Raw genomic sequence first — 52,044 nt, forward strand, 5'->3', positions numbered from 1 at the left:
ATAAGGGATAAATTATGTTTTGTCTCTGTTATGATTGGATTCGATATCTTACATTTGCTTTATTCGTTTTATTGATGGCGTTCTGCAAGACCGCATTATTGAGTTCCATAATATTGTCCTGTATTACTGTTCTGTACTTTCAATATGTTTTTAAAATTCATTTCACTTCCGGTTGTAGCCGAGTAATATCCGACATTGCTGCAATTCCTTATTTCAGCCTAATGGTAGCGACCAAGGATAACTTTCATACTCATAAGTCATCAGTATCTTATGTATTATTTTTACTTTAATGTTTATTTTGTGTATTGGTATGGTTGAGTTTGGCCCCTTTGGCCTAATGAAAAATGTAACTTAGGTTTTAGCATTTCCGGTTATCCACCGCATGGCCGGTAGGTGGCGACAAAAGCTTAAGGCTAAAATTGCAGCATTCGGCTGTCAGTTAACTTTCTTTTATTATTATTACGATAACGTTAAGAACCTACGAAGACTGCAAGAATGTTGAACGTTTACCAACGACAGGTAACCCAAGTAGACACGAACTCATCAAATTCACAAAATAACAATGTTTACCTGTAATTCACCAAATTAAAAGTAGCAATTATTAGCGAGCTAAAGGTGATGCTGGTTACATTTGCTAGCTAGAATTGTCGCCGACAATATAATACGAAGAAAAAAGTCATGCACTTTGGCATATTGAGATGCTATTTTTACTATTTGCGTGTTAAAATATTTTTAAATCAAACAATGAGAACCTAAGTCTGTCAAAAAGTAATTCAGCATGGTTATAGTATATATACTTTTCAAAATCACCATGGAAGGCCGTTTCCGCCACTGAAAAACAATCCCAAAGTATGAGAAAGTATGAGATCGAAAGTATAAATTATGAGGGAAAATGACAGAATTACGAGCTCAGAATGCCATAATTATTAAATAAAATGTTGAAATTATATTACCAAAATAGGAGCTTTCGTCACGTGACACCCGGCACATGCACAGTTTGTATCACATATTTTCGAATTTTTATGGCATAGTTCTGATCTATCATCTCATAATCAGAATTGTGACCCTTTATCTTCTATCTTTATCATACTTTCTTATCTCATAATTAATGACTTTTTATCTCAGAAATTGGAATTGTTTTAATCTCCCTTATTATATTTCAGTGATAGAAATGGACTTCCATTGTATACACTATAACTGTATGTTGGCTTTTTTAATCATTTTGCACATTCATTGTTATGTATTCCTTGTTTTATCTCATTTTCTATCTTTTTTAACACCTATGGAGGTGGGTGGTCTTTCCTTGTCAGGTGAGAGGTAGATTATCATTTTAAATGAGGTCAGTGCATGTGTTGTTATGGAGAGAAGGGAGCTTCCCAGTGTCTACCAACACAACACCGGTCTAGAAAGCTAGAGGAAACCCTGCAGACCTGTGGGTCACTTCTATGCTGTCAGGGGTCATTTTAATCAAGTTTCACCAGAACACACGGGAATCGGTTTCAAGGTAGTAAATAAATTAAAGATGCCCGCAAAAAAGAAAAAAACAAGTCAGAGTGTGGAGGAGGAAACCAAAGATGTGGATGACGATGACTCTGGGGATCAGCAACAGAAGCCTAAGAAGAAAAGTCAGCAGGTGAGTGAGGATGCTGGAGGACGGAAAAAGAAGAAGAAGCAGCAGAAGGACAGTGATGAAGAAGACGATGACAGCTATGACACATTTGGGAGCAATGTGAGGAGCAGCAACAAGACTGAAAAAGTTAAAGAAAAGGCTAAGAAGAAGAAAAACAAAGAAGTACGCAGGGATGACCTCAGCGACATCTCACAGAGCACAGACGATGAAGACAACAACAGCTACTCAAGTAGTACGAAAAGAGAGGGAAATCTTCCTGATGTGATTGAAACAACCAAAAAAGCAACAAGTCTGCCTTTGGCAAAAGACAAGATGGGCTCAAAGGATAAAAAATCCAAAGATGAAGACAAAAAATCCAAGAAGGACTCGGAGAAAAAGGAAGAACAGATAGCAGGGGATGAGGACGATGGGAAGAAGAAGAAGCGAGACAAGAAGAAGAAAGCATCAGAGAAGGGGAACAGCGATGAAGACACCAAGAAGACAAAAGGCAAGAAGAAGAAGGTTGAGAACTACGTGGAAATTTATGAGAGTGAGCTTCGAAATTACCAGGTGGAATCAGTGGAGAACTACGAAGATGAGTACCATAAAAAGAAAGGTAAGCCTGCGTAAAAAAAAACTGATTGGTTGGTTCCCAAAAGGAGAAGAGCTGATGAAAAATATAACATTGAAAATTTAGCTTTTCTGCCTTTTTTCCATGTCTGTGCTATCCACACAAAACAGCGACACAGAAAAAAGGCGGAAAAATTGAGGTAGTATCAAATCTGTAAAAGAGCCGGGATGCCTCCTGTGTATAAAGGTGTTCCACAAGGCGGGGATATTTCCCATTATCCAGCAATATTGTGTACATCGCATGCGTTGCTGAGGCCCAAGCTTACACAATCCAAACTGTTATGCCTCAGATGTCACCTTTTTCCAGAATACACGATGTGCAAAAGATGCTTTCATTGGAGAGCTGCAGTATGTACTGACGGTAGACAAGTAGGAGGATGTTGTTGGCGCCTGTGATGTTTGTGACACTTTCACAATAAAATCATCTACAGATAGATGTCAGATAGCACACACCTTAACCCCTGTAAAGAGGTCCCTGGCTTATTGTGAGTTAATTGGTTCCAGATCACAATAATCATTCATCATAATTATCGACTGTGATAAGTGAATTTCTGCAAAGTTGGCTTCCGTATTTGTAAAACAAATATTTTGGTAGTTTGAGCATAGAAAATCTGTTCACAACCCTCTACATACATTGTTTATTATTATTATAGCCCTTTAAGCATAGAATAACACCCCTATAGTCAATAATATTACCCAACATTATAAATATAATCAGAAAATATGCCATTTAAGACATGAATAAGACTAATGGTAGTGTGTGTTTCAATAAATGTCTTCTGGATATGTGGACAGGAAGTGACGTCTGGGGATTGAATTTTAGCCGGAGTACGGCCACAGCAGTAGCTTGTTTTATTATTGTAATTATGATGATTCCTTATTATTTTTGTCATTATTGTGCCTGTTTAGATAATTCAAACTTGCAATAATTGATCAAATCTGGTGCGTGTTATGAGTGATAACTGGTGGCCAGTATAGACAACAGTTTATCACCATTACAATAGGCCGTAGTCAACAACAACACAGCAGTCATTTATAGATTAATACATTTTAGAAAAAACTCGATAGCATGACGTAGCAACCACTGTATATAGTTTCTTGTCTATCCTGTCTGTAAATTACGCACATTTTTTCAACTCGCCAGTATATGAAGTGGTGACCATGACTGGCGATGAGAGAGGAGCGGGCACCGATGCCAATGTGTTTATCACTCTTTTTGGAGAATTTGGCATCACTCCCAAAGTCCATCTGGCCAGCAAGTGAGTTCCTCTCTAAGATCATTGATTTACGCCCCTTAGTAAGGTTAAAAATTCCTGCTTAAACTCTGATTAATTTTGACTGAATATTTTCCATTGGGACTAAACTGTACCCTTTATTCCAATCTCACAGCACAGAGAAAAGGTATGCATGTCTTAGTGTGATATGATTTTGCATAGCGTGTTTTTTCCTCTCTCTTATGCTAACCTTCTCGCAATTTCAGGAGTCGCACTGCATTTGAGAGGGCCAAAGCTGATATATTTCGAATAAGAACCCACAATGTGGGACCTTTGAAGAAGATACGGTAAGTGAAGACAGGACATGTTTTTTGGAGAATGACAATGAGAAGATCTTGTTGTTGTGTTGCTTCAGGATTGAACACGACAACACAGGTCTGAACGCCAGCTGGTACTTGGACCGGGTAGTGGTGACTGATGTGATCAGGCCTCACCTGAGGTACTACTTTGCTTGTAACAACTGGCTGAGTAAAGTGGAAGGAGACAGCCTTTTTGTCAGAGATCTGCTGGGCAGCATGGACGCAATGGACATGCCCAAATGTATGGAATACATAACAGTATTGATACTTTACCAACTAAAACAAAGTGCTAACAAGTTTACTTCATGTTGCAGATAATAAGTATATGGTCAGTGTCTTCACTGCTGATATAAAAGGTAGCGGAACAGACGCAGATGTATTTATCAATGTATTTGGAGAGTTTGGTGATACAGGTAAGAAATAACTTGGTAAAATTAACAATTAATTACAGTAAGTTCCATTTCCAGTTCTATGGTTATCATCACACTTTCATTTCCTTTTAGGTGAGAGACTGTTAAATACAAGCAAAAATAACTTTGAAAAAGGCACAGAGGATAAATTCACCTTTGAAGCCCCAAACCTGGGCAAAGTCAGGAAGATCACCATCGGCCATAACAACAAAGGCTCTTCGGCAGGATGGTTTGTAGACAAGGTAGCTTAAGATTTTTTAAAACACATCAAATTCATGACATTCATAAAATCATGACTTATTTCTTAATGCACTGTGGAGAGGTACTTATAAGATCTGTGATCCTCTTATTTCCTATAAGCCCTCTCATCTTAGACGCCTATACAGTGAGATGAGTTGATTCCATCTATAGCATTCATGCACACGCGCAAGCACACGGACAGAGCACATATGATGTCATCCTAGCCAACGTGTAAAGGGAAACCCTAACCCATTAAGGGATTAGTTTACATCGGATGTGTTAGTAGATTTGAAGGCAGTTGCAGCATTGACTGACACCGACACTCAACAGCAATGACTCATCTTAAATGTTCTTAACATGGTAGACAAAAATGTGGAACTATAACAATATATGTATAAGGGATGAAGCCTGCTTCAATGTCAGTGATCAATGTCATAGCAACTCTGCTGGTAACAGCTACGTAATGCACTCATGTTTACGTTTACTGTGTCAAGGTGACCGTGGATGATCTGGGAAACAAATTGGTGTATGAATTTCCTATCAACCGCTGGTTTGCCATTGACGAGGACGATGGCAAGATACAGAGAGACATTCTGGTGGGAGGGAGCCAACCGACGGGTAAGAAAAATCTAGCCCATATTTATACCAAGAATATCTGTTTACTGCCGTGGCATATGTTTGTTTTAGTTTTTTTGTTTAATTAAAAAGGCTCAGTTTCTACTCGACTTGTTGATTCTTTAGTCAGTAATTAATTCTTCCAGTTGCTGTTGATCCTGTGAACCGTAGTGACCCACAGGCAGGCTCACATGTAACTATTCCTGTCAGGTATCGTGTACAATGTCCAGATTGTAACCGGAAACATTAGAGGGGCCGGGACCAACTCCAAAATTCACATTGTGATGCATGGCACCAAAGGCTCAAAGAACAGCGGCAAGGTAAGTATTTGTGTCATAGTATGTTATAGTTAATCTATTTTTTTGTGTTAAAATAAACAAGATGAACTTAAATCTGGCTTATTTTTCTTCCTTTATTTGATCCAGGTATTTCTTGAAGGAGGGAAGTTTGAGCGCGGTCTGACAGACATCTTCAATATCGAGATTGCAGCACTTCTCAGCCCCCTCAGCAGGGTGACCATCGGACATGATAACGACGGGGTCAGTGCTGGGTGGTACTGTGAGAAGGTCCGTAAAAGATATAACACCGTCTGGTTACGATATGACTAGTTTCACCCAATGCTGCATGTCTTCCTTGTTTGTAGGTGGTGGTGTACTGCCCATTCACAGGGATCGAGCAGACCTTCCCGTGCTCTCATTGGCTGGATGAGAAGGAAGGAGATGGACTGATTGAGCGAGAACTCTACGAGATGGTCTCGCTCAGGCAGAAAAGGCAAAAAAGTATGTTCATTACCTGGCTCAGCTAATAAATCTGGTAATCTGTTATGAGGAGAGATATCAACGTTTGTTTATGTGGTTCTCCTCCAGAGCATCCCTGGTCCTTGTGGATTTGGACATCTGACCTACCCAACGCTGGAAGCGATGCTGATATCAATTTTCAGGTGTACGGAGAGAAGGGCAAGTCTGACGAGATCAAACTAGACAACAAAACAGACAATTTTGAGCGTGGTCAAGTGGACAGGTTTATAGTGAGTACTTCCTTATACACATGTTGTTATTACCAATAGTTTCTATTATGCCGTCACACTTGATCACTCTGCTACAGGTTGAACTGCCTGACTTGGGAACTTTGGCCAAACTCCGTATCTGGCATGAGAAGAGAAATCCTTTCGCAGGGTGGCATCTGACTAAGGTGAGGTGTTTATTATTGGAGAAAGCAAGCATCTAGCACACCATCCTCATGCAAAACCTGTACCATATTTCTAAAGTACATGCTACTACTAGTGAATATGCAAGTTTTCTCAGTGCTTTATTCAGTACTTTCTTCAATTACTTTCTGTAATTAGGCAACTTTGATAAAAACATTAACCAAGGAGAAATATAAGTTTCCATGCGAGCGTTGGCTGGACACTAATGAAGATGACAACGAGGTGGTGAGAGAGCTTCCTGCAACTGGGGAACTCATCGCAGAACCGCTGCCTTGTATGTTTACAGTATCCAAATATTTACAATGATGCCCAGTTTGTGACAGAGTATAAAGTGACAACTGAGGGAATGACGCTGTTGTGTTATGCAGTGATAAAATACAGAGTGACCATTTGCACCGGGACCCTCGGCGGCAGTGGCACTGACGCATCTGTTTTTCTCAATCTCATCGGTGAGCGTGGTGACACTGGAGACCGACAGCTTGTCAACTGCAAAAACAACATCAACAAGTTTGAGAAGGGGAATGTAAGTTGAGAGCTGGAAAATGGACTTTATGAATTTCAGAGAGGGGCTTATACTGTATGTTTGGACTAAGAGTGGAATCGAGTTACAGTGCATCCGGAAAGTATTCACAGCGCTTCACTTTTTCTACATTTTGTCATGTTACAGCCTCATTCCAAACTGTATTAAATTAATCTCTTGCCTCAAAATTCTACACAAAATACTCCATTATGACAATGTGAAAAAAGGTTTTTTTGACATGTTATGAATTTATTAAAAATAGAAAACAAAAAAATCACATTTACATAAGTATTCACAGCCTTTGCTTAATACTTTGTTGATCCACCTTTGGCAGCAATTACAGCCTCAAGTCTTTTTGAATATGATCCCACAAGTTTAGCACACCTATCTTTAGGCAGTTTTGCCCATTCTTCTTTGCAATAATTCTCAAGCTCCATCAGGTTGGATGGGAGACGTCTGTGCACAGCCATTTTCAGATCCCTCCAGAGATGTTCAATCGGATTCAAGTCTGGACTCTGGCTGGGCCACTCCAGGACATTCACGGAATGGTTCTGAAGCCAATCTTTTGAGATCTTGGCTGTGTGCTAATGTCTACTGTCTATATGGTCAAGGTACATGACCAGTCTACTGAGGTCAAGAGCGCTCTGGAGCAGGTTTTCATCCAGGATATCTCTATATATTGCTGCATTCATTTTCCTTCTATCCTGACTAGTCTGCCAGTTCCTGCTGCTGAAAAACATCCCCACAGCATGATGCTGCCACCACCATGCTTCACTGTAGGGATGGTATTGGCCTGGTGATGAGCAGTGCCTGGTTTCCTCCAAACATGGCGCCTGGCATTCACACCAAAGAGTTCAATCTTTGTCTCATCAGACCAGAGAATTTTGTTTCTCATGGTCTGAGAGTCATTCAGGTGCTTTTTGGCAAATTCCAGACGGGCTGCCATGTTCCTTTTACTAAGGAGTGGCTTTCGTCTGGCCACTCTACCATACAGGCCTGATTGGTGGATTGCTGCAGAGATGGTTGTCTTTCTGGAAGGCTCTCCTTTCTCCACAGAGGAACGCTGGAGCTCTGACAGAGTGACCATCGGGGCCTTGGCTCCTCCCTGACTAAGGCCCTTCTTCCCCGATCGCTCAGTTTAGAAGGCCGGCCAGCTCTAGGAAGAGTCCTGGTGGTTCCAAACGTCTTCCATTTACGAATAATGGAGGCCACTGTGCTCATTGGGACCTTCAAAGCAGCAGAAATTTTTCTGTATCCTTCCCCAGATTTGTGCCTCAAGACAATCCTGTCTCGCAGGTCTACAGACAGTTCTTTTGATTCATGCTTGGTGTTTGTGCTCTGACATGCACAGTCAACTATGGGACCTTATATAGACAGTTATTATATTTCCAAATCATGTCCAATCAACTTCAATTTATCAATTTACTGCAGGTGGACTCCAATTAAGCTGTAGAAAGATCTCAAGGATGATCAGTGGAAAAAAGATGCACCTGAGCTCAATGTTGAGCTTCATGGCAAAGGCTGTGAATACTTATGTAAATGTGATTTTTTTTGTTTTCTATTTTTAATAAATTCAAAAAAAGTAAAAAAAAAAAAACGTTTTCACATTGTCATAATGGAGTATTTTGTGTAGAATTTTGAGGTAAGAGATTAATTTAATTCAGTTTGGAATGAGGCTGTAACATGACAAAATGTAGAAAAAGTGAAGCGCTGTGAATACTTTCCGGATGCACTGTACGTTTGTTTACATAAGTAATTTTTCATACTGTGATTTGCTTTACTCAGCTGGATGAGTTTATCATTGAGGCCGTCACCATCGGACAGATCCGCAGGGTGAGGATCGGACATGATGGTAAAGGTGGCGGCTGTGGCTGGTTTTTAGATAAAATCATAGTGAGGGAGGAGGGACAGGCTGAGACGCAGGCCATCGAGTTTCCCTGCAATAGGTGAGTGGGCCCGCTCAGTTATGTGTAAGTAATACTTTGCTTTTAACACATACTGTTCGTTGTGGCGTGAAGATGGCTGGATCGCAGCGAGGATGATGGACAGATTGTTCGGGAATTAGTCCCCTTCTCTGATGGACAGAGTCTCTACAGTAAGATTTTGGTTTGCATGTGCTCTTAAATCCTCATGATGATGTGCACTGATGTGGTCATTTGTCCACTGTAGATGTTGGCTATCACATCGCAGTGAAGACAGGCAACATCCCCGGGGGCAGCTCAGACTCCACAGTGTTTGTCAAGCTTTATGGGGACAAAGGTGACACTAGTAAAATGATGCTAGTGGTCTCTGACAACAACCTGAGAAATTACTTTGAGACGGGGCGCATTGACATCTTCACTGTGGAAACCGCTGATATTGGACAGGTGAGACATTGACTTTGATGGAGCACTGCCTTTGCAATGTCGAGCTCTTATCTTTCACTTGCAGATCAACCGAATGATGATCGGCCACACCAACGAGGGCATGCGGGCCGGTTGGTTCTTGGACAGCGTTCAGATCCTGGTTCCTCTGAAAGGAAAGCACTACATGTTCCCCTGTCATCGCTGGCTGTGCAAGGGAGAAGCCGACGGCAAGACAGAGGTGGAGATTTACCCCAGCGAGATCTTGGACACACAGCAACGTACGCAACACACACTCTTCACATTATTGTGCCGTTTGAGTACACCCTGCCGAAAAGTAAAATTCGCTGCCTGTCTTTTACCAGTGATCAGCTATGAGGTATCAGTCACAACTGGAGATGAGATGTTCGCTGGCACAAATGCCAAAGTGTTCATTCAGCTCTACGGAGAAAAAGGCAAGACAGAAGTCATCATTCTGGACAGCCGATCCAACAACTTTGAAAGAAACACCACTGACGTATTCAAGGTATCATCAAAGCAAGACTACTATTGTCAAAACAATTGAGTGGCAACCACTCTTCCTCTTCAAGATTGAGGCCAAAGACGTGGGTAAGGTGTTCAAAATCCGCATCGGTCACAACGGCTCAGGGATAGGATCTGGCTGGTTCCTGGAGACGGTGGACGTGAAGCACATAACGATGGCTATGGTGCCCAAGGAGAAGAAGAAGGAAGACAAGAAAAAGAAGAAGAAAAAGAAAAAGGAGGAGGACGATGAGGAGGAGGAAGGAGGAGAGGAGATGCAGGAAGTGGTGTTGACCTATCATTTCCCCTGCTCGCGCTGGCTGGCTCGGGGAGAGGATGATGGCGAGCTACAGGTTGAGCTGCTGCCTGACGGCGCAGAGGAACTGGAAGGTACAACACACTCTTAGCAAACCATCTACTAACTCACAGAACTTACATCATGCACAATCTAACAACATCCAATACAAGATTCGTTTAGGTTAGATTAGATTAGGTATTGGAATGGTAAGTTCAATTACAGTCAAGAAGAAGTGCAGAAAACATATTTAAAGTGTCAACTGAAGGGACTGTGTCATTCATTTCACACACACGTATATAGCAGTTCATTCATTCATTAATTTTCTACCGCTTCATTTTCTACCGCTTATCCTCACGAGGGTCGCAGGGTTGCTGGAGCCAATCCCAGCTGTCTTCGGGCAAGAGGCGGGGTACACCCTGGACTGGTCGCCAGCCAATCACAGGGCACATATAGACCAACAACCATTCACACTCACATTCATACCTATGGACAATTTGGAGTGGCCAATTAACCTAGCATGTTTTTGGAATGTTGGAGGAAACCGGAGTACCCGGAGAAAACCCACGGGGACCCACTAGACCGCCGTGCCGCCCATATAGCATTTCTCATTTATATTATTTATGCTACAGTTTGAGTGTCAAATACTTCATGTCAGGTTCTTGTATTGAGAAAGTTCATGCAGAAGTTGCATGCAAAAAAATTGTTCCTCTTGGGGGCACTCAAGGGTGGATTTGACACAGTTTCCTGCCCATGATGTCGGACAATAGGTTAAGAAGGAGTTAGTAATTCATCCTTTGTATTGTCTCACAGTCAACACCTACGAAGTGTGTGTCTTCACGGGTGACGTGCTGGGAGCCGGGACCGACGCCAACGTCTTCATTAATATTTACGGCGAGAACGGGGACACCGGAGAGCGTTATCTCAAGAACTCCGACAACCTCAATAAATTCGAACGAGGGGAGGTACTGAACATCTTTCTGTGCCGTCTTCCTCAGAATGTTCTCTTGCTGCAAATTTTAGTCAGCTTTTTTGCTCCCCCACGCCCATCCACTTGACACGATCTTAACACTGAGGTGTGGGGTGGGAACATATTCTGGTTGGATTACAAACTACACCTCCTCCCATGGCAGGCAAACCAGCTGTGACTGAGAGGAGCTGGGGCGTCCACTGTGTCACTGAACCTGTCCTACTTTTACTCATTACTTGAATCCAACTTATGAATTATTCAGTCCTCCATTACACCTAGAAATGCAGGGACATAAATCATGTCCTCAGACAATTACACCCTGTTTATTTTTTATCTTGGATCACAAGCAGGACTAGTCCGCTTGTGTTCAATAAGCTTTGCATACAAAAACAGCCCAAGTAAACTTATGGGCCACAACATTAAGTACATAACTGTACTGCATAAGTGTACTTTGTTACCAGCAGTTGATTTGCTTTTCTGTGACTATACATTTCCTCTGACATGATGGTGTAATTTGTTGATTTTGTGATGGTAGCGCATGTTTGTCTTTGACCTGTAACATGACAGTTGGGTTGGTCTGTTTTGCAGGAGGATGTTTTCATTGTGACAGCTATTGATTTGGGTCCTCTGAAGAAGCTTCGGATCCGTCATGACAACACACGGTCGTACTCAGCTTGGTACCTTGATCGTGTGGAAATAGTGGACACAAAGGATGATACAACGTAGGTGAAACCCGCGTCCATTTCTGATGTTTTTTCCAGTCATTTAGTGACTTCATCTGTGATTTTTTGTTAGGTACTACTTTCCTTGCAATCGCTGGCTGGCAGTGGATGAAGATGACGGCCAGATAGCAAGAGAGCTGGTTCCCGTGGATGAGGCCTTCATGAAGAAAGATGAGGATGATGAAGGAGGCGGCGGTGCCACTCTGGGGCTGGAGCAGAAATGTAACACATTTGCAATGCTGCTTCATGTTATAGTGGAGGGAAAAGATAAAAGGGAGCCCTGTTCAAGTATTTATTCAAGTTGCAAGCAGGTGTATAGGGTTTCTCTGACACTGTGATGGATTCAAGCACCGAAAAAGCTTTTATGTCTTTTTCAGCCATGTCCACTACATATACCATCAAGATAAAAACCGGAGAAAAAAAGTATGCGGGAACAGATGCAAATGTCTTTGCTGTATTATTTGGAGAAAATGATGACACGGGTAAGAAAACACATCAGCTTCCCCTCATTTGCACACATCAAGTTCCAGTGCATCTGAGTTTCATGTTTGAACGCACAGGCATCATCAATCTGAAGGCCTGTAAGAACTATAAGAACAAGTTTGAGCAAGGGATGATAAATGAGTTCACAGTGGAAGCGGTCGATTTGGGTGAGCTGGAAAAGCTTCGAATCGGTCATGATAACTCAGGTGGGGAAAGAAAAAATTGTCTTTAAAAGTAAGCAGAATAAAAAATGTTTTTTTTATTCTAACAGGGGGCTCACCTGGTTGGTTCTTGGACTGGGTGGAGATCGACGCCCCCTCACAAGGTCTGAGGCTACGCTTCCCCTGCGGGCGCTGGTTGGACAGGGGAGAGGACGACGGCGGTATTGTGAGGGATCTCTATCCCGCTGAGTTACAGACTGAGTTGTACATGCCATGTGAGTCTACAGCGCTCCTCATCAGGAAATGCGTTAATGAGATTGTGGAGTGCGGAAACATTAGCCATGTTTCCGGTACTTAGTTCAGGGCAATGGCCCTTTAAGCTGCTTGATACAAGTGTTAAATGGGGACTTGGCTTTTTACTTTTACCACAACAGTGGTGCAATTTGCAGTTCTTACTATTAATAAAATGTACTGCACCTACAGTACCTACCTACCCATATACCCATCGTTATTAACTTTACATCTAATATAGCATGATAATCTAATAATCTAATCTTGGGAAATCATAATACATTTTTGTATATTTTACAATTATAATACATTTACAATGTCAAGTGCATTATTATTGTAAGACAGACTGCAGCATGGTGCCGCTTTTGCATTAGATGTTGTATTGCACATATGTGAATATGTTTCTACATGTTCATATAATACCTGAAGCAAAGGTTTTTCCCTTGCACTTTGACCTTTCAGTTGTGCCCTACGAGCTGAAGATCTACACCACCGATGTGTTCGCCGCTGGGACGGATGCGGACGTGTTCATCGTTTTGTATGGTCGCAAGGGCATGTGCACTCTGCAGAAGCATCTGTGTGTCAACAAGCGAGAGAGGCGACTGTACTTTCAGAGGGGAGCGGAGGACATGTTCATAGTGGAGGTAGAGTAGTTGAATATTATTCGTGATCTCTGCACACTTTCACCTGGCAATGTATCCAGAAGCTGTATGTCGTCTACCAGTTAGAAGATGTTGGCGACATTATAGAGAAGATTCGGGTGGGGCACAACAACAGGGGCTCCAATCCAGGATGGCACCTCGACCGAGTGGAGATAAGGCGTCTGCTGAGGAAAGGAAAGGTAGCCTAATAAATGTTTCTGCAACCTTATATTATTGGTGACATGCTGGCAGGCGCCATGATCCAATTCTGCGCGCACTAAGCCGAGAAGAGATGCTTGTGGCAGCCTCTCCTTTGGTTTCTACCCTTTAATTGATCAGGAAATGTGGAAATTGAGCTGTTTTTACTGAAGAAAATGTTAAATGATTACAATACAATTCAATGATATGTTACGATTGTTAATTTTTTTTTATTTTTCATCATGACAAGTCAGCACACAGGCCTCACAGCTAGGAGACCCGAGTTCGATTCCACCCTCTGGCATCTCTGTTTGCATGTTCTCCCCGTGCATGCGTGGGCTTTCTCCGGGTACTCCGGCTTCCTCCCACATTCCAAAAACATGCTAGGTTAATTGGCGACTCCGAATTGTCCATAGGTATGAATGTGAGTGTGAATGGTTGTTTGTCTATATGTGCCCTGTGATTGGCTTGCGACCAGTCCAGTCCAGTACAGAAAATGAATGAATGAATCATGACAAGTCTGCTTCCCCTGACTGGACGTCACTGCTTACCATCAATATCATGCTAGGTTAGCCTATCCACTGAATGACTTTAGTTACACATCTGGGCTTGATTTAATTACAGGGATCAGAGACAACAATTTTCCCATGTGAGCGCTGGTTGGCTAAATCGGAAGATGATGGAGAAACGGTGAGGGAGTTGGTGCCATCTGACATCATCACAGAGAAACTCCTGAGGGGTGGCACTCTGAAACGGACAGAAACAGAGGTTGAGGATGCTTTGGAAAGTGAGCACATACCCTGATAGAAACCTAGCATAAAACCAAATTTGACTCAATCTCTTCACAGTAACCCACTATGACTAATCACGCATGTCATCTCCCATGCTAGCCCACGCGTACCAGGTGTCCGTACGCACAGGTGATATGTACAAAGCAGGAACAGATGCCAACGTCTTCCTCACAATCTACGGAGATCTCGGTGACACCGGAGAGCGCAAACTTGCCGTGTCGGAGAACAACAGGAACAAGTTTGAGAGAGGACAGGTAAAGAACTGCAAAGATGCGATACAAAAAGAAGTAAAAATGTTGCCATGATGTAATGCTCTGTCCCTGTGTCAGGTGGATAAATTCACCATTGAAGCAGTGGACCTGGGTCAAGTGTTTAAGATACGAATTCGTCACGACAACTCCATGGTGGGTGCCGACTGGTACCTGGACCAGGTGGAGGTGCTGGATGTGGACACAGAGGAGGTTTACATGTTTCTTTGTGAGCGCTGGCTCTCAAAGAAGAAGGAGGACAAACGTTTAGAGAGGACCTTCTTTGTAAAGGTTGGTTCACTGTACAGGTGTCTGAGCTGGGACGGCGTCAATAAGTAGGAGAATTTGTGCTTCAGGGATACGAAGGTGAAAGAAACACTGATCCAAATTCCAAAAAGATGGCTCAGGCCAAACTGGGGCTGGACAGGAATGCAAACAAGAAGAAAAAGAAGAAGAAGGTGGCAGCGCTGGATGATGGTCCAAGTAAGACAAAGAGTATTATTACCTTATAAAAAGTACTGTGCTTGTGTGATGACAAAACCACCAATCCTTCTTATTCATGAATTTTCCCTTTTTGCCTTCTATAGTCATCCCCTATCACTTCACTCTATCCACTGGGATCGAACGCGATGCCAGTACCACTGCTAGGGTCTACGTTATCATCATCGGCCCCGGAGACCTGGAGACAGACCGGCTGTGGCTCGACCTGCCAGATGGGAAAAAATCCTTTACAGCTGGCAGCATGGAGCATTTTGTGTGCTATGGAACTGACGTGGGAGAGATCAAGAGAGTGGAAGTGAGACTCAAAACTAGGATTGTTATTCATTTTAACAAAGCCCTTGTGTTGGATCTCATTGGGGTTTCCTCTCCCCCTCCATTCCCTTGCCATTCTCTCCTCAGCTTGGCCATAATGGCGCCACACCAGAGAGCTGCTGGTTGGTGGATGAGCTGGAGGTTGCCGTGCCAACCAAAGGTATCAAGTACAGCTTCCTGTGCAAATGCTGGCTGGCCAAAGACAGGGGAGACGGTCTGTCAGTCAGGCTGTTCAACGTGCTGGACGCCAGCACCATCAACATCAACCGCAAAGTGAGTCACAGCCAATACACCACATTGTCTCTCAGTAGTGGGTGATACAAAACCTCCGTGTGTCTCATTTGTGTTTGTGTAGGTGATTTATGCCACCACAGTCATCACAGGGGACACACAGTATGCCGGCACGGACACACACATATTCTTGACTGTGTATGGAGCCAATGGAAGCACAGAGGAAATGCTCTTGGACAAGAATGAGGACAGGTCAGTTCTCCATAACTGTATTGAGCTCCAGAATGTAGTTGTTGTACTATCTTGAACATAATGTTAGCCTATCGCATGGCATTAAAAAAAAGATTGACATCAGTCTATCATCCATTTGTCACTTGACAGTTATATAGGGCAGCCAGCCTGACATTTGGCATACACGTACATTTGTGAAATAATAAGATAAGATATGCCTTTATTCGTCCCTCAGTGGGGAAATTTGCATTGCACAGCAGCAATAGTACAGAATCAGTTAAGCTGTACAAAATACTCAATATAGAAAAATAAACAATATAAACAATGGACACCGCATTGCACACCTGTTATGTAGACTATGGGATCACTACACAAAAGACAGGCGCCACTTCAAGTATAGCAAGATAGCTAGTAGGCCTCCAATTTATTTGCTCTCAACTTAAGAAAGGGTTTAAAACTGAGTTGGGATACACTGGAGGACAAAGTAAGAAGCAGTAAACTTACCACGTCCACACGCAATGGGAGGAGAATACTATGCACCCATGGTGGCTGACTCCATGCAGTGCAGTTAACAGTGACCAATATAGAATACCACATATGACTTATGTCAATATCTTTTGACTAATAGTAGGCCGTCATATAAAACGATAAACGCGATCATTTATCATAGTTTTTGAGAAAACGCAAGTCTTGTCAAGTTTTTAAAGCAGTGTTGTTTAGGTTTGAGAGAGACCAAGAGGACACATTCAATCTGGAAGTAGATGACATTGCTCCTCTCAAGAAGATACGTGTTCGAATTGATGGCGGCGGTAGTCGTCCCGATTGGTTCCTGGACAGGGTAATGACCTTGCAAGGATGGAATTTAAGGTTTTATTTCTACAGTTTGTTGGTAAATTGTCACTGCATTTGCATCGTTTAGATCCTGATGCGAAATCTGAACACAGACGAGGTGTACATGTTTACCTATGAGAACTGGCTCTCGAAGACCAAAGGACCCAGAAGGACTCAAATGTGTGAGCTGGCGGCTGTGGTGGATGACGAGGAGATGGTGGAGAGAACAACCTACATCATCCAAGTCCAGACCGGTGATGTCACAGGTGGGTCGCACTCAGGTTCTTCCATTTTGTCACACGTTATCCTCTTTTCTGACCTATAAATCTTGTATTCTCACGTTAAATGAGTCCAAAGTGTCAGATAAGTTTTTTCCAACACTTAGTTCAACTCATGTCAGTGCAATCTGGACTTCCTTATATGAGCTACAGATTGCTTGCACTCAGTAAACACGGACCGACATATCCGGGAGTCCTCCGGATGGCTTTCAAGTGTGGGTGGGTGTTCCTAGAGGAGAATTGGGGGTGGAGTAAATTAAACGGAAGCAGGAAGTCCATGGAAACAATGCAGAAGGAGTGCAGAATCTGGAAGATCTAGAAATCTTTCTGTGCGTGTAGCTGCTCAATACAAGTCCACAACTCAATAGAAAAGCGCCAAAAATTAGCATAATTGGTCCCCTTTAATTAGCCATGAATTTGTCCTTTCTTGATGTTGTCAGGTGCTGGCACAGATGCCAACGTGTGTTTGATGGTGTTCGGAGAGTTTGGTGACACGGGGACGCTGCAGCTAAAGCAGAGTGCCAACAGGAACAAGTTTGAGCGCAAAATGAAAGATGTGTTCCGGTTCCCCGACATGCTTAGTCTGGGCGAGCTCTCCAAAGTGCGAGTGTGGCATGATAACAAAGGTGCGGAATCTCTGGAAACAAGCTCCAGTATGAGAAATGTATTTTTTTTTAATTCTCCCAAAACCTTCTGTCTAGGTCTGGGTGCGGGATGGCACCTGGACTACATTGATGTCAAAGATGAGACCATGGACCAGACCTTCAGGTTCCCATGTGACCGCTGGTTGGCGAAAAATGAAGACGACGGGCAGATCATCAGGGAGCTGGCATGTGCCAACAATGACTCTGTGGACCTCAGTGATAAAACCAGTTCGTAAAAAAACACAATGACAAGAACACGAATGTGCTGCACATGTTGCATTTCATGTGACCGTGTGCCTTTGCTCCGTCACAGAATACGAAATTGCCATAACCACTGCAAACACAGAGGACGCTTCCACCAATGAAAATGTCTGGCTTGTCTTGGAAGGAAGGAAAGCTCGCTCCAAGGAATTTGTTCTTGAGAATAAGAAGAACAAGTTTTCATGGTGGGGCTTCAAGCAAAGGCAGCACACCCCTTACAAGTAAGACCCGGTACCTTATTTTTATGTCCCGTTCACAGCGGTGCCACCTCCATCTTCGAGTTCTCGTCGAAACACGTCGGCGAAGTCGCTGGTATCTGCATTGGCCACATCACCAAAGATGGCAAGAAGGTGAAGAATGAATCCTCTTGGCACGTTGCGGAGGTGGTGGTCACAGAGAAAGAGCTGGGAAACAAGTGAGTGACATCACACTGCCCTTTGATCCAGATGACTGACAACTACATCACTGATTACCACAAAGGGGCTGCACGGCGCGCAGACCTCAAAGGGTTCAATTCCACCCTCGGCCATCTCTGTGTGGAGTTCTCCCCGTGCATGCGTGGGTTTTTTCCGGGTACTCCGGTTTCCTCCCACATTCCAAAAACATGCTAGGTTAATTGGTGACTCCAAATTGTCCATAAGTATGAATATGAGTGTGAATGGTTGTTTGTCTATATGTGCCCTGTGATTGGCTGGCCACCAGTCCAGGGTGTACCCCGCCTCTCGCCCGAAGACAGCTGGCATAGGCTCCAGCACCTCCCGCGACCCTCGTGAGGATAAGCGGTAGAAAATGAATTAATGAATGAATTTCCACAAAACCTTGGCGAGGAGTCACATGGGCTGTGGATTTAAATGTGGTGCAGATCGAGCAATTTATTTGTACGTTTTTGCAGTGGCTCCAAAGTGTTAGTCACATCACAGCCACCTACAGTCCCGGAGTTGAACTGTATCACAAAGCTTGTCATATTTTTTTAGTCATGTGGATCTCATCTTTCTCTCTCTTATCAGGTATTTTTTCCACTGCGATGCCCAAGTGCCTCTGGCGGCCAAAAAGGACCAGTTCCAAACATTCGAGTGCTACAAGTCCATAGAAAGCTTCGCAAGCAAAGTTCGGAACCTGGTGCCGGTCAAGTACGAGATCATCATCATCACAGGCGACGTCAAGGACGCCGGCACGGACGCAAACGTCTACATCACCGTCTATGGCGTCAACGGGGACTCAGGGAGACGTCACCTGCGCAAGAAGTTTCGTAACCTCTTCGAACGAGGTCACACAGACCGCTTCCTGGTGGAGATGTTGGACCTCGGGGAGCTGCTCAGGGTAAAAGTGCAGCATGACAATAGTGGGTGCAACTGCAGTTGGTACTTGACATGCGTGGAGATAACCAACACGGCCAACTCAGTCACAACCATCTTTCAGTGCGGTAAGTGGCTCGACTCAGGTAAGGCTGACGGGCGCACTGAGAGGGTCCTCTACCCCAAGTACTAGGGAAAAAAAAAAGGTATGTACATTTTTTCAAAAATCAGATTTTTAAATGTTTTTCCCTCTCAACCCTTGGCACATTTCTCATATGACAAGTAATGAGTAATCATTTTATCAATGGATAGGTAAGTGTTTATATGTGTTTTTCCTGGGCCCTTTTTCTGAACCCCCTCACATTTTAGGGTAAAACAAAACCAAGTTTTAGTCAAGCTGAACAGAGATGAGATCGGCAGTGTTCTTTCTTTGTGTTCTCATATGTTTGTGCCAAGTGTCAGGAAGGAAAAAAGAAATCACTTCATTCTATCATATATTAATTTAAAGGCAATGGGTTTTTTTTGAATGTGTGGATATATTGAGACCATGTTTTATTAGGTTTTGTACATTTTTTGTACATATTTTCCCAAGTCCAACCATGTATTGAAAAAGTGCACACAAAGTGAACATACACATAAAAAAAAGAACAGCCGCACAAACTGCATTGTCATCAGCATTTTAGGCATTTTATTTGAAAAACACATACAAAAAGATCATATACAAGACAATAAATAAAAAAGAGACAGAACAGTTTGGGTTAAGCTATGCAACTTTTTGCATTGTCATTAGTAATAAATACAGTACAAAATCCACCCAGAGTGAATCTAAAGGTTTTTTTTCTCCACAATATTCACTGATCATGTTATTCTTCATTATGATTTCGCTATTGCTTTCATATTATTGATACATACTTCTACTTTTCTATAAAATACTCAAGATCATAAAACATTGCGCGGTTACAGCAAAACAGCAGTGTTGTTGTACAAAGATGGCCACTTCCCTTTTTCACTGGCAGGTTAATAACATTGTTTTTCTTGTTTTTTTTGTATTCTCAGCAGCAAAGAAAGAAATATTCAAGAAGGTACAGCATCATATTAAACACATCTAACAGAGCTACTCCCACATACACATAGGAAAACCTGAGAAGGACATGCATTTAAAAAGCTTGTGCTTTAAAAGTTTCTACTGTTCATTCCGGTTCATCAGCTTGAGTTAATACTATGGCTACGGTCCAGTTGGCTCTGGAGCAAACGGGGTACACTGTGGCGGGAGCAGGGTGGGTATAAGGCCAGTGAGAGCACAAAAACAATAATAAAAAAATAAAATAAACCAACAATCATAATAATAATAAATAGTAAAGCCAGCTTCAGTCAATTCCAATTGTCCCTCGTTTTAAAAGAATTATTTGCAGGATTAGTATCGAAAGGAAAAGCACACGCAAAAGTTAGCTTATTATATCCACAACTCCATTTATATTGGTATCACCACAGTTTGCTCAATAAGATCAATGGCTCAAGTTAGCAATGTTAAGTAAGATACATCCCCCTACGTTCACAAAGCAAATAGCCAGCAATACATCGGCAACACAGCTCAACTACAATGTGGCCTCTAAAAGGAAGAATAAGCAGAGATCCAAGATAGGATGGAAATGATTGATTATGGGAGGTGAAAGCAGCATCGTATGGCAAAAAAAAAAACCAAACAAACAAGCGAGCTAATTGTGGAGCAGTTACTAAGACAAAGACAGGCTCCGATCAAAGCAAGTGAAGCTAAAGGGAATGTCATCTCCATCAACAGCACCATGCTGGCTTCAAATTGGACTGGGAGACACGCACAACCAGTCAACTAATTTCCTCTTTGCAGAAGAAAACACGCACACACGCACACACAAACGGCATGCAGATGCATCCCCACCGACCAATGCATAATGAGGTATTTTTTTTGTAATATTTTGTCTTATTTTAAATAAATATATCGATTAAATTGCAAAGTTATGAGATAGAGACATTAAATATTCCACCACAATAGCTAGCTAGCTACAGTTAGTAATAAATAATGATTGTTAAATACTTAAGGCATCTTTAAAATCACAGCATTCTATGTGAACTAGCAGAACCTCCATTATTTCAGCACATTTTTTAGTTTTGTTTTTGGATGGAGGTCTCACATGAGAGGGAAAAGAACAATGCAACACAGTCAAGTTACCATCCAATAAGGGCCAAGGAATGTTTGGCGCACACTGAAAAGACCCCAAAAATACAATACGATAATTACGTTGAAATGTTACAACAATAAAGTTGTCATTTTGGCAGAATAAAGTCATAATATAACACGGATGAAGGTGTGACTTCATGAGAATAGTGTTGAAATGTTTCTAGATTGTAGTCGGAATTTTGCAAGGAATATCACAAGGAAAATATGTTTGAGAGACAAAAATGAAGTCACGTTTTGGGATGGAAAAAATATTACAACAATGAAGCTGTCATTTTATAATGTTTACAGAATTTTGTGAGGCTCAAATCATAATTTTGGGAGTAGAAGTCAATTCTTTATCTCATAATATATCTAATATATGTTTACATCTTGTATTACAACTTTATTCCGGTAATATTAGGATTTTATTACCCAACATGATGACTTAATTCTGCCTAAATGGGTCTTTTTGTCTCATAAAATAAAACAAAAACATGGTAATCTAATTTTATTACATATTTAAAGCTTTAGTCTCATAATGTGTATAATATTATAACTTTATTCTTACAGAAACCCCCTCCCCTTTCCCCCATTACCGCTGTATTTTTGGATGGTTACTACTTTTTCTATGGAGATTTGTTCACCTTCTTTTCAATGTGGCCTTGACATTCCTTGGTAAATAACACACACAAGAAAGCATGAAAATACTTGGAATGGAACCAAAACAGCAAAACTCTAAGACAAGAAGAAGCCACACACACACACACACGCCACCAAAAATCAAATTAAAAATAAAACAGGCAACTCCATAATATAGTGCATTTACATGAACACAAGCTACATGACAAATATATAAATATGCTTTTTTGCAGCATTGCAGCTCTTTATCTTCACTGTGACTGCGTGTGTCATTAGTACCGTGTCCCAAATAATTGGCATGTGAATTTAAAAAAGTAATAATAATGGCATACAAACATATGAAAAGACAACATTACAAACAATTGTTTGGTTGTTAAATGAATGGCTTCTTATCCCTTTCACCCTCCTTCACGACATCACACACACAAGGAAGGACAGGAGGGGGGCGGGGCTAACGGGGGCACACATTCAAACACAAGCAGGCGAACGCGTTTGTGGGGAGGAGGGTTGTTTTCCCTGCACTGACACGGGAAAGGAGAATCACTGAAAAATAATAATGATCATAAATGTGCTTGTTTGTTAGGCAATAAGGTTCTGAGAAATGTCACTCATGCCTGTGGCGAGTGAGGCAAGATGGCGGCGTTGCTGTTAGACAAGGCTCAGGTCAGTGTCTAAGGGCAACTTTGGTGTGAGTGCGTGTAAAGGAGGAGGGGTAGGTTGGGTAGACCACCCGCCACTCCCCTCCTGTGGGTGAGTGGGTGACATGCACACGACGCGGGTCCCTGCTTCTACTTGCTCCACGTTGACGACGATAGTCCAAAAAGCCTGGCACACACACACACACACACACACATCTACACTCGTTGGTGTAATCTAGCGAGGGCAACCCCTCCCATCCCACTACGACACAACACACATCACTGGAAGCCATGCTTGCAGTTAGCCGCATTAGCATCGATGGCGATTTAAATCCAAACGGAGAACCACAACACACGCAGAGAGAGAGAGAGAGAGAAAGAGAGAGAACAGAGAGAGAGAGGGGGGTTGTTTTCTATTCATTATTTTTGGCCTTTTTACACAAGTCAGCTTTGAAAGGTGGAGACCAGCGCTATAGCCGCCCACAAACATGGTCTCTCCGTTGCTACACAACACTGTTACTCTGGTAAATACTGGATCAGGACACACACCAAACAACCTCATGCTAACGGTTTTGTGTCATGTTCTGTACACATGTGCAGCATTATGTCTACGTTTGCCTTTCTTATACATCCACTTAGTCAGCCAGTCTTAAAATGAGTGATCCCCATTCTTGCCTGTGTATATGTGTGTGTGTGTGTGTGTGTGTGTGTGCTTTGCTGATCCTACCATACCCCTTCCTTGTCACAAGGAGGAGATGGTGGAGGATTGTGGGATGTGAGGCTGTGGGTGTCAACTGTCAGGGTTGAGCTGGGTTTCAATGTCCACTCTGCATATGGGGCACTTCCGACTGGTGGCCAACCATTGGTCCACACACGCCTGGTGGAAGAGGTGCATGCAGGGTAATCTCCTAGAGAGGAGACACTTTGGTTAGTAAGTGAAGGCACCACAATCCTGTGTCCCCCCCCCCAAAAAAATAGCTACATTCCAAATTTGATTTCTTGTGTGTAAAATTATTAATTTAATGTAGTGTAACTTTATCCAAATTGTCATATAAAGTCAATTTTATAAGAAATCAGACATAAGTTGTAATATGTGGAAAAATAAAAACTGAATGAACTCACTCCAACGACATGATAGGACCAGGTTAAAAAAAAAATCACATTTTAAATAAAGTCATGAGTTCTACACAAAAAAATTGCAAAAAAAATGAAACTGAAGACAAAATATTTTCTAATATTAAAAAACATTGTATTTTTTTTGAGAACTATAATTCTCAAAACATTATTACATTAAATGAGGGGGAAAAAAAATCCCAATTAACAATAACATCAAAATCTTACAAGAGTTCTATTTATATGGTATTACGAAGATAAACTATAACTATGATGTGAAAAATCAGTTGAAATAGTATGAGGAAAAATATGTAATTATATGACAATTGTCATTATGTATAAAATGTCATACAATTACGAGAATAATGTAATATAATTAATAATAATAAAATAATAAATAATAATAAATAATAAAATAATAAAATTGTAATAATTGTGTACTTTTTCACACAAAATCACGACTCAATTCTTGGAAATTACTATGTTTATGTTGTAATTTTTTTGATGTAAAGGGTATAATTACAAATATTTATTCTCACACTACAACACAGCAGTAGCTATTAAACCTCACTAGATGGCACTCATGCCACATTTGGTATCTATCAATCATGGTCAACTGATGAGTAGTTTTACCTTATTTTAGTTTAATTATACAACAGTTAAAAACTGAGCATTATTATCTGAGCAAAGGCAGAATTTGTCATCCAGCTGTTACTCTCAAGACTGCGCACGCGTACTTGATAGAGTGTCCATTGACTGACTATCTGACGTTAGAAATGACCTCAACGACCTCATACATCATGCTGGTGTCACATGATAGTGTCGCAGCATTGTAGAGGTCAGCTGTGACAGCAAATGAGACATTCCGTCACGACTCTCTGAAAACACCAGTAACATTCTGGAGCAAGTCAAATAAAATTCTCAAATTCATAGAACAAATTACACGTGGCAGCGTGCTCTTGTACCTGACATCTTCTCCATCCTCCAACATGGACAGACAAATGGTGCACTTCTCATCCGTGTCTAGCTCCTCATCATCCAGACACATCTTCAGGTCCTGAGGGATCCTCTGTAGCACACACAGACACACACTTTTGTTATGGTGCTACTTCTATTTCTAGAAGAAAAGCTGTACTAATTGGGCTTTTGAAGACGAGGGGATGGAAAAGCCTCAATTTTGTGTGAGGCGAACAGTGTGCCAGTCTTCTCTCCAAGTATTTAGGTCACGTTCTCGAGACGTGCTTATTAAAATTCACTCCAGAGTGACTCATCCCTAACTGTGAGATCATGCAATCTGCAGACTTGTCGTCTCACTTGAATCTGGTACTGCTACTGGAAATGAGTTTGACCTTTGAACTCGACTTCCAATTCTTGTGGCTTCCCCCATTTTCCACCCAAATTTTCCCCACTCTTACCTTCTTGTACTTGTGGGGGAAAGTGAATCTCTCGATGGTGGTTTGGACCGCTCCACGGTTTACGCTGCCCAGTCGGTCCTCCAGCTGCAAAAGCTCCTACAGGGGAAAAAAAAGAAAAGAAAAATGAGCAAATGTTATACAGTACACACAGTATATGCATGGGAGTTATACATAGTGTCGCTGCTCCATTTTGCACCAACCAGCAGGGTTGGGGAGACTCCGCTTTCCTCCCACATTCCAAAAACATGCTAGGTTAATTGGCGACTCCAAATTGTCCATAGGTATGAATGTGAGTGTGAATGGTTGTTTGTCTATATTTCCCCTGTGATTGGCTGGCCACCAGTCCAGGGTGTACCCCGCCTCTCGCCCAAAGACAGCTGGGATAGGCTCCAGCAACCCCTGCGACCCTCGTGAGGATAAGCGGTAGAAAATGAATGAATAGTGTCACCCACCTCATAGCTCTCCCTTACAGCCGATGCATGACGGGACGGGTTGAGGCTCTGCAGCGCCAGCAGGTGCAGCTGAGGGTACGGATAGTTCCGGATCTCGTGTACGACCTGGGAAAAGGATGGATAAAAGAGAGTCCGGAGTCAGACACACAGAAGCGCAGAGGACGCAGCGCATGTCTGAATGATGTATTGTTGAGGCTCATAGAAGCGCCGCTCGAGGGTTCATCCCAGACGCAAAATGATTCTTGGCTCACCACTTGTGTTGAGGTGTTGTTCCTGGGGAAGTGGTGCATCCTGGGAGAAGTCAGGTAGTGCTGATAGTGCTGCGGCAGTGGGTGGATGTGGTACTGGTGTGGGGGGAGTCCTGCGTCCACACTTAGATCCCTGCAAAGACCAAAAAAAAAACACTTGTTTGTTCCTGGCTGATATTGCATACAAAACATTATTCAATGTCATTTGCTGTAAAATGACATTTTGATGTTACTGAAGTTTTTTTTCCCTTCCATTAAAGATTTGTGGTCAAACTGCAGTTCTACACACACGTGCACAGAGCTAAAACATACTAAAAAATTCCAGGTTTTCAGTGCACCCTCATTTTTGCCACATGTGATATGATTCAGCTTCCAAAATATGATCTTAGTTGTACTTTATTACCTTGGTCAGTAGTCTGACATGTCAGAAAGAAACTGCATTCCAGTTAACGCCCTGTTCTCTTTGCATTTGAGGTAAATAAACACCCTGACTATAATTTGTCTGAAACGGTGCAACCTAACTTGCTTCCACAGATATGTGAAGTATCCTGTCATTTACCACATTATTCATCACTTAATATGCTTTCACGATGGTGTTTATTAGTTAAAAAGTGCTGACCTCTTTGGAACAGTGCTTCTTTTATACTACTTAGAAAAACTCCAACAACTTAAGGCACAAATATTGCTGATATTGTTTTATGTGTCTGGGTGAAAGCTTGGAAAACTCATTAATACTCATTTATGTTACACGCGTCATGAGGTGAGCGCTGTTTGCCGCCTCGTTTTCTTGAATAAAACTCAGCTCCAACCATGTTGTTTTAATTGGACATAATTCACGGTAATCAGCTTTTGTGGAAGTCAAACATAAAGAGCAGGCGTGTGGGCTATTAAAGTGAAGGTCTGTAAGCAAGCATGTATTTTTCTTACCAATCAGTGCCCTCAGCCAGGTAGCGTGGCTGCTGCACCACCGGCTGAGGGGGGACGTGCAGAGGTGGGGCGAACTCATAGCCTGGACGCAGTCTGTGGGGCTGGTGAGGAACTCTTTCTGGGGTGCGTCTACTGAGACAAATAAAGGCAGACATAAGTGAAATAAACATGGATACGGAACAGCTGTATACTGTATATACACACACATGAGTGTGCAGGTGGGGTTACCTGTTGGGTGGCAGGATGTGTCGGTGCTGAGCCTCAAGGATCTGCTGCTGGAGGAGGTATTGCTGGTGTAATGCCTGAGGTAGGAAGGGAGGGGCGGGGATGTCCTGGAACTGGGGAGCGGGCATGGGGTTGAGGGGCGGGTGGTGTAGCGGGGGTCCGTGCTGGTGGCCGGGCGGGGCCAGGTGGGGGTTGATGCCCGACTGCGGCTGGCCCGGGTGGGGCATGGGGAAGTCCATGGGCAGCGTGGCCTGGGGGCCTAGCTGGAAGTGACGGCAAGAGGTAGCATGGCTGTGCTGCTGCTGCTGTTGCCGGGTGAATTGGGATCCTGGGGAAGGGGGGTCGGAGCGGAGGGAGGGGGGGGAGAAGCAGAACATGTCAGGTATGCCAAGAGCAAAAATTGAGTTGGAATTAATTGTGGGTGAAATATGGTGTCATTGTGTGTATGTGTGTGTGTGAGAGACAGACATCACGTGTTAATGAAGCCCTACCTCTTACCTACGGTGACAAACACTTCTCTGGGGGTGGGACAAGCTGCACGGAAATCAATGTCATTTTGGAATCCCTTCCCGTTCTTGGAACCGGAGCGGATGACGCATAGAACTACAGTGGAAGCTTTAACATTCCTATATGCTAAAGCTAATGCAATTTGGACATACATTACAAAGTTTATTTTTTGGTGAAGGGTACCAGTGATGGTAACATAGCTACCATAGAAGCGGAAATGATTGCAACGTAGTATTGTGAAATAATGTAAACGGCTCTGTCCTGGCTGCTCAGTACAATACAGCAACAGTAACATTAACATAATTCATTGCTTGTGCTTGTAATGTACAGAGCATTGGCTTGCTATGCTAATTAGTCACACTCAATCGTTAGATAAAAAGGAATCTTATAAACAGTAGTTATTTTTCCCCTACTAGTGTAACTGTTAACAATGATCGAATGGGAATTAAAACATTTCCAGCAACAACAACAGTTTGTGACTGGAACATACTTTTTTTTTTTTTTTAAATCAGAGGAAAAAAGGATCCACCATATCTGGCTTCTTCTTAAAAATTTATATTCTCTTTCAAACATTCACAGTGAGCAGAAATATATTTTTTTAAATATATAATGTAGTCCCGGCCACAGCTATTTGGCAAGCGGTGTATGCAGACTGTCGAGACTTTCTTGTGCATCAGCACGTCTTCACATATGGTTTCAGTAAGTTTTGCCTGGAAAAAATAATAAAGACGAGAGGATTGCTGAGCTCTATGAGGCAATGAAGTGATGTTTTTCAATGTATTTAAATTTTGGGACATATTTTGAAACACATTATGAAGGGTCAGAGCATTCGTAACTGCAGCCAGGCAGCAGACAGGAAATGACCTTGTTACAGTCGGTCAAAAGGTCAAGTTTAGGCTGGTAGCACGAGCAGCACACGTTTTCAAACATCTTGAAGGTTTGAGGAGGGGAGTGGGGGGTGTGAAGATCACCACGAATGAAAGCAGATAGATTCGTGTGGGGCCCTGTGATGGAAGGAAGCGTGGAAAATCATCTATCTTTTGTCACAGCAGGAGAGGAGGTTGGGTGGGGGTGGAGGGGGGGGGTAGAAGGAGGACAATAAATGGAAATCAGCAAGAAGCACACTGAAGGTTAGGAAAAACACTATATTCTTTATTGAAAATTAGTAATTGGTGTTCTTTTTCCCTTTAAATCTCTCTTATCGACTTTCTAGTAATAGTATCAAATCCATGCAACACAAAATAAACAACATAGACTGAAGGCAAGGCCCACCATGCTCCGTATAGGGTTAAAAAAAGGAACAAAAGCAGCATCCAATGAGCTACAGCACATGATTCAAGTACAGCAGGGTAACATCTTTACTACAGAAAGATTACATTGGATTTTCACAAGTCAATGTATAGAAAAACAAAACAAATAAATATGAATCATAAAATGTGACCATGCATTGAAAGTACTATTACCAGAACATAAAAAAGGTAAAGAGAGACCACAACCAAACAATAAAGACGTTATTGACTAATAGAGAATCTCTTTTTAGCAGTGCAGGAAATTATAGGCATCCCTGTGAAATGGATAGCATTTTGGCCTCTTTGTTAGTGAGGGAGAAAGTGGTGAACCACCAGTGAACATGTTTTGCCTGCTTGGTTTATGTATTATGTTATTTAAAAAAAAAAAAAGAGTGGAGGGAGGGCGAGGCGAGCAGCCCTAACAATTCAGTGTGATTCAAATTTGTTTGCAAAAAGTGGGAAGAGGGGTACAAAAGGACTACACAAAAATGGAGACGGTTATGGCAGGTTGTCACGTGCAGTGTACCTTTCACTTTTCGGCGAATTTTGACGGCATGCTTTTAAGGGTGAGTTCACGCTTGTCATGTTTGGTTCGGCTGAAACAAACTCTGGTGCATCTGCTCCGCTAGTAGGAGCGCGATGATCCGAACACAAATAAGCGGACCTAAACCGCTTCAGAGATGGGTCTGGTGCGGTTCGGGTTCACCATATATTAAAATGCACAAATGACAAATATGTATCTTTAGTATTATCTATATTATTTGGAAGCTGTTGGTGAAATCTATGGTGGTAAATATACACATAACCTATATTTTCAACCTAGCAAATAGCATTTGTGTTTGGAATATTTAAATCACATCATGTAATGTCATGAAAGCTGTCCAATCAAACCCAAACTTTCCTAATACGTTCTGTACTACACAGCCTTTGATCCCATGACCAAAATACCAATGTGAACACTAATCGAACCGCACAAAGTTTCCATTTTGTTGACCAGCGCACCGAGCCACAAGCGTGAACGCAGCCTTAATTTGTTTCAATGAAATGTACACTGCACCTTGAGTGAAGGAGGAGGATGAGCCGAATTCTGGTGTTCAACAATGCGAGTGCAGCTGCTTTTTTTTTTCTGAGATCATGCAAAAATGTATCCACTTTACAGGAATTTACAGCATGTTGTGTCTATATCAAAGACTGGATGGGAAGGTACACAATGACATTCAATTTAAAAAAAGGAAGCTAAATGTCCACTCAGGGTGCTACTACAGCAAATCTGACAGAAATCAAAGACAAAAAGGTGCTCTAAGATGTTAGCTATGTTTTTTTTTAGTTTGCTTGACATGGTTGGAATACATCTTGAGTGGGGAGGAGGAAGAGAGAGGGAGGAGGATTGGGGTGCTTTTTTAATACCAATGTCGTCTTCTGATGGAAAGAGGAAATGAAGAAGGGGTTCACAATACAGCTAAATGCAGAGAACAGGCAGAGGCCACGCCACACCACACAGCAGCAGATGATCATTAGCTACACAATGGGGGGACGACAAAGATCTGATAAATGCAGAATGTAGAGCCAGCCTCCATACTATGAAACAGGGAAATAAGAACAGAAATAAAAGCACAATGAAAAATCACTGATGCCACTGTTGTCAAATTAATGTTACACTGGAGCTTTACGAGTGTTTTTCAGCCGCTTGCTCACGTCTCGCTGTGTGTGCGCAACGCTAACTGCCAATTTGCAGCAAATGTGATTTAATTTGTCAAATAAAGATTACGCTGGGAGCCAATCGTCATGGGTCGTTGTATCGATTAGCACTCTGGCAGCTATGGTTATTAATAAAACCGCGGTGGTGTGAAGGCAGATGATCTTCAAATGACATCATCCAGGCACAGATAAGCTGACTGGCTGGTTAGGCTACGTCTATTTTGCGGTATTTTTTATGGTGCAAACACACCAGTGTATGAAAATTGAAGGTGTGCCTTGTGCTTCAACTACATTTGGTATAAAACAAATGAAACAAAAGAATTTAGTCCTGTGCAGGAATGTGGTTAGCAACTGCACAACCGGTGCCGTGCGGAATCCTTTGTGACAATTGATTCCGCTTCAGGACGTAGCCACAGCCAGTCAGCGTAACCATAGTGGCGGTATTTGTATGTTAATTAGCGCCAAATACAGCCGCCAAAACACATCATTCGGTGGTTTACAGTCATCTGCAAACTATACAAATCGGAGCTACACCGAGTTGCGTTGACTTTAGTGAGAAATTTTGAGCGGAAACGAGTAGCTAACAAGCTAGCTAAGTCAGCGGCTAAGTTGTAGCTAGCTGGCTAGCTAGCCGACAGCTGCAGTGCATATTAAGATAAACAGGGCAACATATGAACACACTACAACCTACCTCTGTTTCTTACTGAGCCGAATACGGGGAGAACCAGGTATCCGACATGCACTAACACCATCCTGGGATCCTTATCTTACGACTCCGCTGGGTTATTAGGACTGATGGCGTGATCGCAGCCCATGCGGATCTACATTCAGGCGGCTGGCTGGCTAACTGCACACGGTCAAAGCAAAGCCAAGCGACCGTCTGACTGACTGACAAAGGCAGACATGTCATTTCGCCGATCTAGCGAAGGTGGCGCTGTTTCGTCGCTGCAAGACTCCATATGCACTCATCCATTTTTGATACTGTTTGTGCCCAAACCACAATCCATACTCACGATGTGCCAAAACGCACAAACACCATTCAACAAATATAATTGGAAAATGCTACAAATTAAAAATCAAGCTCAAAAACAAATGTTGCAAATGACAGAAATACACGCAAACCTAAAAACAACAACGAAGTGCAGCAAAAACTGCATTTACACGATTGCACCATTAAAAATTAGCAGCATTTTCCTCTTCTCCCATTGTTTAGTGGTGTCTGTGTATTTTTGGCTTTGGGTCATTTCTGTGTTTGGATGTTTGCCCCTGTCGGCCACCATTGTGACAATATAGAAGACAGAAGCAATATGCTCATGCTTGTCCAAGATCATCTATGATCAGTGATTCCCAACCTCTGTACATAGTCATCTGGCGTGCTGAAGGAAATTATCCAATTCCACTTAAATGGTCCAAAAATTATTTATTTACGACCAATAATTTATCTTTACTTTAGTTGCTGTAGTTTTGCCAATTATCCCTGTTTCCATTGACTGTATGAAATGAGATATGTAATTTCAATACATATAAATTCAAATGAAGGCTGTGGAGCCGTGACCTTGCAGACGTTGCTTGCAATACTACACCCATGACGATAAGAGGCAGTGTTGAGTTGACCGGTAAATCGGGCAGCAGCTTCCAGATAAATAGAAGAAGAGTTCATTCAGCCATTACATTCTCCCTCAGCCAGGTCGAAGCCGCTTGTGGTGGAGGACAGGTCATTAGTAAGCAGACAAAATGCTTTCTGTGCGAGTTGCTGCAGCGTTGGTCAGGACCCTGCCTAGAAGGGCTGGACTCGTAAGTAATCAGTCAATGCTTGAACCTTCCAGTTGCTTAATTTAAAAGTATGCATTGACTGTGTGTGTGTGAAGGGTAACGTCGCATTAATGTCAACGCCAGTGGGCCTCAAGCTAGCTTAATTTGTAGTCGTAAAAACTCCAAAATACAGCTCGCTTCCATTTAAGTGAATATCATCTTTGTAATAGTGAGTTTATTCACAATTGTAAGTTTGTTGACGTTGTCCTTGCGATAGCAGCTGTGGAGTCATGCTAATGTTAGCACACATGCTAACTAGCTCGAGCTAGCCACCCAATCAGCCACGCTTTGAAGGTCAGAAAGCCCGGCAGTAACTGGCAGCGCTGACAGGCGTCGCACTTCCTTCCACATTTAGCGTGAATGCTCTTAATAATTGCCATTGTAGTATAATTCGCTATATGTTTATTTGCAATTGAATGTAATTCATTGAATCCAGGTGTCAAAGATTGTGCCAGCAGCCTGCATTGGGGTCAACCACCTCCATACACACAGACCATGGCTGCAGAAAACTGGTAAGCAAGTCAACTAATTTGACTGGAAAATAGAATGAATATCAAGTTTGATCATTTAAGGTCACTGTGCCCTCTGTTTTGGAATTGGGTGTTAGACTAAGCCAGCTTGGCTAGCTTATCCTGAGCTACAGCAATGCTAAGTTACGTTTTATTCTATTCTATCCACACGAGTAGGTAGAAAAGTGTCATGAGACCCTCATTTAGAGATTAGATGTTTCCCGAGATTGGCTGTACGAGAACAAAGGAAAAATGTAGAACTATATTGCAATCTACTAATATAATTTCTACTATGGTAAACTCTTCCCACCTGCTCCTACTGAGGCAAAAAGACTGTGTGACTGACAAAAGGGTTCACTCTGTTCATGTTGCTCTATGGAACAAATTTGCTGAAACCAATGCAGTGTGTCTGTTTGGATGCAAGACAGGAGGAAAACAGACATGCATGCGTATTAAGGCTGGCAAAATTGAATTAATTTTTATCTGATTTATTGGCCCAGAAGAAATCTTGTCATGATTTACACCTATGCATAGTCTCAAAATTGCGTCAACCAACATTGCTGAATTTAACAAGCCAGTTCAGCAAATATGGTGCTAATAGAAGTGAATACTTTACAGCAGGCATGACAGATGTCTATAATGTTAAACCAAGCTACATCTGTGGATGTGGTTTTATTCAAAGTGTAACCGTTAATACACTTGCAAGTGCCGTGTACTAGCTACAAGTCCGCCATCGCAGTTCACAAGCAACACAAACTTTGATCAATGCTTTAGTTAACCATGTTTGGAGTTGCAGGTGGAGACGCGTTGTGTTGTCAAACACCGCTAATGGTGGGGGGGTGTGTAAATATGATACCGCGGGGAACATGGAATAGCTGGTTGTATCCATGGCTGAGTCCTTGACAAAAAGTGGACTGCAAGGCCTGGATGAATGATAATATTCGAAGGTGTAATGGAGAAAGATATCCATGTAGTAATAACAGTACATAACAGCAGTGAGGAAGAGTATCAATTGTATCAGATATTTTGATGAGATTGTATCGTAAAGACTGGGATCGGACAAATTCTGAGCCTGGTGACGTCGCACTATGTGCATTGGAGGAGTGAATTTACTCCATCACAAAGTTTGGGTCATACTGATATTTTCTAATTTACAGTACACCTTAATCTCTACCCATTTTCAAGCTACAGCCTTTTGAAATAGTAATGTCAAACCGGGAAAAAAATGTAAAGGGTTACTCTTGCAAGATCTTGTGACACAATTTTACCGAAATTATGCTTTGGAATGTTTTATTTTTATTTTGGCTCAGCAACTGCCTGATTTTGTCATTCAAGGCACAGCAGAGGTGTCCTCTATCCTGGAGGAGAAGATCATGGGAGCAGATACCTCCGCTGACTTGGAGGAGACTGGGCGCGTGCTGTCCATCGGTGATGGTATTGCCAGGGTGTATGGACTGAGGAACGTCCAGGCTGAAGAGATGGTGGAATTCTCCTCTGGACTCAAGGTCGGTTTGGAAAGCCACACTTAAACTGTGAAAGAAATGCGTAATATTGTTGTGGTTGTTACACCACCAGGGTATGTCTCTGAACTTGGAGCCCGACAACGTTGGTGTTGTCGTGTTCGGTAACGACAAGCTGATCAAAGAAGGTGACATTGTCAAGAGGACCGGCGCCATCGTGGATGTCCCTGTCGGGGAAGAGCTGCTTGGTCGTGTGGTGGATGCTCTGGGAAATGCCATCGATGGAAAGGTCAGTAAAACCCCTAACTTCTAGGAACAAGGTGAGATGAATCTCTAAATTGTAATCTTATTTATTTTCCTGCCCACTTCTCCATAGGGTCCTCTGGGATCTAAGACACGTAGGCGTGTAGGTCTGAAGGCCCCCGGTATCATCCCCCGTATCTCTGTGAGGGAGCCCATGCAGACTGGCATCAAGGCCGTGGACAGTCTGGTGCCCATTGGCAGAGGCCAGCGAGAGCTCATCATTGGTGACAGGCAGACTGGGTGAGTGTGTATACATAAGTCATATAGATTTAGGTTACAATTGGATTATTGTAAGTTCTCATATTTGAAGTACACTTTTAGCTAAGGATCGACCGATATTTGCATTCTTTACTTGGTATGGGCCGATACGCACTTAGGTTCGCCGATGTATTTTTCCACCGCATGATTTACAGACGGACATCCTCTGGGCAGCTTTTGTGTTGCCGAGGTATGCGGTACCCCTTCCACACTGCAAGAGTGGTGAATCGCAACAAGGGTACGTTAAACTTTTAATTAGCCTCTAACAGTTAAACTTAGTTGAAATATTGCCACCTGCTTTGAAATAGGAAACATGAACGCCAAATACATGCAATATACGTGCTTGAAAAAAGTTTAGTTTGTAGGTCTGAAAACCAGGAATGCTGCTGAATGCTTCATCTTTTAAAAGTGCCTACCGTTGGAATTGGGGAGCTGTTGATGTAGTTGGAGGCTAATATGTACAGCTGTTACAACACCGCTTTAATGGCAATGTTGGCAATTCAGTCCCATGGTGTTTGGAGGAGTTTCATTCAGCCAATGCCAGGCTGAGGTTAAATGTGTGTCGTGTTAGGTGTGTGCGCTGTCTCGGAGCGCACGCACACAACAAATTGGAGCAGCCGTGTCTGCTATCAGGTCTTTAGCGTGCACAACACAAACTTTAATGATGGCCGAAATGTTTTCTATATTGTACTAAAGTTTGTGTGCGTTTCACTGCGGAGGAGCAATCATCACATCGATGCTAGATAAAACTTAAAACTACGACAGATGTTTTGCACAAAGTTGAATATTTATTCCTTTTTAAAGTTGATAATGCCGTTTAAATGTGTGTTTAAGAAAGCTGAATCCTACTGTTCAGTGTTTACATTTCAATAAAGTTTGTTTTAACTTGACCTGTAATATTTATAATTCATTTTTTCCATGTAAATTGAGGGAGCAAAAACATATCGGTCGATCCCTAGTTTTAGCTGTCGTAGATGGGTTAAAGTGCACCTGCTGCTGGTTGGTGCCCAATTTGCCTTAATCATGAGCTGGCAGCACTTCATCCAAAACTAGTAAGACTCATTTGTCTTGTCTGATGCTTCAAATTGTTGCTTAGTTGGCAAACCAGCTGGGGGGCTTTTTTCCTTTTTTAAATTAATGCTTAAGGTAGCAAATTTGCTGATACTGGCTCTGCTTGTTGCAGCCAAGTAGTTTGTTGGAACTTTGTTGAACTGCCATCTTCTTTAGCCCGCATGCTGGTCAGATGGAAATGATCTTCATTGCTTTGTCAAAGCTGACTGCTCTTTTGTCAGGGAATCGCACCTCGCAAAGACAAACATGACTATTACTTGCACTCTGCAGCAAAACCGCCATTGCCATCGACACCATCATCAACCAGAAGCGTTTCAACGAGGGCACCGACGAGAAGAAGAAGCTGTACTGCATCTATGTGGCCATCGGACAGAAGAGGTCTACCGTGGCTCAGCTGGTCAAGAGGCTGACAGATGCTGATGCCATGAAGTACACCATTGTGGTCTCTGCCACCGCCTCCGACGCGGCCCCCCTGCAGTACCTGGCCCCATACTCGGGCTGCTCCATGGGCGAGTACTTTAGGGACAACGGCAAGCACGCCCTCATCATCTATGACGATCTGTCCAAGCAGGTTGGCCACTGATATTACTGAAGTAATTCAGCTTCCTGTGAGAGGACGTTAATCAAGTGTTGTGTCTTGTCAGGCCGTTGCCTACCGTCAGATGTCCCTGCTGCTGCGTCGTCCTCCCGGTCGTGAGGCGTACCCCGGCGACGTCTTCTACCTGCACTCGCGTCTACTGGAGAGGGCCGCCAAGATGAACGACAACTTCGGGGGCGGCTCCCTCACCGCTCTCCCCGTCATCGAGACCCAGGCCGGCGACGTCTCCGCCTACATCCCCACCAATGTCATCTCCATCACAGACGGCCAGGTCTTGCCCTCCTCTGGTCTTGTGTCAAGCATGTCCACTAGTCCGTCACATTAACTTCATTCATTGGTGTAGATCTTCTTGGAGACTGAGCTGTTCTACAAGGGTATCCGTCCTGCCATCAACGTGGGTCTGTCTGTGTCCAGAGTGGGTTCTGCTGCCCAGACCAGAGCCATGAAGCAGGTGAGTCATGGGGTCTTTCATTTCCATTTGGATCACTCATCTAACGTTTTTAAAAATCTTGTAGGTGGCTGGTACCATGAAGCTGGAGCTGGCTCAGTACCGTGAGGTGGCCGCTTTTGCTCAGTTTGGTTCCGATTTGGACGCCGCCACCCAGCAGCTCCTCAACAGGGGCGTCAGACTCACCGAGCTGCTCAAGCAGGGACAGTACTGTGAGTGTTGGCTTTAAGTTCCTAAGAACCGCTGAGTTGTTGGAAACAAAATATGCATTATTTTCAAGATGTTAGGTGGAATATTTACCGTGAGCTTATTGCAACACTTCATCTGTGGGTCTCCATGCTTTATTCAATACCATAGAGGCAATTTAATCACGATATTGTAGTCATTTTAATGAATTCAGTTAGTCAATGTATTGAATCAGAATAAGCATAATGTAAACTCCTAATGTCTCCTCGTTCCCTCCTTCCAGCTCCCATGGCCATCGAGGAGCAGGTAACGGTCATCTACGCTGGGGTCAGGGGTCACCTGGACAAGATGGAGCCCAGCAAGATCACAAAGTTTGAGAAGGCCTTCCTGCAGCACATCCTCAGCCAGCATCAAGACCTGCTCGCCGCAATCAAGTAAGCTCCCATTGAACATCGCTAGTTCCTGCACACCTGATCACATTTTTAAAAATAAACTCTTCTTTCAGGGCTGATGGCAAGATCTCTGAGGCATCCGATGCTAAACTGAAGCAGATAGTTCTCAACTTCCTGTCCAGTTTTGAGTAAAAGCAGGTCAGCATTTGTCCCGTCTTCAGTGTCAGTCCCCACCCTCCCTCCCAAACATGACTATGTATGTGAACACACTGAGGGCCTCCATGTACAGATTTGTCCAAATAATAAAATTTTACAAACCTACCAAGCTGTTAACTTATTACGCTGAACAGCTAAATTGGAGAATGAAATATTTGTGTCACGTGGGGCACTTCAGAGCGTACGAAGTGAGTCCAGCTGATCCAGGGGAGCTCATGTTAGAATGAAGTCTGTCAGCACTTGTCTCACCTGGGCATCAAATTTTTACTATAATAAATATGTGTATGAATGAAATGAGTTGTTTTGTCGATGGAAAAATATGTAATGGTGTAGTTGCTAAGTAAAACCACTGCGTGTTTACTTGTACACATAGTGCCATCAAACATCTGTTTAAGTTATCATTGCATTTACAATTTAAAGCAGACATTTAAAAAGTATGTTCTCTTGTAAACGCTGAATGGCTAATAGAGTACAAGCTGAGGCTCTATGAAATACAAGTGTGCCGATATGGAACGGCCACCAGATGGCAGCATAAATCAATTTACTTCCTAAAATGCAGTCCGGAACAAAGTTTATTGCATTAAAGACACAGTATGTACGTTGCCTCAACTGGCTACATGAGATATATATATATATACACACACACACATACAGAAATGAAAATGTACATTAGCTTACCTACCTTTGGTATATTTTATACCAGTGGCATAGTCAATAGCAATAAAAATAATGAATGTAGGTTGCATCTCAGTCTCCATAAATGACTGAGACTGACTGTCTGGCAAGATGTAGTAGTGAGTCACATGACCAAGAGTCATGAGGACTGGCGGTCATCGTGACAGCAGGAGAGCTCTCCATTCAACATCACGTGACCACTTCTACAGCAATGTTTCATACCTCTCCAAGCACTCAACCACTTAGCAGGGGAAACTGTCATTAATGCTGAGTCAGCATTTAAGACAACCTATTGCTTCGGCATGTCCTGAATGCGTCTCAACGCACTGACCACACACTCTGATGGAAACACATTGCAAGATATGAAAGTGACGTCTGGAAGTGTTGAGTGATTTATTGGTACTTGGTTCCTCTTTGCTCTCCACTCTTAACCGCATCTCACAAATTTCTGATGACTTTTCATTATTACTTGTATTATATTTCACTGATATAGTAATATTTAAATGCATCATTTTAAAATATGAGGAAATTAGAGGGGTAGGAGTGATATTTCAAATTTTCCACGTATTGAAATGAGTGAATGCCTCTTAAAATACTTTTAAATGGTAAAAATGTAAAAACCACAGAACTATAATGGTCTTATGTACTGAAGGAATTAAGTAGGTCCAACAAAATGGTGTATTATAAATAATATTTTAAATATATCATGACTTATAAATGCAAAAAATATTCTAAGTGACATGTACTACAGTCTTATTTTAATTGGTCTATAGCATTTCTATTGAAAGAGTTGACATCCTGGAAGTTTAAGTTAATGATCATATACAAAAATCTAAATATATACAATATATTCCGTTCATTTCAATAGTTGCGTAATAGTGTTAACTCATGCTTGCAATGGTGATGTGTTCACTTCCGCTGCTCCTGTACATACTTTCGCAAACCTACAGATTACTACCTACACGTCTCCCAAAACCTCGTAGTGTTGTACATAGAATAAATACCTGTTGTGTTGCACAAGAACAGCAGCTGTCTTTCGGCTTTTATAGCAATACCTTTCTGCCTTGCTCAACTCTTAACCGTCAACTGAAACAACACAGCTCGATGCTCATGAGTGAGAAACAAAACCCTGTACATACTGCAGCGAGGTCCTTTTGTCATACTAAGTTTTTTTTTTCCCCACTTCCACAATTATGAGTGCATGAGAAAGTGGAAATGAAAATGTTGCTCTCCGACAAGGTGATTTATTAACAGAACCAAAGGGGGGTCTTGCACAGGGCGCCAATGAAGCTGGACCCCGCCCACTTTGGACACTAACGAAGAGACTATGTAATTTGCTGGATAAGAGAGGCATACAGTACTTGGATTATTGAGGTAATGGCACAGTTTTGCTACAAGTCTTGCATCAGATCTTATGAGTTTGCGCAAGTACACCTTAACGTGTACATGCATTAAAAAAAACACAGCATTAGCAAAATGGAAGTCGCTTTTATTCTTTCCATTTTCATGATACAAACATACAGTGCGAGCTTCCAAAGGCATAAACAATAAAAATGCCAAAGATGACATTGTGTAAGGTAAATGAATGGGGAATTTAACTTGGACAGTCTCTCTCTGACAAGCCTGCTTGCAGCGAGCACATAAGACTCATTCTCTTCGCAACAAAACACACACATGGGCTGTAAAAAGCGACTCCTCCTATACATAAAATACCCACCCCTCCCCTGTAAAACTCTTTGCATGTCAATAAAGTGCATGTGCGCCCTTATTCTCCCCCGTTCCCGGCCAAGGTGATGTTCAGTCAGTGCTGCCATAGTGGTTGGAGTTGGGCGGGTTCTCCTGTAAGCATGCGTGCTGCCCTCCCTCCTCCTGGCACACCCCCTTCTCGATGGGCTGCTCGAAGAAGTTGGACACACTGCACCCCTGCCGTGACAAAAGGGGATGGTGTTATTCCTGACACGTAAGGGGCCGATGGGGGGGGGGGGGTGGACATTCACTCACGGTGAAGACAGCAACTGCGCCGCCCTGCAGGAGACCGGCGAGCACGTCGCTCCAGTGGTGCTTGTAATCGGACACACGAGACAGACCCACATAGATGGCGGTGGCGAGCAGGAAGAACTGGAGGGTGGGACGCAGGAGTCTTGCCCACTTGGCCTTCAACCTGGCTTCAATGTACAGCTGGGGGGGGGTGGTTTTTAAAAAGATGCATTAAGAGCATGCAACAAATGTCACTTCTTGGTGAGCGGAATTGATCGTTTCTTAGTTAACCCCCCTGCTACAGTATAAGGGTCATTCCATTTGTATACAAACTACTTTGCACTACAGTGCCCCTGCTAGATCTGGTGGGCAAACACTAAATTGGCACTAAAACTCGATCATCACGTATCATTAAAATGACCATTATTTGGACCGATTCTGGCCAATCATATGTTGGCGAAAGATTGTACTTACAACAAGGAACAACATGCAGTACATGGAGAAGGAGGAATGACCGGAGTAGAAGGAGAGCCTGCAACAGAACAGATCAGCTATAATGAACATTTTACAATTCATTCCACCTCGACTGAGGATACAACATAGCAGAGAATTTAGTGGAAAATAGCATGATTTGGCAATCAATCAATAAAGTACCCACCAGACCTCAAATTTAAGCACTGTATTATACCTTGGCTATATACCTTGGTATCCTCCTGGACCCCACCCTTTCATTTGAACCCCACATCAAACAGTTAACCCGGACTGCATTCTTCCATCTTAAGAACATAGCTGGACTCCGTCCATCACTTACATTCTCTGCCGCTCAATCCCTGATCCATGCATTCATCACCTCCAGAATCGACTATGGCAGTGATTTTCAACAACTGTGCCGTGGCACACAAGTGTGCCGTGAGAAATCGTCAGGTGTGCCGTGAGGAATTATTCAATATCACTTTTTTCAATTAACATGTATTAATAATTTTCTGCAAATATTATGTCACTGTCGTGTGTCATTGGTGTAAAGACTGGCAGAGCAATGTAATATTCGTCCGTGTGGCAACACGTAGCTGATTGCCTTGTTCCTCTAATAGACTTAGTGATGCACGTGAGAGGTAGTGGTGACATTTTGTAACATGGTTACATGGTTAAATTAGTATGCGGATCAAAAGGATCTGCTGTGGCGAGTCTGTAATCAGGAAAAAGCTGAAAGAAACAAATGTTGGTTATTGGTGTGCCGCAAAATTTTTCCAACGTAAAAAACGTGCCTTGGCTCAAAAAAGGTTGAAAAACACTGAACTACTGCAACAGTATTCTTTAAGGTACACCATCCAAAACCCAAACAATCAAAATCCAAAATCAAAAACAAACTACAATATATTCAGAACTCCGCTGCCCGCCTCCTCACCTCCACCCGCTCCCGTGAACACATTACCCCTGTCCTCCAAAACCTCCACTGGCTTCCCATTCCCCAATGCATTCACTTCAAAATTCTTCTCATTACCTACAAAGCCCTCCATGATCTGACCCCCCCATATCTCACAGACCTCCTCAATCCACATAATCCCCCGCGTCCCCTTCCCTCCTCAGACTCAAACCTCCTGGCACTCCCCTGTAAGACCAAGCTCCAAACCTGGGGAGACAGAGCTTTCTCCATCGCTGCCCCCACCCTCTGGAACACTTTGCCCCATTCACTCGGTGCTTGCCCTGACCTTCCCTCCTTCAAAAACCAACTAAAAACCCACCTCTTTAAATCTGTTTTTAATGTCTAACTTGTTATATCTGACTGCTGTGCCCCGCCCCGCTTTTACTCATGTTTTAACTGTACTCATGTTTTTACTCATGTATTAACCAATGAATGTTGTATTTTGGTGTGTCTTCTATTCTGTTTACTTGCTTCATTCAACTTCATTCTTCTGTAAAGTGTCTTTGAGTATTTTGAAAAGCGCTATACAAATAAAATGTATTATTATTATTATTATATTGTGACACAAAAGGACATTTCCTGGGGTAGCAAAATATGGTCATGCATTTCATTTTCAATAGAAATAACCCCAGAAAATATGCCTGTTTTCTACTGACTGGGGTGCATGTTTGTACAAAATGCACATCTGTATGTTTACCTGGCCTCTTCCACCAGGAACTTGTCCCCGGTGCAGGTGAAGTTCTCCACGTATCCCCCTGCTTTGCAGTTGATGCGATCCCACAGTGGCTTGCACACGGCTAGGAAGTGCGGCCGCAGACGCCCGATGGAGTACTTGCCGATATCGGTCAGTGACTGGCTGGCCGCCGCCCCAAACAAGTAGCAGCCGACTGCCTTGTAGACGCACGCTACGTATTTGGGGCCTAGGCTCTGGTTCTTGATGCGAGACAGGTACACCGACAGGCACTCGCCGCAGATGACCTAGTCGAGGAGGACACAGAACGCTGAATGACCTCTACTTCTACTACAGTACTTCTCAAGGCAGAGTACATTAGCATGTACTTTAGAGTTGGGAACTGAAATAGAGTCAACAAAAGTCAAAAGGCTGGCAACTTTGTTTTGTCTGGTGGTAGTGCTGCACGAGTGCTGCCACCACTGGTGAGCCGCGGTTCATTGAGCGTAAACATGAATTCCAACTGATATTATGAAGCACAACAAGCCCCAAACACACTTTCCATACTTACAACAATGAGCGTGAAGGGGATCATGACGCCCCCCAGTAGCTGGTAGGATATGGTGTCCTCTTTGAGAGGGTAGCGGATGGACTCGTCGTCACAGAAGAAGCCTCGTTTGAACGGACTGTGTTGAGGAGTCAAGATGAAAAAGGGAAGTCCGACTAGCAGAGGGAGGAAGGGATCGTAAATCACTTTGAAATGTTTAGAACAGGTGCAGCCAGTCTCTTTATGCCGCTCTGGCACGATGTTTGACAACCAACAAACGTTGTATACGTGTACAGTCTTTGCATAGGTAAACAAACACCCCGGCTAGAATGACACCATTTATGGGATATTCATTCATTTTCTATCACTTATCCAAACGAGGGTCGCAGGGGGGTGCTGGAGTCTATCCCAGCTGTCTTCATATACCCCAGACTGGTCGCCAGCCAATCACAGGGCACATATAGACAAACAACCATTCACACTCACATTCATACCTATGGACAATTTGGAGTCCCCAATTAACCTAGCATGTTTTTGGAATGTGGGAGGAAACCGGAGTACCCGGAGAAATCCCACACAAACATAAACTCCACACAGAGATGGAATTCAACTCTGGTCTCCTAGCTGTGAGGCCTGTGTGGTAACCACTTGCCCACCGTGCAGCTTATTTATGGGCATAATCAATCAGTTATTTAGATTCTACTAGCCTTAAAAATGACTTCATTTATTTTGAGATTTCTTTTTAGATTTCCACACAAACATACATTTAGATTGGTAGAAAAAAAAACACTATGTATTTTTAAAAATTGTAAAAAGGCTAAAAGGCTTAGTGTCATCTGTTTTTAGGATCAATATTTCTTCCCTTTGCATCTTTTCTCTATTATTCCCATTTTTGCGATTTTTTTTGTTTTCTTAAAAAAAAACTGGGCCGCATGGTGGAATGAAAAAAAATTAATGAAAAAAAAACAACTTGGCCCCTGTGCCGCACTTTGGAGACCCCTGTATTAAATGAACACCAATGCAACTGATAAGGGCATCACTTTCTAATGTGAATCAGGGTCAACTGGGGTTGACTAAATTTCAATTTAGTCAATGATGTTAGATTTCTGACTGATGGTCTTTCATTACAACTGCCGAGAACACAACAATGTACTTTTGTATTACCTGGGGGCCTCGTTTCCAGACAATGACTATTTCTTTCATCGGTCTTGTGGTCGTGATTATGCCTCATGATGACGTTTTGCGACATCTGCATTACCGAATGGCTCTTTTACAGACAGTTATTAGTTATTGATGACGCCTTTAACATATTACAACACATGCAGACAAGACAAGACTGAACACAACAAACAAAAACACCTATTAATCACAGGAAATAGGGGAGATGAATACACTGCATTGCAGAATTCCTGCAGTCTGGTAGGTTTATGATTACAAACCAAACAGTGAACTAAAAATACAACTTTGGGAAGAAAAAAAAACCACACACAGGGTGCGACTTTTCCACCTTGCTAGCTGCTAGTGTGTATCTATATGAATGTTAATATGGCCGAATATAGTGATGAAATAAGACAGTATTTACATACCAAGAATGAGACAAGAGATGTCCAACAGGATGACTGGCACTCCAGAAGCTTCAAACATTTTGTATCCTCTTCTTTTGGGGGAACAAAATAAAAACAATTGTATTAAAAAAACAATCCTCCCTTTCCAGTGATGTTTCTCCTATTGCTGCCAAGACCTGAAACACACTTCTGTCATGGTTCTGTAACACTACGTGGGGAGGTATGTCTTCCCAAAAAAAGTTAATATCTTTGTAAAAGGAATCCACGTAGCTATATTGTCCTTTTGTGCCTCACTCCTGTAAAAACCGTCCTGGAGAGAGCATCGTTTACACGGCTGTATCTGCGGAGACCATACCGGTTTAACACAGAAACTGGCGCTTGGTTTCCGTCGTGATTAATGGTGTCTTCGCTGAAAACTGGGAAATGCCAAAACGTCTAGCTGCTACTACCGATACGTGACGTCGAGGTAAAAAAAACAATATTGTGTTGGAAATATTCAGCAAATTCTGATATTAAGATTTCGAAATTCGACCCTGCATGTCCGACCGGTTAAACAGATTGTGTCTAGCTTGCCGTTTATCATAATACATGGAAGGCAGCATGGAACACGGAAGCCTAAGTGCAACTCGCGAGCCAATCAGGTGCCAGTACGGCCTTCACGACACTCCTCGAACGATCCTGACCGCGAAACCCCGCCCTCTTTGGTGTGTCAATCATCCTGAGCTACCATAATGCGGTTAGGGAGTATCGCACTATTATTAGGGCGCTAACGTAGCACTTGTTTGATTAGATTTAGCCACCAGAGAATTCCACGCGTGTTTCCCCAAATGCCTTGTCACTGTTTACTGAAATGTTGATTAAAACAGAATTTTTCCAGACATTCCACAAAGTTGGACCTCTGTACACAGCAAGGATACGTCATTAGTGACAGTGTGTTGCAGATTTTAACACACAGGGGGCAACTGGGATGGATGTCTGCCTTGCTTATGTGCACCTGTGAAAAAAATCTAACTTGGAATTTGAGGCAAATGGTGGTCACAGCAGATAGTGACTGGTTTTCAATTCAACTGCACATTTTGGAGTGACCTTTTATTGTGGCCAACCCGAGTCACACCACTGCAACAATAGTGTCTCATGCCACGCCTATGAAGTGGATAGATTATGTGAATCATGAATAACTTGAGTCAATCGACATGTTATAAAATGAATACACATTCATCTTGTGAAAAAAAAGGTTTATTCAAATGCCCATTCATCTACATGTACTTCATGAACTTCTGCTCTTCTTTAGGTGGGCTTCTATCTCCCGTTTGAAGATGAGTTCCCCCAGCTGGCCGTGCGAGGCCTCGCTCATGGCCTTGGTCCGCATACACATCTGGTACTTGTCTGGAGGCAGGTCGTCGCCACACGTCTTCTCGTGCCACAGGTGGAAAAGACCACGCGACGGCGAGCGGATCACCATCAGCTTGCTGTGAAGGTACTTCCGGTATAGGTGCACATCCTCCAGACCCCAGCCTTTAATGCTACGGTCAAAACCGCCTGTAAAAAAGGGAAGGAGGGGGTTAGGAGTGAATGAATTGACGGCCAAATCTTCACTTCCTCTTTATTACCTCTTCTTTTAGAGTATTCTGCTATCATTTCATCATAAATTATGTTGAAAACTGTCAGCGGCAATGAAGCCAGCTCTGACATGAAGGGGAGAAATAAGAGCAAAGGTCACAACTCCAATGGTGGCGTGATGCCCCGATTATTTGGCTGAATGCTAAAAGTACTCAAACAAATAAACACCATACCCCGTATACACTTTGTCCTTCTTTGCCTAAGAGAAAAAACAGGTGGTCCCAATTAGAATATAAGGCATTATATATAAACCCTCATGATATGAAACGATACAGCACTTTATTATTCAGCGTATCATCAATGAACAAAGAAACAACAGAAAGTGTAGACCACTTTGACATCATAGTGTCTCGTCTTTGTGACTCATCACCTATGTTGAGGAAATCCGACCGGTACTGGCACGTCATCCCAAAACCAAAATCTCTCCAGAAACCTGTTTCTTTTCTTATCACCTGAGACAAAAACAACCAAAAGACTTTAGCATGAATATAAATATTATAAACCTTTTTTCTGTGCAGTATTAACTCACTAGTTGTTGTTGAATGGATGGCAGGTGAGTGTAATTACTGTAGATGATGGATGGGTTGTACTGGCTGAAGAGGACTGGGTAGTACACCTTTTTACCTGGATGAAAACAAACGGTTCATATCAGTGTGTTGCCATGGTGGCTTTCGGAAGAAAACTGTGCAAGAATGTAAAGCATTTTATGACGTTGCCTTCAAGGGTACCACAAATGCAAACTGTGATAAGGTAAGACTTCAAATGAATATAATATAAGACCATCCTGATGAGAAGACATTTTTCAAGACCTGTTTTTATTTTCATTCATTCATTCATTGATTTTCTAGGATCGCGGGCGTGCTGGAGCCTATCCCAGCTGTCTTCGGGCGAGAGGCGAGGTACACCCTGGACCGGTCGCCAGCCAATCACACGGCACATATAGACAAACAACCATTCACACTCACATTCATATCTATGGACAATTTGGAGTGGCCAATTAACCTAGCATGTTTTTGGAATGTGGGAGGAAACCGGACTACCCGGAGAAAAGCCACGCATGCACGGGGAGAACATGCAAACTCCACACAGAGATGGCTGAGGGTGGGATTGAACTCCGGTCTCCTAGCTGTGAGGCCTGCATGCTAACCACTCACTACCGTGCAGCCAACTGGCCATTACAGTACAATAAAAAGTAGGGATGTCTGATAATTATTGGTACAGATGATTATCAGCCTGATATCAGTATAAAAATTATTATTATATATTATATATATATATTATATATTATTATTATATAAGATTATTTTTATTATTATACAACACGTATGTGCTCATTCCACCACAGGAGATATTCATTCGTTACTCATATTGGTATCAGCTGATATCGGTATCGGAAATTGAGAGAAATATCAACAAAGTGGCAAAAAAGCCAGTGTTGGATATCCCTAATAAAAAGGATATGATATTTCTTAGCTACGTGACAGCTGTTTAATGACTTTGATTAATTGATCACCATTGTCTTAAAATTAGCATTATCGGTTGTTTGCTGCAGTAACTTGCGAACAACAATCTGGCAGGTCACTGCTATGTGTGAGTGGCAGGAAAAAACAAAAAGCTCTGATTTGCGTGGGTCGTTTGGCACCGCCTGTTGGTTTGCATGTGCAAATCTTTCGACTAGGGGTGTCCAAAGTGTGGCCTGAGAACTATTTGTGGGCCGGAAGCTTGTTTTTCATTGGCCTGTGGCAATACATTTATTATATTTGGAAGTAAAAAAATTCACAAAAAATAGGGATGTCCGATATTGGCTTTTTTTGCAGAAAACCAAGATGCCGATATTGTCCAACTCTCAATTTCCGATACCGATATCAGTCGAAACCGAAATGTGTAACATGACATTTCTCCTGTAGTGGAATGAGCACATATGTGTTGTATACAGCATTTAGGAAAATCTTGGTTTTTTTTTATGATCGGGAAAAAACATCAGATACCGATATCAACTGATACCGCATTTTTATGCTGATATCGAATAATTAGCCGACATCATTTTCATTCATTCGACGTAACCAAGACGATAAGCCGACCCACCAGGTTCTGCATTGAGGCGACAGGAAGTCAAGAAGTCTGCCGTGAAGTGGATGTCAACGTCGCAGAAAAAGAGCAGCACATTCTGGCTCCGCCTCCAAGCCCTGGCGCCCACTTCTAAGCCCCGCCCACGTGAGAATTCCTCATTGAGCTGGATGAGCGTGAAGCTCCTGAAGCGAGTCTCCCTGCAGGAAGAAGGTGGCTGTTGATCATCATGTGATGGTGTCTCGTACTTCCTGGCTCCCGCACTTTACCTGGTGGTCTGATCTAGCGCGGCTTTCACCTGGTCAATCTGATCCCGCCCAAAGTAGACCACTGTCAGATGGACCTTCCCGCCCTGATGGATGCACACTTCTCTGGACCAAACATCACAAGGAAGTTGACAGCAAGGCGTGCTCCGTGATAACATTTTTTGCTGTTGTCCCAGGTGGTACCTGAAGTTGCGGATGAATTCTCGGAATGCGTCGGCCCTCTTGGAAAGTGGTACGATGATATTGATGAGCATGTTCCGCGTGTCCACCCTCTCGCTCTTTACCTTCACCACAGGGCCGAAAGGCCTGAAGAGGACCATGCTGGTGAAGTCCCGTAGACCGTCGCCTTTGAACGTCAGCTCGTAAACGGTACCCCTGTCACGCTCGGTGCGAGTCAGCCCTGTGACCACAATGCAACACTTAATTTCTCGGATTATTCTGTTTGGTCACAAACCTTATTATCAGTAGATATTCAATTCTAATATTTTATGCATTCACCCTCTATGAAGTCTGATGGGGAGAAGGTGTGCTTCCTCCTGCTGTTGTCCACATGCTGCTGAGGTCCATTGAGGACATGCAGAGCCGTCTCCACTGCTCCTGTCAGCTCGTCCCTGCGGTCCTTCCTCACGGGTCTCTCCTCGGGGTGTCTGGTCAGGCCGGTCTCCAGCTGGAACACCCTGAGTGGAAGCACACATCGCACACATTCAGCATGAAGTGGCATTTTAGTACAAGACCAGCGAAAGCCTCGCTTCCCTCCATAGCACATTGATCTTCTGTGATTTTTTATTTTTGGATGGATTGGTTGACCCTCATCCTATCATAGATATTCCCTTAGACATGTTGAGAGGTTGACATGCCAAAGAAAGAGGTGGATTACTGTGTATAGCCGCAAGTTGTTAACACTTTTCCTCTAGGTGACGCTGAAAGCTCCATTTTATTTATTTCTAAAATCACAAATACTTAAACTTGCTGATATAGTTAATCTTCAAACAGCTAAAATGATGCATAAGGCTAAAAATAACCAATTAGCTGAAAATGTCATCCAATACTTCTCTACAAGAGAGGAGAAATATGATCTCAGGGAAGAACTAAATTTGAAACACTTATATGCTAGGACTATGTTAAAAAGCCATAGCATTTCAGGATGTGGAATCAAACTATGGAATTGATCGAGTAAGACCCTCAAACAATGCACAAGGATGAGCCAATTCAAGAAACAATACAAGCAGTTGATGTTTGCTAAATACAAGGATGAAGAGTCTTGAACCAGTCATGATGTGCTATACATGTCACTATATTGACAGTTACTATGGTAACCATTATGTCATTGGATGGTCATATCACCTCGAACTTCGGTACGTGATAATTTTTTTTTTTAATTAACTATATTAGTAAAGCAGGAAATGAACAAATGTAACAGTTACTGATTGTAAAAGTACCAGATGGAGGAGTAGAATTTAATAAGCTTTGCTTCTTCCTACTCCTTTTGGACACGTGTAACTGTGAACTGATTATGTGATGCATTCAATTGTAATCTGATGCATGTTCAAATGAAAGAAAACCATTACCATTACAATTTACGGGAGGTCACAGGTGAGATCAGGAAACATTTGTTTTGAGTGCTCTTGAAATTTGACAATAATAACAGAATAAAATACAATTTCACAGTTTTCAGTTGCAAAATCATTTATGATGAGTAGTTAATAGTAAAAGAAGCTCACCTGCGCAGGGTGAAAGTGTCAAAAGGAACCACGGCGTACTCGTTGGGTAGCGCCATGCCTGCGTTGACCTCGGCCTGCTTCAACTGTGAGCGGAAGAACTCCTGTAATCATAAAAGGATGCCAATTTATTCCTCTTCTCACACTTTGCTTCAATCATAAGTGGTGTTCTGACCTTCAGGTCAGACTCTGTGGGCGTTTTGTGCAAACTCTCCAGACCAAGAGGCAGAATCCCATTGCTTTTGGCTTTCTCCAGAGACTCGTGCAGTTGCAGCGTCCTCTCCTGGAGAGCCTCCTTGAGCTGCGCTATCTGCTTGGTCAGGCTGTCAATGTAATGTTTATGGGAGTCCTCCCTCTCCTGCAGCAGCGCCATGTACCCCTCCTTGCTGGTGGTGCCTGAGGACCACAGGGGGTTCTCCTGGAGGTCTCTGGATGCAGGCCTACAGGCCAGGAGGTAGAGCAAAGCCACACAACAGCAGAAGCCCAGCACCACCAAGCCGACCCGGGCAAGCAGGGCCAGAAGCCATCTTTTAAACATCTTCAAATCATAAGATGACTGAGTTAATGTCACGTGGAACAACACGAGAAGTCATCCATAGCCCCTGTTGTATGTACGTATTTATGTAGTATACGAGATGTCACTCCTTTTAATTAGCCATTTTTACACAGGCGACGTCTTCATAGAGTGTCACATATCAGGTCCGGATATCACCAAACAGGCAGTTGAAGCTCCTAAAATGAAAAAAATATATATTTAAAAGCCTTAGAAATAACAACAATAATTGTTAAAAAATAACTGATTTAAATGAGGCGGCACGGCGGTCGAGTGGTTAGCGCGCAGACCTCACAGCTAGGAGACCAGGGTTCAATTCCACCCTCGGCCATCTCTGTGTGGAGTTTTCATGTTCTCCCCGTGCGTGTGTGTGTTTTCGCCCACATTCCAAAAACATGCTAGGTTAAGTGGCGACTCCAAATTGTCCATAGGTATGAATGTGAGTGTGAATGGTTGTTTGTCTACGTATATGTGCCTTGTGATTGGCTGGCATCCAGTCCAGGGTGTACCCCGCCTCTGGCCCGCAGACAGCTGGGATAGGCTCCAGCACCCCGCGACCCTCGTGAGGAAAAAGCGGTAGAAAATGAACGAATGATTTAAATGAAGTCATCAACACATTTTCAGTACCAGTCAAAAGTTTGGGCACAGTTGCTCATGCTAGTTAATGAAAAAGTGTGTCCAAAACTTTGACTGTTACTCTCTAATATTGGATTAGACTGGGGCCAGTGAGTGAATTTTTATTTTTTTGTATTTGGTATGCATATTCATATTTATATATGTATATACCTTTTTGTCCAGCTCAGGCTTGCAGGTTTTTTTCAGTTTGTATTTATTTTGGATTATTTGATTATTTGATTATTACAATATAATGTTTGATGTTTTTTGAATTTCCAACATTTAGTGTTTTATGACAGAATTTTAACTCCATCAAGTTGAAATTGTGTCAAAGCTCCACATAACAACGCTAATCATCTAATTTTTTTCCCCTCCTCTGAATGCCACCAGGCCGAAATGACAAAAACAAGCTTGTCTGTGTGTGTGTGTCTGTGTGTGTGTTGCCATCCTCGGTTTATTCCTAGCACAGTTGCCTCTTTATTGCACAGGTAGAGGCTGATCTCATGAAAGAGCTGCCTATGTTTCCAGTTCCACCCATCTATGGCCCACTCCTTCTGTGTGTGTGTGTGTGTGTGGCTGCAAGAGAGAAGGGATTGCAGATACATGTTATTACAATGCAGACTTTTCAACACTGTTTACCAACATGAGCGTTTTTTTACAGGTTTCACAGTCACACTGGTAGTGAAATAACATTTGCA

At 42.7% G+C, this 52,044-nt stretch overlaps 5 protein-coding genes across 8 annotated transcripts; 2 read left to right on the forward strand and 3 right to left on the reverse strand.

Moving 5' to 3' along the window:
- Nucleotides 1-1,166: 1,166 nt before the first annotated feature.
- On the forward strand, nt 1,167-20,382 carry loxhd1b (lipoxygenase homology PLAT domains 1b). 2 transcript variants are annotated; one of them, XM_058070879.2, is made up of 42 exons: nt 1,167-2,225; nt 3,384-3,498; nt 3,720-3,800; nt 3,869-4,053; nt 4,127-4,225; nt 4,316-4,464; nt 4,957-5,080; nt 5,288-5,397; nt 5,503-5,643; nt 5,721-5,856; nt 5,944-6,104; nt 6,182-6,268; nt 6,423-6,558; nt 6,653-6,807; nt 8,590-8,750; nt 8,823-8,899; nt 8,974-9,170; nt 9,235-9,427; nt 9,512-9,672; nt 9,737-10,058; nt 10,777-10,928; nt 11,522-11,655; nt 11,729-11,877; nt 12,033-12,137; nt 12,216-12,344; nt 12,410-12,574; nt 13,053-13,234; nt 13,315-13,431; nt 14,054-14,216; nt 14,320-14,474; nt 14,550-14,759; nt 14,825-14,951; nt 15,056-15,264; nt 15,369-15,554; nt 15,637-15,764; nt 16,464-16,581; nt 16,663-16,840; nt 17,293-17,478; nt 17,554-17,724; nt 17,810-17,942; nt 18,017-18,172; nt 18,765-20,382. In XM_058070879.2, exons 1-42 carry the CDS (start codon nt 1,523-1,525, stop codon nt 19,243-19,245), a joined length of 7,227 nt encoding a protein of 2,408 aa, XP_057926862.2. In that variant the 5' UTR covers nt 1,167-1,522; the 3' UTR covers nt 19,246-20,382. The 2 variants fall into 2 exon arrangements, with proteins under 2 accessions (XP_057926862.2, XP_078645738.1); XM_078789612.1 differs by lacking the exons at nt 1,167-2,225; nt 3,384-3,498; nt 3,720-3,800; ... (11 more) ...; nt 8,590-8,750; nt 13,315-13,431 and having other exon boundaries at nt 8,797-8,899.
- ark2cb (arkadia (RNF111) C-terminal like ring finger ubiquitin ligase 2Cb) lies at nt 19,698-31,319 on the reverse strand. 3 transcript variants are annotated; one of them, XM_058070883.2, is made up of 8 exons: nt 31,089-31,317; nt 26,907-27,231; nt 26,679-26,810; nt 25,755-25,884; nt 25,504-25,608; nt 25,052-25,147; nt 24,602-24,705; nt 19,698-23,431 (listed from the first exon to the last, which is right to left on the reverse strand). In XM_058070883.2, the coding sequence occupies exons 1-8, from the start codon at nt 31,147-31,149 to the stop codon at nt 23,314-23,316; spliced, it is 1,071 nt and encodes a 356-aa protein (XP_057926866.1). In that variant the 5' UTR covers nt 31,150-31,317; the 3' UTR covers nt 19,698-23,313. The 3 variants fall into 3 exon arrangements, 2 of the variants coding, with proteins under 2 accessions (XP_057926866.1, XP_057926867.1); XM_058070884.2 differs by having other exon boundaries at nt 26,679-26,807; nt 31,089-31,316; XR_009129606.2 differs by lacking the exons at nt 19,698-23,431; nt 24,602-24,705; nt 25,052-25,147; ... (2 more) ...; nt 26,679-26,810; nt 26,907-27,231 and adding an exon at nt 30,093-30,277 and having other exon boundaries at nt 31,089-31,319.
- A 720-nt stretch (nt 31,320-32,039) lies between these two features.
- On the forward strand, nt 32,040-37,678 carry LOC131128680 (ATP synthase F(1) complex subunit alpha, mitochondrial). The gene is made up of 11 exons (XM_058071766.2): nt 32,040-32,191; nt 32,646-32,721; nt 34,054-34,223; nt 34,294-34,467; nt 34,555-34,721; nt 36,081-36,381; nt 36,455-36,679; nt 36,752-36,859; nt 36,924-37,068; nt 37,326-37,476; nt 37,548-37,678. Exons 1-11 carry the CDS (start codon nt 32,132-32,134, stop codon nt 37,624-37,626), a joined length of 1,656 nt encoding a protein of 551 aa, XP_057927749.2. The 5' UTR covers nt 32,040-32,131; the 3' UTR covers nt 37,627-37,678.
- A 2,135-nt stretch (nt 37,679-39,813) lies between these two features.
- LOC131128055 (phospholipid phosphatase 1-like) lies at nt 39,814-45,108 on the reverse strand. Its single transcript, XM_058070575.2, has 6 exons — nt 44,529-45,108; nt 42,967-43,118; nt 42,423-42,703; nt 40,777-40,834; nt 40,327-40,503; nt 39,814-40,248 (listed from the first exon to the last, which is right to left on the reverse strand). The coding sequence occupies exons 1-6, from the start codon at nt 44,584-44,586 to the stop codon at nt 40,123-40,125; spliced, it is 852 nt and encodes a 283-aa protein (XP_057926558.2). The 5' UTR covers nt 44,587-45,108; the 3' UTR covers nt 39,814-40,122.
- Nucleotides 45,109-45,733: 625 nt separating this feature from the next.
- Nucleotides 45,734-50,939, reverse strand: LOC131128067 (chondroitin sulfate N-acetylgalactosaminyltransferase 1-like). The gene is made up of 9 exons (XM_058070592.2): nt 50,354-50,939; nt 50,182-50,282; nt 48,959-49,137; nt 48,644-48,860; nt 48,464-48,565; nt 48,213-48,394; nt 46,657-46,751; nt 46,498-46,579; nt 45,734-46,046 (listed from the first exon to the last, which is right to left on the reverse strand). Exons 1-9 carry the CDS (start codon nt 50,714-50,716, stop codon nt 45,775-45,777), a joined length of 1,593 nt encoding a protein of 530 aa, XP_057926575.2. The 5' UTR covers nt 50,717-50,939; the 3' UTR covers nt 45,734-45,774.
- Nucleotides 50,940-52,044: the final 1,105 nt, after the last annotated feature.

The sequence above is a fragment of the Doryrhamphus excisus genome, linkage group LG3 (assembly GCF_037039965.1).
Source record: "Doryrhamphus excisus strain RoL-2023G ecotype Guam linkage group LG3, RoL_Dexc_Guam_v1.1, whole genome shotgun sequence".
In the NCBI taxonomy this organism is placed as follows: Eukaryota; Metazoa; Chordata; class Actinopteri; order Syngnathiformes; family Syngnathidae; genus Doryrhamphus; species Doryrhamphus excisus.

Excerpts from the sequence above, each read along its gene's own strand:
- loxhd1b (XM_058070879.2), top strand. The coding sequence starts at position 1,523 with ATGCCCGCAAAAAAGAAAAAAACAAGTCAGAGTGTGGAGGAGGAAACC. Across the intron at positions 6,808-8,589 it reads ACAAGTTTGAGAAGGGGAAT|CTGGATGAGTTTATCATTGA; the intron begins GTAAGTTGAGAG and ends TGCTTTACTCAG. Across the intron at positions 14,217-14,319 it reads GGTTGAGGATGCTTTGGAAA|CCCACGCGTACCAGGTGTCC; the intron begins GTGAGCACATAC and ends CTCCCATGCTAG.
- ark2cb (XM_058070883.2), bottom strand. The coding sequence starts at position 31,149 with ATGGTGTTAGTGCATGTCGGATACCTGGTTCTCCCCGTATTCGGCTCA. Across the intron at positions 27,232-31,088 it reads CGGCTCAGTAAGAAACAGAG|GATCCCAATTCACCCGGCAA; the intron begins GTAGGTTGTAGT and ends CCCCTTCCCCAG. Across the intron at positions 23,432-24,601 it reads GAGGATGGAGAAGATGTCAG|GAGATTACCCTGCATGCACC; the intron begins GTACAAGAGCAC and ends TCTCCTCTCTAG.
- LOC131128680 (XM_058071766.2), top strand. The coding sequence starts at position 32,132 with ATGCTTTCTGTGCGAGTTGCTGCAGCGTTGGTCAGGACCCTGCCTAGA. Across the intron at positions 32,192-32,645 it reads TGCCTAGAAGGGCTGGACTC|GTGTCAAAGATTGTGCCAGC; the intron begins GTAAGTAATCAG and ends CATTGAATCCAG. Across the intron at positions 36,680-36,751 it reads TCTCCATCACAGACGGCCAG|ATCTTCTTGGAGACTGAGCT; the intron begins GTCTTGCCCTCC and ends TCATTGGTGTAG.
- LOC131128055 (XM_058070575.2), bottom strand. The coding sequence starts at position 44,586 with ATGTTTGAAGCTTCTGGAGTGCCAGTCATCCTGTTGGACATCTCTTGT. Across the intron at positions 43,119-44,528 it reads CATCTCTTGTCTCATTCTTG|TCGGACTTCCCTTTTTCATC; the intron begins GTATGTAAATAC and ends TCCCTCTGCTAG. Across the intron at positions 40,504-40,776 it reads ACTGCATGTTGTTCCTTGTT|CTGTACATTGAAGCCAGGTT; the intron begins GTAAGTACAATC and ends ACCCCCCCCCAG.
- LOC131128067 (XM_058070592.2), bottom strand. The coding sequence starts at position 50,716 with ATGTTTAAAAGATGGCTTCTGGCCCTGCTTGCCCGGGTCGGCTTGGTG. Across the intron at positions 50,283-50,353 it reads CCACAGAGTCTGACCTGAAG|GAGTTCTTCCGCTCACAGTT; the intron begins GTCAGAACACCA and ends TTATGATTACAG. Across the intron at positions 46,580-46,656 it reads CATCCATTCAACAACAACTA|GTGATAAGAAAAGAAACAGG; the intron begins GTGAGTTAATAC and ends TTTTTGTCTCAG.